At 45.9% G+C, this 66,093-nt stretch overlaps 1 protein-coding gene and 2 pseudogenes across 1 annotated transcript; all 3 read right to left on the bottom strand.

The window, feature by feature from the left end:
• Positions 1-23,293: 23,293 nt before the first annotated feature.
• On the bottom strand, positions 23,294-33,220 carry LOC140675525 (cytochrome c oxidase subunit 1-like; annotated as a pseudogene).
• A 20,046-nt stretch (positions 33,221-53,266) lies between these two features.
• LOC140675524 (uncharacterized) lies at positions 53,267-53,617 on the bottom strand. Its single transcript, XM_072910122.1, has one exon. It carries the CDS (start codon positions 53,615-53,617, stop codon positions 53,267-53,269), a length of 351 nt encoding a protein of 116 aa, XP_072766223.1.
• A 10,181-nt stretch (positions 53,618-63,798) lies between these two features.
• Positions 63,799-64,902, bottom strand: LOC140675556 (cytochrome b-like; annotated as a pseudogene).
• Positions 64,903-66,093: the final 1,191 nt, after the last annotated feature.

Genomic DNA, 66,093 nt, shown 5'->3' with positions numbered 1-66,093 from the left:
GGAGATAGTGGCCCTTCCGTCGCAGCGTCAAAGTTTGATTTGGAGAGGAGGGGAGTATAAGATATATTCTTTTCTCCCCTCCCTCCCAGGAAGAACTCCAATTAAGGAGTGCGGCGAGGGGAGGCTCCTGAAGTATTGCATCGCTAGTTCCAGGAGTCTCCCCTATAATCGCCAAAGAAGCCACTCGTGAGGTTTTTAGTGGGTATGCCCTTAAATAGGGAGAGTCCCACATACCCCCCGGATACCCACATTCGGGGGGGATGCGTAATGCATTTTCCTCACGTAAAAAAAAAAAAAAAAAAAAAAAGGTTCCTCCCCGATCTTCCCCGATGATGCGCCACTGTGACATGGTGGGGAGGCTTTGTCCTGAAGCCCCGGGAAACCGGAGTGGAGGGATAGCTAAGAGCGCATCTTTAGCCGGATTTCCTCTTGGACTTCGGCTCGGGCAGGATGCATAGCACCGGCATGCATACCTGGGTGTTGGACGTTTACAAATCGGTCCCTGCTACAGACGCGACGGTCGCGGCGGAAATGATGGTGAACGCCACATAGTACGCCGGGGGCGAAAGCCCTTAAGCCGGAGCGTGGCGGGGCGGGGGTTGAGGAGTAACGAAGGCACTACGCGAGGACCTTAGCGCGCCCGCCTGAAGAGCGTCCTCCCTTCCGGAGGAGTCCTCTTCAGAAGAGCCGATCGGATGGAGAGGCAACCGATGCTGATCGGGCTCCCCGGGTGCCGATCCTGAAGTGAGGCTTACGCGTCGCAAATCCCAACAAGACGGGAAGCGAGCGGTCGGGGCGCGGCTTCTTGGGGGGAGGCGGACCTACGGGTGCCGACGAGCCTCCCGGGACGGTCGCGCTTCCGGGCCATCTCGGTGTCGGGGGATCCGCCTGCTCCTCGGGGATTGCGGGTTTGGCCGGAATCGCTTTGGTCGTTGTAGGGTAGTCGCAACCCTACGTTGCAGGGTTCGGGTTGGACCCGACCTGTTGGCTTGACAGCAGGGCGAGGCATCAGGGGGCCGCTCACCCCTGATTCGGGTTTTGATGGTGGGTGTTGGAGGAATTTTCGGCTGGATTCGAGTCCCAAAGTCACCAAACACCGCAACAGGGGTCCTCTTTCCTCTGTATAGGAATCTCGAAAGACGGATCGGTTAACAGGACGCCCGATGTAAGTTGAAGGACCGCAGTCCCGATGCTATACACGGTACGCACAAGGGTCCGCCTTCCCCCTCGTATAAAAACGCGGAGGCGAGGACACGGTTTAGGAAGCCCGATGTGGGTTGAAGGACATTACCGTCCCGATGCTACACACGGCTCGAACAGGGGTGCGCCTACCCCCTGTACAAAACACGGAGGCGCCCGGTGCAGGGTGTCTATCAGCATGCGATGGCACTCTGCCTCTAGATATAAGGTAGTTCTTCACCTTACAATGTGGGTGCGGGCAGAACCTTAGCAGTTTGTTTCACGTGGAAACAATCCTTGAATTAGCGATGTAATACTTCAGGAGCTTCCCCTCGCCACACTCCTTAACAGGAGTTCTTCCTGGGAGGGAGGGGAGAAAGGAACATATCCTATACTCCCCTCCTCTCCAAATCGAACTTTTACTCTGCGGCGGGAGGGCCACTACCTCTTCCCGTCGTGTCTTTTCTTCCTCCCGATGGGGGGTGGTGGGGGAGAGTCAAGATTTAGAATCTCGACCCTCCTCTTATCTGGGGGAGGGTTAAATAGAGAGGGCAAAAAAGAGGGAAAAGTAAGGGGGGGAAGGTCGAGCAGAACCAGTCTGCTCCCTCTCCCCACTTACTGTCATCTTGGCGGCGCTCCCATGGGTGTCGATGGGTGCGCCGTCGCCGGTGGCGACGATGACGGCGGCGGGTGCGGCGGAAGTCGCACCAGCCGGACCGTCACCGGACGCAAGAGGGGCCCGGGTGGTGGGAGAGGTTGGGGTCTCCTGTCAGGAGCCCTTCTCTTCACCCGTCCCGGTCTACGCTCCCTCTCGGCGCTTTCTTTCTGGGCCATGACCGCCTCGCAAAAGGCGGCCACGCCTCTCCAGTTGTCCTCGCTGCCGAGCATCTTGACGACGACGCTCGGCAGCGCCAAGTCGTCCCCGATAGTCCGGGTTAGGACATCGCACTCGTCCCTCCAGGCTGGGCACGCCTGAAGGGTGTGTTGCGCGGTGTCCTTCTCGTGACCGCAGTGGTGGCAGGCCTCGCTTGCCTCCCGTCCGATGCGGTACAGGTACTCTCTGAAACACCCATGTCCGGAGAGCAACTGTGTCATCCTAAACGTACTGTTGCCCCACGCCCTGTCCAGTCACTCCTCCAGACAGGGCAGGACGGCCGATATCCGTTTTCCCCCTCGGCTAACACGATCGTTTCGTCCGCGTAGCAGACGACCGTGCAACCGGGGGGGATGGCCGTCCTTACCACCCCGTCGAAGGCCAGGTTCCACAGGAGTGGCCCGAGGACCGACCTCTGTGGGACTCCACATCCCACTTGTCTCGTAACTTCTACCGCGTCCCTGTTGGTGTAATGCAGGGAGCGGTCGCTGAGGTACGATTGGATGATCCGGCGGAGGTATCCCGGCACGCCGAAGCGGGACATGGCTCTTTGGATACATCTCCAGGGCAGGGTGTTAAAAGCGTTCGAGATGTCAAGAGACACGCTGATCGCCACTCTGCCCTCCCGCACCGCGGCCTCCGCAAAGGCGCGTATCCTCAGTACTGCGTCCACGGTTGATCTTCCACCGCGGAAGCCGTACTGCCGGTCATCCAAGTTCGGCCCGATGCTTTCCAGGTGCTCGACGAGGCGATTGGCGACTATTCTCTCCAGAATTTTGCCAGCCTCGTCGAGCAAACATATGGGCCTGAACGACGAAGGGGTCTCCATATCCTTGCCTTCCTTGTGCAAGAGGACCAAATTGGCCCTCTTCCACCTCTCGGGGAAGACTCCCAGTCTGAGGCACTTCGTGTATAAATGTGCAAGATGCCCACCCATCACCTCAAAGGCTCCAGCCCACGTCTTCCTAGGGAGTTCATCGGGTCCGGGGGCCTTGGTGCCGCGGAGTCTCCGCCTGCACCTCTCCATTTCTTCCCCCGAGACCGCCAGCTCCTCTGACCATTCGGGTCCTCTCCCCGCAAAGATGGGGGAGGGGGTATCCTCCTCCTCAGACTGGGGAAAGAGCCCTCCGACCACCCGGTCCAGGGCTTCCGGGGAAAGGGTCTCCGTAGCCGGTGGCCCTCTATTGCGAAGCTTCCCGAGCACCATTTGGTATGGCCGTCCCCAAGGGTTCTCTTCCAAGTGCGAGAGAAGCTCGTCCCACGCCCTAGCTTTCGCTTTTTTTATTTCCAGGCGTAGGGCGTCCCTGGCCACTCTGTACGCCTGGTAGAGGCCTCTAACTTCCTCTACCGGCCTATCCTTCTTCTTGGCCCGGGCGTATTTCCTCCTTTGATGGACCGATGACCGCCGCAATTCCGCGATCTCCCCGGTCCACCAGTACGCCGCTCTACGGCCTTGCGGACCAGCCTTGATCCGGGGCATTGACGCGTCACATGCATCAGACATGGCGCCCCGGATCCACTCGACTTCCTGCTCTATGTCCCTGTCGGCCTCTCCCGATTCTCCTCTCCCCAGCCACGTGGCCGAAAGGATCGAGGCCATAAAGACGTCTTCGTTCATTTTCTTTTTGCTCCAGCGCCTAGGAGAGGTCGTCTCTCTCAGCCGTCGACGCTGGAGCACCTGCTCGGGTGTGACCACGAGGCCGTAGACTATGTACCTATGATCTGACAAGGTCTCGACCTTCGTGGCCACCCTCCACCCTAGCACCTTGTTGAGGGTCGCTGGGGAGGCCCAGGTAAGGTCCACCACCGACTCTCCCCTTTCCCGTACGCAGGTGCTTATCCCTCCCTCGTTCATCAGCCTTAAATCCAGTGTCGCGGCCCACTCCTCGACCGCGACACCTCGGCGGTCCGTCCTCGGGGAACCCCACGTCATCGATTTTGCGTTAAAGTCCCCCGAGACTACCACCCGCCCCACTCCAATCCCGCTGATGATAGCGAAAAGGGAGTCCAACCTCTCAGCAAATCCTGAGAGGTCCAGACTAGGCGGCAGGTAGACCCCGATGACCAAAACGGGTCCCCACCTGATCGCCACCCACCCTTTGCCCTTGCCCACCAGTGTGGCGGGAAGTGAGGCCGGAGCATCCGCCCTCCATGTAATCGCTACGGAGCCCAACTCGTCCCCCACCCACGAAGGGTGCTCGGGGATCCGGTACGGCTCCGCAGCAATGCCCAAACCGCAACCACGCTCCGCCAGAGTGTGCACAAACAAGTCTTGCGCCTGACGGGCGTGGTTGAGATTTGCCTGCAGGACCCGAGCCGCCATTTATTTATTATTTAAATTTTGACTCGGGCCTGCCTCCGATCCCTTTAAAGAAGAGGGGCTTTCAGGACCCCTTTCTCATCCTGTCCTCTCCTTCAGGGGGGTAATCTGGGGTGAGGAGATTTGTATCCTCGTCCTCCACTGTGTTTCCCTTCTTCACCTCGGTCTCGCCCACCATACCAGCTGTCGCTGTTCCGGCGGGTACTCCTTCCAGAGTATTCTCCCCTTCTATGATGGTGGGGACATCCTCCGTTTCCTCATTTCCCTCCATTTCCTCTCTCCCCTCCTTCAGCTGCTTGTTGGGGGGGTGAGGAGCAGGAATTGTTGAGGTCTTTAGCTTTTTTCTCCACTTCCCCATCTCTCTTTCTCTTCGGTTGCGACCTAGGTGTGACGCGCCGCGGGGTGTGGGAGTTCCCCCATCCACTGCCCTCTTCGCCGCGTCGGGTCCTTTTTCCCTGTAGAGGATCCTTTTCCCCCTATAGAGGAGGGTTTCCGGCCAGTGCTCTCCTCTACAGGCCTGCGTGTTTCCCCACTAAGGGCCCCGGTAGTTCGCACAGTCATTCGACCACCCTGCGCAATGGGGCAAGCCGCACTCCCCGCCCTATGTTTTGCCGGCTTTCCTTTATCCGCGCATATGGGACATCTGGGCGCCGCCCTACAGTCCGCCGCTCGGTGTCCCTCCTCCCCGCACTGGAAGCAACCGAATCTTCGTTCCACGGTTGCCGTGCATTTCGACTTTACGTGTCCCATACCCAGGCATTTAAAGCACTGGAGGGGCCTCTCCTCCAGCAATTCAACCCTGGCGTGGGCCCACCCAACCCTTATTCTGCCAGCTTTCGCCACCAGATTGGCGGCAGCTGCAGGGCATTTGGCCCACGCCGAGCCCATCCCGTTGGGGGCTCTTCGTATCGTCCCCACTTTGATGTTCCCGTGGGCACATCCACCGACTTCCGCGATTGCGTCCCTTACCTCCGAGGCCTGGACTGCATCGTCCAGGTCCCGAAACAGGAGCTCCGCAGTCTTGGTAGGGAGGGATACCCTAACTTCCTCCGCCCCCTTCAACGCCTTCCTAAGTTTGGAGGCAAAAGCCATAGCCTTTTGGCTGGCTCCCTCACCTCCCACTTCATATATAATCGCCCCTGTCAGGGCCCTCCTGTTCCTGAGCTCCGTGATGTTGAGCTCAGTCAGGTCGATCTGTCCCCTCGCACGGCGGACCATTTCGCTGTATTGCCCCTCCGGGCATGTAAGGACAACCGTCGCGGTGCGGGGGACCCTTATTGGCCTGGGGGCACCAGCTCTCTTCTTACCCCCATCAGGGGGTCCAGGTGGTGGTGGTCTCTTCTTCTCCCCCTTCTCCTTTCTCTTCATCTTGGTTGTCGAGGGTGCCGGGGATGCGGTCTCCTTTCCGCTCCTCAGCTTCCCTTTCTTTTCCAGTGCCGCCGCATAGGTGAGCCGCTCCTTGTCGGCTGCCCGCGACGGTCCTGGGACTGGTCCTTCTCCGCCTTTAATTATGGCGGCTTTAGTTCCCGCTCCTCTTTCTTTTTGTCCTCTGAAAGGGCCCTGATCTTTTCCCACAAAGGTCGATCCCGAGGCGAGGTGTTCAGCGTACCTAACCTCTACCATCGGGTCTCCCTCCTTGAGATACTTCCGCCCTTTGATAACTTAAGGGCCTCGGACACGACCTTTTCCACATTCCATCCCACCTCGGGGTTGGCCCTAATTCTTATCTCCCCCTCCTCCATGAGCGAGAGGGAAATTGGCGGTTTTTTACCTTGGGGTTGCGGTACCTCCAATTTCCTCGCCGCCCCCTTTTTCCTGTTCTTTCTTTGGTTTTTTCCCTTCCCTTTTGTCAGGTCACACCTCTCCTTTTATATTTGGAAACTTCCCCCCTTTGTATGATCCCGCGGAAGATGTGTTTGATCCCATGAGTTTGGGAACCACCGAATCGATTTCTGGGGTTCCTTTCTCCAGGAGCGGTTCGGTCTCCATCTCTTCGCTGGAGCCTTCTTCCGCGTAATTAACTACCCTCGTACCCTCTCTGCTCCTCGTACGAGGGGTAGGGGTAGGGGTACCTGAAGCCACCTCCAGGGGAGGTTCTTTCCTCCTGATGGGCGTACCTTCTTCTACTCTTTTCCTTAGGAGTGCATTCTCCTCTTTAAGCGCGGTCTCTCTCCGCGTCAGCTCCTCCATCTGGCGCTGAAGAGAACCGCTCGTTCCCTTCAGTTTTTCGACGTCCCGTCTCAGCTTTGTGTTTTCCTCAATGAGGGCCCCAAACTGAGCCTTGGTCTCCTCCAATTGCCTCCTTACTTCGTCAGAGGACATGCTTCCCTTACTGGCTAGGGTAACTGCCCCGGCAGAGGTCACTAGCACGGCTTCCTTAAGAAGCCTGACAAAGTCTCCTTTGAGGTTTTTGGAGACCTTTACTACCTTCTCCACAGCCTGTGTTGCAGTGAGTATCTCTGCGCAGACATCAGCTGCGGGAGAATTTTTAAGTTCCTCCTCGATCTCCTTTTGAGATTTCAGTTTTCCCCAGGTTTTGTTTCTTTCCCCTGGCAGAGCAGACCTGTCATAGACCCATTGGAATAGAGCCAGTTCCTCCTGAGCTTGTTTGATCCGGTCCATAGTCTTCTTGACCTCGTACTCGCCCGTAGTTATCGGGCGACCTTGTTTCCTCTTTTCAAAGAGGAAGGACCCGGTATCACTCTGTGAGTTCGTCGAGCCGGCCGATCCCGAACCGTCAACGTCGGAATCATCCTCCACCTCGATAACCTCATCAGTTCCTTTTTTCTTGCTCTCCTTTTTGAGCGGTCTCGCCCTCATCTTTTTCAAGACCGGGTCTAAGTTCGCTTTTTCCAAATCAGTCAGCGACCTAGTTTCCCTGACCGAGGCTCTCCTTCCTCTTTCTCCCGTGAGACTTGTAGTGTCTCTCGTTACGCCCACCTCCGTGTTTGTTTTTATTGGCTCCATTTCTTGTTAGTTCCCGCTCCCCGCTGCGGCTCCGTCACCCAGGGTATACCCTCACCTGCCGCAGAGTGTCCCGAAACGTGACCGGCAACACTCCACGACAGGGCCCCAAGTTTCCCCGGGGGGGGGGTGACATACGACACGAGCCGGGGGATATACATCCCCGGCACTGGTCCTCGACCCCTTACTCACCCATGGAGGTTTTGACGCCTCCATGGGCTTTCGGGGGTTCCCGGTCTCCGACCTCCGGGATACCGCAGCGAGTGGTGCCACCCGGGAGGCCCCATGGACGGTTGGGACTGGATCGCCGCTCCCCGGCCCAGTCTTACCCGCCATGGCGACCAGCTTGCACGCGCCCTTGACGGAAGTTATCTCCCGTCAGAAAGCCCCGACGGTGCACCGCTTCGGAAGGGAAACGGTCGAGATGCACCGTCGGGCTCCGTCCCGCCGTCGAACCCTGCCTCGGAATACGTCCGAACGGTTCCGACGGCCGGGCCGACCCGGCGCCGTTGGGCTATGCCCGTGCGGCCCGCGCCGGCCTTCCTCCGCCTCCCCGACCCCGTCCTCGGAAAACGTCCGAGCGGCTCGGAAGAGGCCGATGGGCCCGGGAGTTCCGGAGATCCATCGGCCCGTCCGCTCCCCTCGCGGCGCGCACTCAGGGGCAGAACCCACTGAGCCGTCTGCACGCGAGATGGAGCCCCACGACTGTGGGACGCCAGCCCATGCCAGCACCCACATCCCCCCGAGGGACGCCGCACGGCGGGAACACCCACACGCGCGGAAACCCTCATGTGCCAGGAGCACCCAGCGGTGTGTCACGGGCGGGGAGCAGTCCTCCCCCAACGGTGCCGTACCACCGGGCGATTGCACTCAGGGCCGCCTACCCCTACCAGCGATTGGGTCCGCGCTTTAGACCACCCTCAAAGGGGTAGGCGCAGTCCCTAAGGGCGTCGCTGGGCTCCCCTTGTACCCTTACTAAGAGTACGGTGCGCTCTTAGTTCCCCTTCCACCCCGAAGATTCACCCAACTTGGCCGGAGCCGTGTGGGTGTTCCATGGAGTTTCAGGGTTAAACCTCCTCACCACGCCAAGGTGGCGCACGACGAGGAGGAACCTTTGTTTTTTTTTTTTTTTTTTACGTGAGGAAAATGCATTACGCATCCCCCCGGAATGTGGATATCCGGGGGGTATGTGGGACTCTCCCTATTTAAGGGCATACCCACTAAAAACCTCACGAGTGGCATCTTCGACGATTGTAGGGGAGACTCCTGGAACTAGCGATGCAATACTTCAGGAGCCTCTCCTCGCCACACTCTTTAACTGGAGTTCTTCCTGGGAAGGAGGGAAGAAAGGAACATATCCTATACTCCCCTTCTCTCCAAATCGAACTTTTACTCTGCGGCGGGAGGGCCACTACCTCCTCCCGTCATGTCTTCTCTTCCTTCCGATGGGGGGTGGAGGGGGAGAGTCGAGATTTAGAATCTCGACCCTCCTCTCATCTGGGGAGGGGGTTAAATAGGGATGGCAAAAAAGAGGGGGAAGTAAGGGGGGAAGGTCGAGCAGAACCAATCTGCTCCCTCCCCCCACTTACTGTCATCTTGGCGGCGCTCCCATGGGTGTCGATGGGTGCGCCGTCGCCGGTGGTGACGATGACGGCGGCGGGTGCGGCGGAAGTCGCACCAGCCGGACCGTCACCGGACGCAAGAGAGGCCCGGGTGATGGGGGAGGTTGGGGTCTCCTGCCAGGAGCCCTTCCCCTCGCCCGTCCCGGTCTACGCTCCCTCTCGGCGCTTACTTTCTGGGCCATGACCGCCTCGCAAAAGGCGGCCACGGCTCTCCAGTTGTCCTCGCTGCCGAGCATCTTGACGACGACGCTCGGCAGCGCCAAGTCGTCCCCGATAGTCCGGGTTAGAACATCACGCTTGTCTCTCCAGGCTGGGCATGCCTGAAGGGTGTGTTGCGCGGTGTCCTTCTCGTGACCGCAGTGGTGGCAGGCCTCGCTTGCCTCCCGTCCGATGCGGTACAGGTACTCTCCGAAACACCCATGTCCGGAGAGCACCTGTGTCATCCTAAACGTACTGTTGCCCCACGCTTTGTCCAGCCACTCCTCCAGACAGGGCAGGACGGCCGATATAGTCCTCTCCCCGGATGTTGGGGGGCGCTCGTGCAGCGACGCAATCCATCGCTGCTCGAGGGACTTTTCTCCTGGAGCTTCCACGTGCCCAGTATCCTGGCCTGGATCTTGGCGACTCCTCCCCTGCGTGCCGCGGATTTCCGGTCATACAGACGTCTGTATGAATCCGCGACCATATGCAGGGGGGAGTCCGGCCAGGATGGTGGCCGCCGCGTGCGACACCGTCCTGTAGCCTCGAACGAGACGAATGGCCAACCTGCGCATCGCGTCCTGTATGCGTCTGGTGGCCATCGCCTCGCCCGCCCACACCGGTGCTGCATACATTAGTATGCTAAGGACGGTGTGCGCGTAGACGCGGCGCACCCGACCGTCCGGCCCACCAAGATTCGGCAGCAAGCGGCTAATCGCTGCCACCGCCTTCTCCGCTCTTGGGACCAGGCGGTCAAAGTGACCCGCGAAGCTCCATCGGCCGTCGATGTGGAGCCCCAGGTATTTAATCTGGGACCCCACTGAAACAACAGTACCGTCCATATTTAATCGGGAGGTGGGGGGATGCTCCCCAGCGGCCCGGCGGTCGTAGAAATAAACCGCCTCGGTCTTGCTGGGGGCCACCCTCAGGCCAGTCCGGCTAATGGCCCTCACAAGGCCTGCCACCCCTTCGTTAGCCCTTTTTAGGGCTTCCCCCCAGTTGTCCCCCTCGGCTACCAGCAGGGTATCGTCGGCATACCCGATGACCCGGCAGTTGAGGGGGAGGGCGGTATGGAGGACCCCGTCGTACCCGAGGTTCCACAACAACGGGCCCAACACGGAGCCCTGTGGGACCCCGCAGTACACACGACGGGTGTGACCCCGGCCTTCTTGGTTTCTGTATTCGAGCCTACGGTGACCGAAGTAGGCTCGAATTCCCTTCACGAGGTAGTCGGGGACGCGGTGGGTGTTGAGCGCGTCCCCGATTGCCTTCCACGGGAGGGTGTTAAAGACGTTGGACACGTCCAAAGCGACGGCCAACGTCACCCTCCCGCGTTCCACAGCTGACTCCGTGAGGGCCCTGACGCGCAGTACGGCGTCCACCGTGGACCTGCCCTCACGGAAGCCGTATTGTTCCTCGTGAAGGGAAGGGACCTCATCGCGCGCCAGATGCTGGACGAGTCGGCGAACGAGAATCCTCTCGTATATTTTACCGACCTCGTCCAGCAGGCAAATCGGCCGGTACGATGACGGGTCACCCTCCTTCTTACCGCCCTTGTAGAGAAGAACCAACTTGGCTCTTCCCCACATTGGGGGGAATTCCTTCTCCGCGAGGCATCTATTAAAGATGCCTCTAAGCCACCCGGATAGGTTTGGCTCCTCCAGGACGAGCTTCCAAACGCGCCCTGGGATGCCGTCCGGGCCAGGGGCCTTGTTGTTCTTGACCCCCCGGACGGCATCCCTCAACTCCTCCTCGGTGATTTCGAGATCCCTGGACCAGGCCTCGGCAGCGCCGGTGTTCGCGCTGCCTCAGTTGAGACCTCGAGGATCGGTTTTCGGCGAAAACAAAGTCCCGACTATTCGGTCCAGGGATCCCGAGGGGCGCCCAATGACGAAGTTTATTCGTCACTATCTTATACGGGCGCCCCCACGGGTCGGCGTCCAGGGACGCGATCAATATGTCCCACGATCTCGCCCTGGAGGAGCGAATGGCGACACTCAGCGCCACTCGAGCGGACCGGTAATCGCTGAGTGCCTCGGCTTTCCAGGCCTCGTCGCCACGGCGCTGGGCGCGTTTGAGGAGTCTCCTGGCCGCGACGGAGGAGCGGCGAAGAGACGCGATTTCCTCCGTCCACCAGTACGCAGCCCGGCGCGAGTGGGGCCTGCTCTTAGGCATGGAGAAGTCGCACGCCTGTGTGATTGAGTCTACCAGGCGCGCGACATTTTCCACCAGGCTCCCCACTGCCTTCTCTGACGGATGGTGTTGCCAAAGGATGGCCTGGACGGCCGCCGTCAACCTATCCGGGTCTAACTTTTTCAGATTCCATCGCGGCGGTGGCGCACCGCCGGTCGGGCTCCCGGGCTGGAGGGTGGTGCAACCGAACTCGATATATCGGTGGTCCGATAGAGTCTCTTGGTCGACCAATTTATGCGTGCCGCGGAGGGGGTTATCATAGTAAGATCCACTATGGACGCCCCTTGCAGCAGCCGGTCGCACGTAGGCTCGTTGCCGGTGTTTAGTAGGCATAGCCCGAGAGCCCCCATCCAATCCAGTAGGATCTCTCCCTTGGGTGTGTCACGTCCAGCGCCTCCGCTTGACACCAGTCGCCGTCCGTTGACTCCATACGTCACCTGTTAAGTAGACATAGTAAGCGTTAAGCACCTATAAAATTCTTTTATTTTATATATATATATATATATATATATATATAGTTATTATCAAAAATAGATTAAGCCGATAAATAACTTTTATTATGTTTCCGGCTAGAACATCCTTTTTTTTTTCTTTTTCTTTTTCTTCTCTTTTCTTGTTTTATCCCCATTACTGGTTCTCCCCTATCACCTACCTAAAAACGAAGGAAAATAATTAATTAGTTGTCCAATGAAAATTCTTACCTATTTTCCGGCCACCCGGTATATCACCTTCTGGTCCGCCTCCTCAGCACCTGAAAAAGGGAAGAGAAACGACCCACCAAGTCGGCCAAACATCTTAATTTTATTATAATTACCCATTTAGTTTTGTCACTCTAGTTGCAGTACCTGAAAAATAAAAAGGAAACATAATATTAAGTACGCGTCAATAGAATAACGTAAATTAAGTAATAGCGATAATATAAACCAATGTTCACTCCACCTCGTCGTCATCACTCTTACTAAACACAAACATACACGTACACATCACCATAGACACACGCATCGAGAATTAACCACCACCCGGTATAACAAAAATATAAAGTAAATCTATATAACAAGCTAAAATCACGCAAGGAAAGAGATCATAACTGCGAATAAGCGGAAATACAACTCCCGATACATGTTCACCTTAATAAATTGACACCCGGTATATAAACTAACATTGTCACATTATCCAAACATTAGTATAAAATAGTGTTTAACAACCGACCGATTCATTTGGTTAAATTCCATAAGCTTCATATAATAAACTCCGATCGGTACTTTCGGGACACCCTGTATATGAACTTTCATTAATTATTAAAACTGAGCAAGCCAAGTAACTCGTATGTGCAATTGCAACTTCCTATGCACAGTCTAAATCACTTTTCTCAATATATCAAAAGTTGTCGCAACATCAAAAAGCACCCAATTTTTAACGGTTTAAACATCACATAAAAAACCCGCTCAGTGACCTTAATTAATTATTTCCTGGCGCCTTGACTCATAAGGAACCAAAAAAGGTAGCAACTTATAGAGCTACAGCCCCGCCATAAAAAGTTAAGCGCACATTGTTATAGACCCATTTTACTTCAGGAACACCTCATATTTTCAACTTTAATAAGTCATTTATTTTAATCTGCACCTCCAATATATAATTATGCCTTCATTATTAAATGCAGTTTTATATCCCAAAGCCGAATTAATACCACAATAACGTACATGTCTAATGATTCTGTCACCCAAATATAATAACTTGTCAATTTTACTCATATTCCACCGCAGCGCAGTGATTTCAGTAAATTCAAATTTTAACAATAATAAAAGATTCGATCAAACCCATCATCTGCATAATAATTCCTTACCATGAATCCAATTTGGTTTGCCAATAAAAATCCGGTCAGCTATCATTTATAATTATTTCATATATCAACCATGGAGATAACTTGGTGCATGCACATATACATATATATATATATATATATATATATATATATATATATATATATATATGCGACTCGCTGCAGAAATCATAATCCACAGATGTTTTAAAGGCAAATTATAATGACCTGACAAGAACTCCTCGAGGCTCAGACAATATTTAAGTGATCAATTAAAACCAATAATAATTAAAATGAACTACTCATGATAAATATATATATATACATATTATAGTGAAAACAATATAAATATCCCATAAAGAGTTTAAAACGAATAAAAGCTCTGGAAGATAACTAAAGTTAAATAGTCACACTCAAATATATACAATTACTTAATTAACTCTTACTTATACAAGGTGTCTGAAATAACTTGAACGTGATAATATTCTCAAAAACTTCTTTATCATTTTATTGAGGACGAATGATAATTACAATATACATATGCATAATAAACAAAATGACCATACCTATATATACGGTGGTACGATAATACACACATCATACACTACATAAACCAAGTATAAACGCATAATGAACACCCAGAAATAATTACATAGATACACGCTCCTTAACAAACACACCATAAAATTATATAACAATAGTCACCTAATATACCCGGTGATACAAAAGTACGCGCGTTATAAACTTATCATCTACACAATGTTTAATCAGTATCTGACTATTATAGACATATTATCCACCCAGTAACACGCAAATACACACACTCTATAAATAATTTATATACATAGTGACACATTAGTACGCACAAACGAAGCACTCTCAATAAACCTATTATAAACTTATTACAGGCATATTCATATATTAACATACACATAATCAATGTATCATATACATGGTAACGCAATAGTTTCGGATCTTATAGCTAATTCATACATATTCCATGCGTATCATTTAAATTACACACTCAACCTCTCACAATATAAACTTGTTTTAAATTTATGCATTTATACACACTTACACACTTCTCATCCATTCATTGTAAATATAACACGGCATATTACATGTGCATTTATACCATTATTACTTATATATATATATATATATATATATATAAACTTTTACTACTAGTTATAATAATATACATACATATAGTTATATAATAGCGAGTTTAACGTCTGTAGACTAATTTAGACCTTGTAATCCACGAATAACCTTATGCGACATCATAGATAATTGTTAATTAATAAGTTAATTAGCAAAATGCTCTCATATCTCTACAATTATCTAAGTACAACGGTATAATACAATGCGACGATAAGTAATTAATCAGATAAGTTATCGTAACGCTAGTAATAATTGCGATATATCTAGAAATAACAATATAGATATTATATTATAATGCTAGTCCCGAAGCTTCTAGAACATTCAGGAACCGCCGGATCACGTGAAAATTTCGGACAAACACCGTGACCGCTTACTATTGCCCGGCGCGTGATACCCGTGACAAACAAGCATGACCAGGATCGGACCACGTTGCGCGCGCTACAATTCAGAAGGTGGGAGCCCTCAGCGACCACGGGTATATAAACGGGAGCACCGTGTGCTCAAGATACAGAGTATTCAGTTCTCGCCCAGACAGTTCAGATCATTAGAGTATTCAGTTCTTGCCCAGACAGTTCAGATCATATTGAGTATTCGGCTTTCGCCCCGACAGTAAAATCTGTTGTACGGTTCGTTCCGACCATTCAGTTTTCGCATAATCACTATTCGATCAGCAGTCAATACTCGATTCATACAGTACCCAGTAAATTCATTGTACGTACAGACAGTCATTCATACGATTTAATAATCGGTTATCCTTATAACATTCGATCATACATACGCTCTCGCAAATTTTCGCACAGTGTAATTAATATTATATCTTCGAATCAGTGTTTTCTAGTTCATTACTCGGTATTATTCACACAAAATCATTAACTCAAAGAGACTTCGAGACTAGCATATCGCGAATACTATTAATTAGCCTTCAGTTTCTTACGTTTACTGTCGTATAAATTTATTCTTGATTAATTGTATCCACTGTCACTATTATACTTCCTTTCTCTTTTTCGATTTCCACGGCGCTCACAATACATATCGAATTCTATCTATCACTTTTAAAAACATTTTATCTTAATTTTCATTCGCAGTGAATTACTTCTATCAACAATATAAGCGTATTATCTTTTCCTCTCCAGGCAATTATTAATGCCGCCTATCTATAATATCGTTTACGCGTCCGAAACCAGTCTGCGCGTGAAATCATAGTCAAAGGAAAGTTCTATTAACTAATGTTGTAATACTAATATTGTAGATCCACATTCTCGTGTACACCCGCGTGACAGTGTGTTCCCCAGTGGTTCCTGTAACACATAACAATTTAGTGAAGTGAGTACGTAGTCGTAATTATTAAGATATATTCGTGTAATCATTAATCATATTGTCTACGTGTAATTACTCGAAATATACATACTTGTGTCAGTTCGCGGCCCCTGTCCATTCCGGGCGTCGGTCATCTTTTCGGTGTCAATTCTTCTCGCCGTTAACCTCTCGCGTCTATACCTGTAAATATAAAGACAAGCTTTCTATTCTAATTTTAATATTGAAATTATCGGGCAAATTAGTGCTACTTATCTGACGAGGTCATCCTTCCTTCGAGCCTACGTCGGGCTCTCTCTTTCATCCTGCGGCGACGCGCGCCTCCTCCAGGGCGTTCTTGTATTCCTTATAGCTTCTTCCTTTATTTTTTTTTTCTTTTCTTTTTCCTTATCCGCTCACCAGTGGCAAGGTCCGCGACGTCCGCCTTGACATACCCAGAGCCTCAGATATCTGTAACTTATAATCGAAGAGATTAATATTTTATTCAGACGTCTTCATAGGGAGTGTCATTAGACAGAGAGCGATAACCATCCTTACCTACACCGTAGGGCGCCTCCTCCAGGGCGACCTACATCCTTCCTACGTAGCGCGCCTCTTTCAGGGGGATTCTACGTCCCTTCTAGCAGTGCGCCTCTTTCAGGGCGGCTCTGCCTTCATCCTTCGTAGTGCGCCTCCTTCAGAGCCGGACTACCCCTATCTAGGTCGCACGCCTCTCTCAGGGCGAACGACTCTCACCTCCGAGGAGCGCCTCTTTCAGGGCATTCCGCCTCCTAGCGTGCAGCGCGCCTCGCTCAGGGCGATCTGCCTCCTGTCAGTCCACGAACCGCGCCTCTCTCAGGGCGTCTCTCACAATTCCTCCGATCGCTCTTCTTGGTCTGAAATATAAAATAAATATTAAAGTAAACTCATTAAGGCTCACCCTGTCCCCGCAACTCGTCAGATAAGGTCAAGTCAACTCGTTTACCAATTTACTTTAACGCGTATGTTTTTTTCTTTTTCCCTTTTCATCACTCGCGTTACTATTGCTAACCCCAGTCTATTCCCCTCCGCGTATTCAACTATGGCGTTGATTATGATTTCGCTTACCTTCTTAGCTGCGTCATGGGTCGGTCACGTCGAGCAGGGCGTGCTCATCAATTGAAGCGCCTCATCCGGTCACTATACCAAGGCGGCTCCTATCTGACGGTCCGAACAGCTGCGTCTCTACCAGATAGTCAGAGCCCAGCATCCGTCGGGTACTTCACTTACCCTCCACCGGGAAACCATACATCGGAGTCGTCAACCCCTGACCCGTTACACGACGCTGTCACTCCACCGGCATCCAGTAGCGGGGTCGTCGCTTCCTCACATAGGCCCTTACCGCCTATCGAATACCGTCCGTGACCCGTGCCCCGCAGTTGATAGACTTCGGGATTACGCAACCGAGGATCATTTCCTCCCAGGCTTTCTTCGGGCGAGTATGCATCCTGCCGGCCGCTGAAGCACTTATCAATTCGCCTCCCAATACCCGTCCGTAATTTAGTTGTCTAATCGTCTTGAAAATATAATATAACTGTATATATATGTTTAGTATAAAATAATGATAAATACATAAAAATTAGTATACGTAAACAATCTGTACTCATTGTCTACTCACTTCACATCCTCCCTATTATCCATTACGTCCCGACCTCTAATTTCCGGTGCACCGCTACGCTGATCGTGACAGGTTTACCGCTCGGCCACCGCGATCCGCGTACACCAACCACCGCAACCGCACCTCGCTCGCGAACGCAGAGGACGTAACAACTGGTGACAGCGGTGGGACGTAACAGGGGTGGTGAGCCGGTCTCCCCAGGCTTGCGCTCTGGCGTTGAAGTCACTGGCCACCACCACCTCCTGGGGGAGAATGCTGCGTATGCAGTGCTCCAACTCCCCCAGATACCGTTCAAATTGGGAGAGGCCCCAACTAGGCGGTGCGTAACATGCCACCACCGCAATGGAACCCCATTTCACCGCCACATACCCCCTTCCTGACTTGAGTAAGGAGCAGGGAGGTTGTGGTTGTCCGTACCGCGTACCACCGCTACCGTGCCAGAGCCGTCCACCCTCCAGTTAGGGTGTTTTAACGGGGGACGGTACGGCTCCGACACGATCGCCAGTCCTATACCACGCTCGGCGATAGTCTGCAGGAGTAAATCCTGCGCCCGCCGAGCGTGGTTGATATTTGCTTGCAGAAATTTACAAGCCCTCATTCACGTCGGTAAAGTTGGCCACCGTCGTTTCAGTCCCCCCTCCACAGGGCCGTGGAAGGGGGGCTCCATCTGTGTCCGGTGCCACATTACCCACGGGCTCAGTTGCGCCCGGGGTAAGGGTGTCTTCTTTCTCGTTGCCTCGCTTAGTTTTACCTAAGCGAGGCTTCCTTTGGGGCTTGGGGGAGTCGGAGAAAAGCTCTTTGCCCCCCGCACCCTCCTCGTTTCCTTCTCTGACCGAGTCCGCGCGCCGCTTGCGACACTCCGATGTGTCCATCGGCGCGGGCGCAGACTCGGCTGGGACCGTTTGATTCGCTTGTGGGATTTCTCCCACAACGACCTCCATCAGGGACGGGCTTGAATTCTCCTTATCGATTCCCCTCTTCACCTCTCCCGCCGACGGGGTGGGTTTTTTGGAGGGAAGAATCGATTTGGCCTTTCTTCTTGTTGAGTTTTTTCGGGGAGTGGCAATTCATGCCCCCCATCCTGTGCCCCGCGGGTGCCCCAAGATCAGCACATAGTGCGCAGTGCACTTTCGGCTCGGAGCAGGAGTTGGCCTTGTGGCCCTCTTTGCCGCAGCGGAAGCACAGGTTGGCACAAGATCGGTCGTTGCCGCATTGCTGCTGCACATGCACTTAAAGCATCGGAAGGGGAGCCGCGGCAACAGCTCGATAAGCAACTTGTACCACGATATCGGTACCTTTCCCATCTGTACCAGTTTGTTGGCCGCGTCTATCGGACACTGCACCAACACCGTATTGAGGCCGGTGCGGGGGGCCTTCACGAACGCTCCCACTTTGACGTCCGAGAACCCGCATTTACCCTCCCCGGAGATTGCGGCAACAATCTTCGCCCGGGTAATGGAGTCCTCCAGCCCCCGAATGCGGAGGTCGGCCATTTTCTGGAGGCACGTGATTCGCACCCCTTTGTTGTCCCCGGTCACCTCTCTTACACGTTCGGCGAGTTGCCCCGCCTTGCGTGCCTTGTCCTCGCCGGAAATCTCTAGGATTAAGGCTCCGGTGAGACCTTTCCTTATCTTGAGGCTTCCTTCCTTGATTCCCAATTGGTCAAGTTTAACCTTCTTCCTGATGGCGGCCATGTTCTCGCCATATTTTCCTTCTGGGCAGGTTATCATGACCGCCGAGGTTTTGGGAACCTTCCTTTTACCAGGTTTCTCCCCCCCCCCGCTACCTGCCCCCGCTTTCGCTTACCCTGTTCACTGGTCAGTGACCGGGCCGCAACAACGGGTACAGTTTTGGAAGGGAGGGGAGTCTGTCCTACTTTTCTCTTTCCCTTACGTCCGACCACCACGCTCCACGGAGTTTCGAAGGTCGGAGAGGGGCCATATGTCCCGGGGTCTGTCGACTTCTTGTCGAAGGGCCCCGGGCCTAATGGTCCTCCGTCAGAGGGTGGAGCCCCAAAGAATTCCGCATCCTGGCGAGATTTCTTTCCAGGTATTCTCTCATCGGCTGCGGGTGTCGGCAGGAAAGGGGGGAGAGATCTTGGTGTTAGCACGAACCTGGCTCTCTTCTTCTTTCCCTTCTTAGCCGTTTTGTTCCTCTGGCTGTTTTTGGGAACAGTATCCTGCGTCTTGGGCTGAGTTAGCGAGGGGATCTCAGCCTCGGCCTTTTTCCCCATTGGCGGCTGGGTGTGTGCGTTCAGGGGAGCAGCTTGGACCGCCCCCCCTGCCCGTTCGTTGTTTCAAAGAATCGCAGCATCCTTTCCCTCAAGTCAACACCGATTTGTAGGTGTTGATTGAGGGCTTCGTACAGGATTGCGAATTCGCCCTGGACTGGAAGGCGAGTGATTGGAGGAAGGGGTCGAGGGGATCCACTCAAAAGGGGTCCCTGTGCCTCCGTCACGCTCGCGGCCTGCGGTTCTACCTCCATGCATGGGTCCCCAATTAGGCTTGAGGACACGCATGCTGGAGATAGTCTGCCCCTTCCCGAGGCGGTCTTCCTTGGGGAGACTTTTTGGGGTGTTTTCAGCCTAACAAACTGCCACTCTTCGCTGTCGGAATCTGACCCTTGGTCAGATTCTATGCGATTCCGTCCTCTTGTGTTCCTGCACCCCTTCTTCTCACTCTTTGTGGCACTTCCCTCGTTGGTCAGGCGAGTACTGAGCTGGTTCGTGAGCACTTTTATCTGATCGGCGAGTTCCGCCATCTGCTTTTTGAGCTCGCTCGTCTCCTTTTTCTTTTCGGCTTTGAGGAGCTCCAATTGGTGCCGAAGTTCCTCCGCTTCAGCGTTGCTCGGTGAGGACGATGCAGTCCTGTCGTGAAGGACTGCTGTGGCAGCCATGATGGACGCCACAGCCTTCTTTATTTCTTCTTCTAGCGGACCTTTGATGTTCTTGGAGACCTGCAAGCTCTTAAAAATGGTCACGCAGTTGGCTATCGTGTCGGACACCACAGCCGGTGTCGGAGAGTGGCGGACCATCTCTCTCGCTACCCTCTGGTTGTTCCGGCATCTCTCCCAGGCCTGTCCTTCGGGCATTGAGGCACCTAGAGCCCAATCCGTGTCCCCTCTCTCTCTGGCCTCTTCCCTCGCTCTGGCCCTTGCCTCCCTTTTCTCCCTTGTCCCTTCACCCGTGGTGATGGGCCTTCCTCTGCCTCTCTTGACGGAGCTGACGTCCGACTGCTCGTCCTCGGAGCCAGCATAATACGAATGAGGGCTTGTAAATTCCTGCAAGCAAATATTAACCATGCTCGGCGGGCGCAGGATTTACTTCTGCAGACTATTGCCGAGCGTGGTATAGGACTGGCGATCGTGTCGGAGCCGTACTGACCTCCATCAAAACACCCTAATTGGAGGGTGGACGGCTCTGGCACGGTCGCGGTCATACGCGGGTCGGACAACCACAACCCCCCCTGTTCCTTACTTAAGTCAGGAAGGGGGTATGTGGCGGTGAAATGGGGTTTCATCGCGGTGGTGGCGTGTTACGCACCGCTTAGTTGGGGCCTTTCTCAATTTGAACTGTATCTGGGGGAGTTGGAGCACTGTATACGCAGCATTCTCCCCCAGGAGGTGGTGGTGGCCGGTGACTTTAACGTCAGAGCGCAAGCCTGGGGAGATCGGCTCACCACCCCCAAGGGAGAGGTCCTATTGGACTGGATGGGGGCTTTCGGGCTATGCCTACTAAACACCGGCAATGAGCCTACGTGCGACCGGCTGCTGCGGGGGGCGTCCATAGTGGATCTCACTATGATAACCCCCTCCGCGGCACGCCTAAATTGGTCATAAGGGGTGGTCGACCAAGAGACTCTGTCGGACCACCGATATATCGAGTTTGGTTGTACCACCCTCCAGCTCGGGAGCCCGACCGGCGGTGCGCCATCGCCGCGATGGAATCTAAAAAAGTTAGACCCGGATAAGTTGACGGCGGACGTCCAGGCCATTCTTTGGCAACACCATCCGCCAGAGGAGGGAGTGGGGAGCCTGGTGGAGGATGTCGCGCGCCTGGTAGACTCGATCACCCAGGCGTGCGACTTCTCCATGCCCAAGAGCAGGCCCCACTCGCGCCGGGCTGCGTACTGGTGGACGGAGGAGATCCTCCTCCGTCGCGGCCAGGAGACTCCGCAAACGCGCCTAGCGCCGTGGTGACGAGGCCTGGAAAGTCGAGGCACTCAGCGACTATCGGTCCGCTTGAGTGGCGCTGAGTGTCGCCATTCGCTTTTCCAGGGCGAGATCATGGGACGAGCTGATCGCGTCCCTTGACGCCGACCCGTGGGGGCGCCCATACAAGATAGTGACGAATAACTACGTCACTGGGCGCCCCCCGTGACGGTAACCCTCCCCTCGGGATCCCTGGGCCAAATAGTCGGGACCCTGTTCCCGACTAACCCCGATCCTCGAGGTCTCGACTGGGGCAGCGCGAACACTGGCGCTGCCGAGGCCTGGTCCAGGGATCTCGAAATCACCGAGGAGGAGTTGAAGGATGCCGTCCGAGGGGTTAAGAACAACAAGACCTCTGGCCCGGACGGCATTCCAGGGCGCGTTTGGAAGCTCGTCCTGGAGGAGCCAAACCTATCCGGGTGGCTACGAGGTATTTTTAATACATGCCTCGCGGAGGAGGAATTCCCCCCAATGTGGGGAAGAGCCAAGTTGGTTCTTCTCCACAAGGGCGGTAAGAAGGAGGGTGACCCGTCATTGTACCGGCCAATTTGCCTGGACGAGGTCGGTAAAATATACGAGAGAATTCTCGTTCGCCGACTCATCCAGCATCTGGCGCGCGATGAGGTCTTCCCTTCACGAGGAACAATATGGCTTCCGTGAGGGCAGGTCCACGGTGGACGCCGTACTGCGCGTCAGGACCCTCAGCTGTGGAAACGCGGGAGGGTGGCGTTGGCTGTCGCTTTGGACGTGTCCAACGTTTTTAACACCCTCCCGTGGAAGGCAATCGGGGACGCACTTAACACCCACCGCGTCCCCGAATACCTCGTGAGAGGTATTCGAGCCTACTTCGGTCACCGTAGGCTCGAATACAGGGACCAAGACGGCCGGGGTCACACCCGTCGCGTGTACTGCGGGGTTCCACAGGGCTCGGTGTTGGGCCCACTGTTGTGGAACCTCAGGTACGATGGGGTCCTCCATACCGCCCTCCCTCTCGACTGCCGGGTCATCGGGTATGCCGACGATACCCTGCTGGTAGCCGAGGGGGACAACTGGGGGGAAGCCCTAAACAGGGCTAACAAAGGGGTGGCAGGCCTCGTGAGGGCCATAAGCCGGATTGGCCTGAGGGTGGCCCCCAGCAAGACCAAGGCGGTACTTCTACGACCGCTGGGCCGCTGGAGAGCCTCCCCTCATCTCCCGACTAGATGTGGACGGTACTGTTGTCCCAGTGGGGTCCCAGATTAAATACCTGGGGCTCCACATCGACGGCCGATGAAGCTTTGCGGGTCACTTTGACCGCCTGGTCCCGAGAGCGGAGAAGGCGGCGGCAGCGATTAGCCGCTTGCTGCTGAATTTTGGAGGGCCGGACGGTCGAGTGCGCCGCGTCTACGCGCACACCGTCCTTAGCATACTAATGTATGCAGCACCGGTGTGGGCGGGCGAGGCGATGGCCACTAGACGCATACAGGACGCGATGCGTCGCGTCCAGCGCAGGTTGGCCATTCGTCTCGTCCGATGCTATAGGACGCGGCGGCCACCATCCTGGCCGGACTACCCCCTTTGCATATGGTCGCCGATTCATACAGACGTCTGTATGACTGGAAATCCGCGGCACGCAGGGGAGGAGTTACCAAAATCCCGGCCAGGATACTGGGCACCTGGAAGCTCCAGGAGAAAAAGTCTCTCGAGCAGCGATGGATCGCGTCGCTGCACGAGCGCCCCCCAACATCCGGGGAGAGGACGATATCGGCCGTCCTGCCCTGTCTGGCAGAGTGGCTGGACAAGGCGTGGGGCAACAGTACATTCAGGATGACACAGGTTCTCTCCGGACATAGGCTCTGTTTGAAACATAGGCTCGGGTATCAACATCTAGCCCAATAGTAAATATATGATGAGCCCAAACAATAAAGCCTAAAAATCCAATTGCTATAAGAGCATAGATTATTCCTAAGGCACCAAAGGTTTCTTTTTTTCCTCTCTCATTTATGATAATATGGGAAATTAGCCCAAATCCTGGGAGAATAAGAATATAAACTTCGGGGTGACCAAAGAATCAAAATAAATGTTGATAAAGAATAGGATCACCCCCTCCTGACGGATCAAAAAATGAAGTATTTAAATTTCGGTCTGTTAAAAGTATTGTGATTGCTCCGGCTAAAATTGGGAGGGATAAAAGTAAGAGAATTGCTGTAATGAGAATTGATCAAACTAGAAGGGGTATTTTATCAATTGCGAGATTTTTATGATGTATATTTAAGATTGTAGAAATAAAATTAATAGCCCCTAGAATAGAAGATATTCCGGCAATATGAAGAGAAAAAATTGTTAAATCTACTGAAGGACCATTGTGAAATGTATTAGAGGCTAAAGGGGGATAAATTGTTCATCCAGTTCCATCATTAATAAAATTACTTAATAAAAGTAGAGAGAGTGAGGGGGTAGAAGTCAAAAACTTATTATTTATTCGAGGGTAGGCTATATCAGGTGAACCAAGTATTAGAGGGAAAAGAAAATTTCCAAATCCCCCAATTATAAATGGCATAACTATAAAGAAAATTATAATAAATGCGTGTCTAGTAACTATTGAATTATAAATTTGATCATTATTAATTAGTGCATTAGATGATCCTAATTTTAAACGAATAATTATTCTTATAGAAGATTCGATTATCCCAGCCCAAATTGCAAATAAAAAATATAGAATGCCAATATCTTTGTGATTAGTTGAATAAAGTCACTTATTCATAGTATATTTTTATTGATAATAAAATTATTTACTAAGTTTAAGTGAGATAATAATAGATATCATGTCTGATTTAAGTAATAAATTGTAAATTTATTTAAGAAAATTTTAATTTTCTGATATTACATTAAATGTGTTATAAAAATATAAATTTTTTTATATATTTTATAGTTTAACTAATAAAAATATTAAATTGCAAATTTAAAGAAATTTTTAATAAAAAATTAAAATATTAAAATTTTTAAGATTTAAAAATTTTTAAAAATTTTATTGTGTAAACTTTGAAAATTTAAAGTTTATAAATTTAACTTAAAATCTTAATATTTAAAATTTATTGATTAAGTGGGGTGAAAATTATATATCTAATTTTAAAAAATTGTATACAAACTAAATTGAAATTATAATTAATGAAAAGATTAAGCTTAAAATCATGAAAAAAATAAATAATCTATATGAGTGAAAAAATTTATATATGTATATTGGTTTATTAAAAAGCTTAATTATAATTAAATAAAAATATATTATTAGATTTATTAAATTAATATAAACATAAATTAAAATGAAAGAATTTAAAATCATTAAAATAAAAATAAAATAAAAATTTGAACTTAATAAAAAAATATAGATTATAGTTCATTTAAAAATAAAAAACGTTAGTGGGGGAATACTGGCTAAATTAAAAATTAATAACAAACAAATTAAATTAAAATTAATTGAAGGAAAGTTATTACTTAAAGAAAATCTAAATGAAATTTTAAAATATATAAAAATTATAATAATAATTAATGGGATAAGTGTATAGAATATTAAATATGAAAATCAGATTAGGGTTTTAAAATAAATTAAAATTAATATTTATCCGGTTAATCGAAGAAAACATTTGGTTAATTGAAGAAAATCTTAATAAAATTTTAAAATTTATTGAATTAATTATTTTAAAGGCGGAGATAAATGCAGATGTTAAAATTATAAAATATAGTAAAAAAATTGGAGGGTTAATAAGTGAAATTATGTATAAAGGAATAATTTTTTGAATTGTTAAAAAAATAAATAATGAATATCAATCTAAAAAAATAGCTACAGAAGGGATTCATGAATGAAATGGGGGGATCCCTAATTTAATTATAATAGAGATAAAAAAATTGATTATAATAAAATTTATTTGTATATATATAAAATTATTAATAATTAAAGTTAACATTATTATTAAGGAAGCTAAAGCTTGAATGAGATAATATAAAAAAATAATTTTTTTATTTTTTAATTTAATTGATAAAAAACAAATGAATAAAAATTATTAATTTCCATAATAATACAAATTATTAATAAATCGTATAAAAATAAAGAAATAAAAGAAAAATAAATTAAATAAGACATTAAAAAAAATTTTATGAATAAATTATGATGCATATAAATAAAATTAATTTTTTAGTTGTATTAAACTTTGAATAAATATTGAATATTAATATTATATTTTAATGTATTATAAAGCATAAAAATTTTTGAAATTTTTTGAGATAGTTTAAATCTATTAAATATAAAAAAATTAATTTAAATGAAAACATATATAAATTATGTATGATTTATTCTATCAAAATAATCCTTTTATCAGGCATATCATTAAATAAATTTTTAGTTATTAATAAAATTTAAATAGCAAAAATAATTAATTAAATAAGAGAAAGATAAAATTTCTATATTTAGGGTATGAACCTAAAAGCTTAGAGAATTAGCTTACTTACTTTAATTAAATAAATATAAATTAGTATAATATTTTTGAAAATTGACTATTAATCATTAGTTAAAATTAAATATAATAAGTAAATTTAATTTAAAAAAAGGTTATAAGTAAATTTAAATAAATAATTTAAATTAAATTTGTATTAGTAAAAATAATAAAAGAATTTATTAAAATTAAAGTAGTTATAAAGATTAATTAATAAATTAAATAATAAAATATTATAAATAAAATTATTATAAAAATTGATTTTTTAAAAATAATTAGTTATTATAGAATTAAAAAAGTATAATTAGTTAAATTAAAATTCAGAGGGAGAGAGTAATTTTATTTAAATTTAATAATTGACTATTTTAATTATATGTATTTGTAAAAAAAAAATATATTATTAAAATTAAAATTAAAAAACTTATCTATAAATAAAATAATTAATAATAATTAAAAATCTTATTTATATAAATTTAAGGAGAGTATTTTATAGAAAGTAAAAAAAATTAAAAATTTAAGTTTTTATTTATATATACATTAATATTATTTAATAATTATTATTTAATGTTAATAAAATATTTTAATTATTTTTATAAATATATAATTAATTATATATATTTAAAATATTTAATTAACATTAATTATTTAATATTAATTAATTAAAACTTATTAATCGTTATTTTTAATTTAAAATATTAAAAACCTAAAATATAGAAAAAAAAAATTATTTATTAATAAAATATTTTAATATATTTAAATAATTATTAATAATTAATAATAATGATAATAATATAAAAAAGGGAGGGGGGAATATTATTTAATTTTTTTTTTATGTATATTATAAATTAAATTTTATATTCATATTAAATTTAAATTTAAATTATTTTTATAATTTGTTTTTAATAATTAATAAATATAATTACAAAATTAATTTTTTTTTAAATTTATTTTATAATTTAAAGTATAAATAAAATTTTAAAAAATTATATAAAATTTAAATAATTTAATAATATATAAATTAGTATTTATAATAATTAATTAAATAAAAATTTATAATAGAAAATTATAATTTATTATTAATAAATAAAGTGCCAGCAATTGCGGTTTATACTTTAAATAAAAATAAATTTAAATAATTATATATAAATATAAAATGTATAAATAAATAAATATATTTAACTAATTTATATTTTTATGGTGAAATATGAATAGATATTAAAAGTTAAATAATTTTATTTAAATTAATAATAAAATTAAAAAAATTTATATAATAAATTAGGATTAGATACCCTATTATTTAAATGAAAATAAAATATAATTAAATATTAAATGTTAATCATTAAAAATAAAAAATTTGGCGGTATTTTATGATTTAGAGGAACTTGTTGATTAATTTGATAATCCACGAATAGAATTACTTAATTTAATTTTTATATATTGTTGTTGAAAAATTATATTAAAAGATTAATAATTTAAAAATTTAATTATAATTATAATTCAAATCAAAATGTAGAATAGTTAAGATTTAAATGAGTTACATTTAATTTAATTAATTGAAATAAATTTTTAAAGTTTTATAAATATTGAATTTAATTGTAAAGTTAAAAAAATATTTAAATTGAATTTTAATTAAAATATGTACAAATTGCCCGTCATTTTCATTAATAAAAATTTATGGAAAAAGTCGTAACAAAGTAAATATATTGGAAAATGTATTTAGAATAAAAAAAAATTTTAGTTTAAATAAAAATTTTTCATTTACATTGAAAAGATTAATTAAAAATTATTAAAATTTTATTATAATTAATAAATAAATTATTAATAATAAATAAATATAAGAAAAAATATTATAAATTATTAAATAAAATTATATTAAAAAAAAAAAAAGTTTTAGTAAAAAATTTTAAAATAATTATTTTAATTTTAATGATAATGTAATGTAAATGAAAATAAAAAAATTTTTAAAAGTAATTTTAGTTAAATGTACCTTTTGTATCAGGGTTTATTAAAAAAAATTATTGATAAATAAATTTCTCGAAAGAAAAAGAGTTAAATAAATAAATAAAATTTAATATAAAAAAATTATTTTTAATATTTATTTAGAGAAGATACTTTAATCAATTTTTTTGATATCTAATTTTTTTTTTATATAAATTTAATTTAGATATAAATTTAAATATGTAAATTTTTATTAAAGTTTAAAATAATTTTTATTTACAATAAATATATTGATTTATATTAAAAATTTATGGGATAATCTATAAATTAATTTTAAAATTTAAAAAATTTATTAATATTATTTATAAAAATTTTATAAAAATGGTTTTAAAATTTAAAATTTTTTGAAAAAATTTAATAATTTATTTATTTTAGCATAGTTTAATTATAATTTTAAAATTAAAATAAATTTAATAAATTAAAAAAATATTTTTATTAATTTAAATTAAAAATAATAACAAACAAATTAAATTAAAATTAATTGAAGGAAAGTTATTACTTAAAGAAAATCTAAATGAAATTTTAAAATATATAAAAATTATAATAATAATTAATGGGATAAGTGTATAGAATATTAAATATGAAAATCAGATTAGGGTTTTAAAATAAATTAAAATTAATATTTATCCGGTTAATCGAAGAAAACATTTGGTTAATTGAAGAAAATCTTAATAAAATTTTAAAATTTATTGAATTAATTATTTTAAAGGCGGAGATAAATGCAGATGTTAAAATTATAAAATATAGTAAAAAAATTGGAGGGTTAATAAGTGAAATTATGTATAAAGGAATAATTTTTTGAATTGTTAAAAAAATAAATAATGAATATCAATCTAAAAAAATAGCTACAGAAGGGATTCATGAATGAAATGGGGGGATCCCTAATTTAATTATAATAGAGATAAAAAAATTGATTATAATAAAATTTATTTGTATATATATAAAATTATTAATAATTAAAGTTAACATTATTATTAAGGAAGCTAAAGCTTGAATGAGATAATATAAAAAAATAATTTTTTTATTTTTTAATTTAATTGATAAAAAACAAATGAATAAAAATTATTAATTTCCATAATAATACAAATTATTAATAAATCGTATAAAAATAAAGAAATAAAAGAAAAATAAATTAAATAAGACATTAAAAAAAATTTTATGAATAAATTATGATGCATATAAATAAAATTAATTTTTTAGTTGTATTAAACTTTGAATAAATATTGAATATTAATATTATATTTTAATGTATTATAAAGCATAAAAATTTTTGAAATTTTTTGAGATAGTTTAAATCTATTAAATATAAAAAAATTAATTTAAATGAAAACATATATAAATTATGTATGATTTATTCTATCAAAATAATCCTTTTATCAGGCATATCATTAAATAAATTTTTAGTTATTAATAAAATTTAAATAGCAAAAATAATTAATTAAATAAGAGAAAGATAAAATTTCTATATTTAGGGTATGAACCTAAAAGCTTAGAGAATTAGCTTACTTACTTTAATTAAATAAATATAAATTAGTATAATATTTTTGAAAATTGACTATTAATCATTAGTTAAAATTAAATATGATAAGTAAATTTAATTTAAAAAAAGGTTATAAGTAAATTTAAATAAATAATTTAAATTAAATTTATATTAGTAAAAATAATAAAAGAATTTATTAAAATTAAAGTAGTTATAAAGATTAATTAATAAATTAAATAATAAAATATTATAAATAAAATTATTATAAAAATTGATTTTTTAAAAATAATTAGTTATTATAGAATTAAAAAAGTATAATTAGTTAAAATAAAATTCAGAGCGAGAGAGTAATTTTATTTAAATTTAATAATTGACTATTTTAATTATATGTATTTGTAAAAAAAAAATATATTATTAAAATTAAAATTAAAAAACTTATCTATAAATAAAATAATTAATAATAATTAAAAATCTTATTTATATAAATTTAAGGAGAGTATTTTATAGAAAGTAAAAAAAATTAAAAATTTAAGTTTTTATTTATATATACATTAATATTATTTAATAATTATTATTTAATGTTAATAAAATATTTTAATTATTTTTATAAATATATAATTAATTATATATATTTAAAATATTTAATTAACATTAATTATTTAATATTAATTAATTAAAACTTATTAATCGTTATTTTTAATTTAAAATATTAAAAACCTAAAATATAGAAAAAAAAAATTATTTATTAATAAAATATTTTAATATATTTAAATAATTATTAATAATTAATAATAATGATAATAATATAAAAAAGGGAGGGGGGAATATTATTTAATTTTTTTTTTATGTATATTATAAATTAAATTTTATATTCATATTAAATTTAAATTTAAATTATTTTTATAATTTGTTTTTAATAATTAATAAATATAATTACAAAATTAATTTTTTTTTTAAATTTATTTTATAATTTAAAGTATAAATAAAATTTTAAAAAATTATATAAAATTTAAATAATTTAATAATATATAAATTAGTATTTATAATAATTAATTAAATAAAAATTTATAATAGAAAATTATAATTTATTATTAATAAATAAAGTGCCAGCAATTGCGGTTTATACTTTAAATAAAAATAAATTTAAATAATTATATATAAATATAAAATATATAAATAAATAAATATATTTAACTAATTAATTTTTTTATGGTGAAATATGAATAGATATTAAAAGTTAAATAATTTTATTTAAATTAATAATAAAATTAGAAAAATTTATATAATAAATTAGTATTAGATACCCTATTATTTAAATGAAAATAAAATATAATTAAATATTAAATGTTAATCATTAAAAATAAAAAATTTGGCGGTATTTTATAATTTAGAGGAACTTGTTGATTAATTTGATAATCCACGAATAGAATTACTTAATTTAATTTTTATATATTGTTGTTGAAAAATTATATTAAAAGATTAATAATTTAAAAATTTAATTATAATTATAATTCAAATCAAAATGTAGAATAGTTAAGATTTAAATGAGTTACATTTAATTTAATTAATTGAAATAAATTTTTAAAGTTTTATAAATATTGAATTTAATTGTAAAGTTAAAAAAATATATAAATTGAATTTTAATTAAAATATGTACAAATTGCCCGTCATTTTCATTAATAAAAATTTATGGAAAAAGTCGTAACAAAGTAAATATATTGGAAAATGTATTTAGAATAAAAAAAAATTTTAGTTTAAATAAAAATTTTTCATTTACATTGAAAAGATTAATTAAAAATTATTAAAATTTTATTATAATTAATAAATAAATTATTAATAATAAATAAATATAAGAAAAAATATTATAAATTATTAAATAAAATTATATTAAAAAAAAAAAGTTTTAGTAAAAAATTTTAAAATAATTATTTTAATTTTAATGATAATGTAATGTAAATGAAAATAAAAAAATTTTTTTAGAGTAATTTTAGTTGAATGTACCTTTTGTATCAGGGTTTATTAAAAAAAATTATTGATAAATAAATTTCTCGAAAGAAAAAGAGTTAAATAAATAAATAAAATTTAATATAAAAAAATTATTTTTAATATTTATTTAGAGAAGATATTTTAATCAATTTTTTTGATATTTAATTTTTTTTTATATAAATTTAATTTAGATATAAATTTAAATATGTAAATTTTTATTAAAGTTTAAAATAATTTTTATTTACAATAAATATATTAATTTATATTAAAAATTTATGGGATAATCTATAAATTAATTTTAAAATTTTAAAAATTTATTAATATTATTTATAAAAATTTTATAAAAATGGTTTTAAAATTTAAAATTTTTTGAAAAAATTTAATAATTTATTTATTTTAGCATAGTTTAATTATAATTTTAAAATTAAAATAAATTTAATAAATTAAAAAAATATTTTTATTAATTTAAATTAAAAATTAATAATGATAAAATTATTTATAAAATTTATTTTTAAAAATTTGATAATAATTAATAATTTATATTTAATTAAAGAATTAGGCAAAATAAATTTATTTAATATATTTAAATAAAATTAAGTCCACCTGTTTAATAAAAACATGGTTTTTAGAAAATAATTAAAGATTTGTTCTGCTCAATGATGTGTATTAAATAGCCGCAGTAATTTGACTGTGCTAACGTAGCATAATCATTTGTCTTTTAATTGGAGGCTGGAATGAAGGAATGGATGAGATTTAAGCTTTTTAAATTAAATAATAAAAATTTAAATTTTGAATAAAAATGTTCAAATAATATTATGGGACGATAAGACCCTATAGAATTTAATATAATTTTTATTAAAATACATTAGTTTTTAAATTTAGTATAAAATTATATTTAGTTGGGAGGATTAAAAAATTTTATAAACTTTTTTAATTTTATTTAATAGATAATCATATATTTATGAAAATATGAATAAGTTTTAAAAAAAATTATTGAAAAATTAATTACCTTAGGGATAACAGCGTAATATTTTTTTTAAGATCATATTATAAAAAATGATTGCGACCTCGATGTTGAATTAAAATAAAAATTAGATGGAAAAGTTTAATTATTTAGTCTGTTCGACTATTAAAATTTTACATGATTTGAGTTTAGATCGGCGTAAGCCAGATCGGATTTTATCTATAATAAAGTGTAAATAAATTTGTACGAAAGGACTTTTTATTTGAAATTTTTTTTAAATTAAAGAATAATATTAATTTTATAAAAATTGTAGATTACTTTGGCAGAATAGTGTAATAAATTTAGAATTTATAAATATATAAAAATAATTTATATAAGTAATAATTAAAAATATTTATTATTATTTAGTTTTAAATTTATTAAATTTATTAATTTTATTATTAATTTTATTGTTAGGGATTGCTTTTTTAACTTTATTAGAGCGGAAATTTTTAGGATATGTACAAATACGTAAAGGTCCTAATAAGGTCGGGTTAGTTGGTATTTTGCAACCTTTCAGCGATGCTATTAAATTATTAAATAAAGAATTATTTTATGTTTATAAATCTAATTATCGATTATTTTATTTGACTCCTTTAATGAGATTTGTAACTATATTATCTATATGATTATTATATCCGTTTGCTACTAATTTTTATTATTTAAATTATTCTATTTTATTAATAATTATTTTTATATCTATTGGCGGGTATTCCCCGAAATACCCGAGGGCTCAGAGGGGAAGGTTATGCCTTCGTACCCAGGGCCATCGACATTCGGTGGCAAACCTACCATCACGGCCATTCAGGATGGTACGGCAGCGAGGGAGGCGTTGGAAAGGAGATACCTCCAATTTCCAATGGCCAAAAAAACGAGCAAATGCCCTCACAACGCGAGGCATATATGCCACAGCTGCCGAGCGAGCGGGAAAAGGAGGAAACATACCGATACAGGTATAACTCCTGCTCCTAGTGACGAGGACTTGGCGTTCCCAGCGGGATCACGCGCCAGTAGCGTGGCGGGTGATCCTGACGAGTACGAAGCAGCATCGCACGCTGGGTCGTACTATGCTGGCTCGGAGGACGAGCAGTCGGACGTCAGCTTCGTCAAGAGAGGCAGAGGAAGGCCCATCACCACGGGTGAAGGGACACTGGAGAAAAGGGAGGCAAGGGCCAGAGCGAGGGAAGAGGCCAGAGAGAGAGTGGACACGGATTGGGCCCTGGGTGCCTCAATGCCCGATGGACAGGCCTGGGAGGGATGCCGAGACAACCAGAGGATGGCGAGGGAGATGTTCCTCCACTCTCCGACACCGGCTGTGGTGTCGGATACCATAGCAAACTGCGTGACCATTTTCAAGAGTCTGCAGGTCTCCAAGAACATCAAGGGCCCACTGGAAGGGGAGATGAAGAAGGCTGTGGCGTCCATCATGGCTGCCACAGCAGTCCTTCACGACAGAACTGTATCGTCCTCGCCGAGCAACGCTGAAGCGGAGGAACTTTGGCACCAATTGGAGCTCCTCAAAGCCGAGAAAGAAAAGGAGACGAGCGAGCTCAAAAAACAGGTGGCGGAACTCGCCGATCAGGTAAAAGTGCTGACGAACCAGCTCAGTACTCGCCTGATCGAAGAGGGAAGCATCACAAAAAGTGAAAAGGAGAAAAGGGGCAGGAACCTGAGAGGACGGAACCGCATTGAATCTGACCGGGATTCTGATTCCGACAGCGGGGAGTGGCATTCTCTCAGGCTGAGGACGCCCCAAAATGTCTCCCCAAAGAAGACCGCCTTGAGGAGGGGCGGACTATCTCCGGCATGCGTGTCCCCGGGCCTGGCTGGTGACCCCTGCATGGAGGTAGAACCGCAGGCCGCGAGCGTAACGGAGGAACAGGGGCCCCTCTTGAGTGGATCCCCTCGACCACTCCCACCGGTAACTCGCCCAACAGTCCAGGGCGACTTTGCAATCCTGTACGAAGCCCTCAATCAGCACCTACAAATAGGCGTTGACTTGAGGGAAAGGATGCTGCGATTCTTCGAAGCAACGAACGGACAGGGGGAGGCGGTCCAATCTGCTCCCCTGAACGCACATACTCAGCCGCCAATGGGGAAGGAGGCCGAGGCTGAGATCCCCTCGCCAACTCAGCCCAAGACGCAGGGAATGGTTCCTAAAAGCAGCCAAAAGGAAAAAACGGCCAAGAAGGGAAAGAAGAAGGGAGAAAGCCAGGTTTGTGCTCACACCAAGATCTCTCCTCCCCCTTCCCTGCCGGTACCCGCTGCCGATGAGAGAATACTTGGAAAGAAATCTCGCCAGGATGCGGAACCCTCTGGGGCTCCACCCTCTGGCGGAGGACCATTAGGCCCGGGGCCCTTCGACAAGAAGTCGACAGACCTCGGGACATATGACCCCTCTCCGACCACGGAAACTCCGTGGAGCGTGGTGGTCGGACGTAAGGGAAAGAAGAAAGTAGGACAGACTCCCCTCCCCTCCAGAACTGTACCCGTTGCTGCGGCCAGTCACCGCCCAGTGAACAGGGTAAGCAGAAGCGTGGGCAGGTAACGGGGGGAGAGAAACCCGATAAAAGAAAAGTTCCCAAAACCTCGGCGGTCATGATAACTTGCCCAGAAAAGAAATATGGCGAAAACATAGCCGCCATCAGAAAGGAGGTAAAACTTGACCAACTGGGAATCAAGGAAGGAAGCCTCAAAATAAGGAAAGGTCTCACCGGTGCCTTAATCCTTGAGATTTCCGGTGAGGACAAGGCACGCAAGGCGGGACAACTCGCCGAACGTGTTAGAGAGGTGACTGGGGACAACGAAGGGGTGCGAGTCACGTGCCCCCAAAAAATGGCCGACCTCCGCATTCGGGGGCTGGAAGACTCCATTACCCGGGCGGAGATTGTTGCCGCAATCTCCGGGGAGGGTAAGTGCGGGTTCTCGGACGTCAAGATGGGAGCGTTCGTGAAGGCCCCCCGCACCGGCCTCAATACGGTGTTGGTGCAATGTCCAATAGACGCGGCCAACAAATTGACACAGATGGGAAAGGTACCGATATCGTGGTACAAATTACCCATCGAGCTGTTGCCGCGGCTCCCCCTTCGATGCTTTAAGTGCATGGAGGAGGGGCATGTGCAGCAACAGTGCGGCAGCGACCGATCCTGTGCCAACATGTGTTTCCGCTGCGGCAAGGAGGGCCACAAGGCCAATTCCTGCTCCGAGCAGAAAGTGCACTGCGCACTCTGTGCTGACTTCGGGGCACCCGCGGGGCACAGGATGGGGGGCATGAATTGTCACCCCCCGAAAAAACTCAACAGGAAGAAGGCCAAATCGATTCCTCCCTCCAAAAAACCCACCCCGTCGGTAGGAGGGGAGAAGGGGGGAATCGAAAACAAGAGCCCAATTCCGTCCCTGATGGAGGTCGTTGTAGGAGAAATCCCACAAGCGAACCAAACGGCTTCAGCCGAGTCTGCGCCCGCGTCGATGGACACATCGGAGTGTCGCAAGCGGCGCGCGGACTCGGTCAGGGAAGGAAACGAGGAGGGTGCGGGGAGCAAAGAGCTCTGCTCCGACTCCCCCAAGCCCCAAAGGAAGCCACGCTTAGACCCTAAGCGTGGTAACGTGAAAGGAGACACCCTTACCCCGGGCGAAATTGAGCCCGTGGGTAATGCGCCATCGAACGCGGATGGAGCCCCCCTTCCACGGCCACGTGGTGCGGGGTCTGAGTCGACGGAGGCCCTCTCTACCGACATCAATGAGGGCCTGTAAATTCATACAGGCAAACATTAACCACGCTCAGCGGGCGCAGGACTTACTCCTGCAGACTATCGCCGAGCGTGGTATAGGACTGGCGATCGTGTCGGAGCCGTACCGACCCCCATCAAACCATCCTAATTGGAGGGTGGACGGCTCTGGCACGGTCGCAATCATACGAGGATCAAACAGCCACAACCCCCCTGTTCCTTACTCAAGTCAGGAAGGGGGTATGTGGCGGTGAAATAAGGATCCATCGCGGTGGTGGCGTGTTACGCACCGCCTAGTTGGGGCCTCTCCCAATTTGAGCTGTATCTGGGGGAGTTGGAGCACTGCATACGCAGCATACTCCCCCAGGAGATGGTGGTGGCCGGTGACTTTAACGCCAGAGCGCAAGCCTGGGGAGACCGGCTTACCACCCCCAAGGGAGAGGTCCTACTGGACTGGATAGGGGCTCTCGGGCTATGCCTACTAAACACCGGCAACGAGCCCACGTGCGACCGGCTACTGCGGGGGGCGTCTATAGTGGATCTCACTATGATAACCCCCTCCGCGGCACGCCTAAATTGGTCATGGGGGGTGGTCGACCAAGAGACTCTATCGGACCACCGATATATAGAGTTCGGTTACACCACCCTCCAGCCCGGGAGCCCGACCGGCGGTGCGCCACCGCCGCGATGGAACCTAAAAAAGTTAGACCCGGATAGGTTGACGGCGGCCGTCCAGGCCACCCTTTGGCAACACCATCCGCCAGAGGAGGAAGTGGGGAGCCTGGTGGAGGATGTCGCGCGCCTGGTAGACTCGATCACACAGGCGTGCGACTTCTCCATGCCCAAAAGCAGGCCCCACTCGCGCCGGGCTGCGTACTGGTGGACGGAGAAAATCGCGTCTCTTCGCCGCTCCTCCGTCGCGGAGACTCCTCAAACGCGCCCAGCGCCGTGGCGACGAGGCCTGGAAAGCCGAGGCACTCAGCGACTACCGGTCCGCTCGAGTGGCGCTGAGTGTCGCATTCGCTCCTCCAGGGCGAGATCGTGGGACGAGCTCATCGCGTTTCTTGACGCCGACCCGTGGGGGCGCCCATACAAGATAGTGACGAACAAACTACGTCACTGGGCGCCCCCCGTGACGGAAACCCTCCCCTCGGGATCCCTGGACCAAATAGTCGGGACTCTGTTCCCGACTAAACCCAATCCTTGAGGTCTCGATTGGGGCAGCGCGAACACCGGCGCTGCCGAGGCCTGGTCCAGGGATCTCGAAATCACCGAGGAGGAGTTGAGGAATGCCGTCCGGGGAGTCAAGAACAACAAGGCCGTTAACCCAAACGGCATCCCAGGGCGCGTCTGGAAGCTCGCCTTGGAGGAGCCAAACCTATCCGGGTGGCTACGAGGCATCTTTAATAGATGCCTCGTGGAGGAGGAATTCCCCCCAATGTGGGGAAGAGCCAAGTTGGTTCTTCTCCACAAGGGCGGTAAGAAGGAGGGTGACCCGTCATCGTACCGGCCAATTTGCCTGCTGGACGAGGTCGGCAAAATATACGAGAGGATTCTCGTTCGCCGACTCGTCCAGCATCTGGCGCGCGATTTTCTCCCTTCCCTTCACGAGGAACAATACGGCTTCCGTGAGGGCAGGTCCACGGTGGACGCCGTACTGCGCGTCAGGGCCCTCACGGAGTCAGCTGTGGAACGCGGGAGGGTGGCGTTGGCCGTCGCTTTGGACGTGTCCAACGCCTTCAACACCCTCCCGTGGAAGGCAATCGGGGACGCGCTTAACACCCACCGCGTCCCCAACTACCTCGTGAAGGAAATTCGAGCCTACTTCGGTCACCGTAGGCTCGAATACAGGGACCAAGAGGGCCAGGGTCACACCCGTCGCGTGTACTGCGGGGTCCCACAGGGCTCGGTGTTGGGCCCGCTGCTGTGGAACCTCGGGTACGACGGGGTCCTCCATACCGCCCTCCCCCTCGACTGCCGGGTCATCAGATATGCCGACGATACCCTGCTGGTAGCCGAGGGAGACAATTGGGGGGAAGCCCTAAACAGGGCCAACGAAGAGGTGGCAGGCCTCGTGAGGGCCATAAGCCGGACTGGCCTGAGGGTGGCCCCCAGCAAGACCAAGGCGGTCTACTTCTACGACCGCCGGGCCGCTGGGGAGCCTCCCCCCACCTCCCGACTAGATGTTGACAGTACTGTTGTCCCAGTGGGGTCCCAGATCAAATACCTGGGGCTCCACATCGACGGCCGATGGAGCTTCGCGGGTCACTTTGACCGCCTGGTCCCGAGAGCACAGAAGGCGGCGGCAGCGATTAGCCGCTTGCTGCCGAATCTCGGAGGGCCGGACGGTCGGGTGCGCCGCGTCTACGCGCACACCGTCCTTAGCATACTAATGTATGCAGCACCGGTGTGGGCGAGGCGATGGCCACCAGACGCATACAGGACGCGATGCGTCGCGTCCAGCGTAGATTGGCCATTCGTCTCGTCCGAGGCTACAGGACGGTGTCGCACGCGGCGGCCACCATCCTGGCCGGACTTCCCCCCCTGCATATGGTCGCGGATTCACACAGACGTCTGTATGACCGGAAATCCGCGGCACGCATGGAAGGAGTCGCCAAGATCCCGGCCAGGATACTGGGCACTTGGAAGCTCCAGGAGAAAAAGTCCCTCGAGCAGCGATGGATCGCGTTGCTGCACGAGCGCCCCTCAACATTTGAGGAGAGGACTATATCGGCCGTCCTGCCCTGTCTGAAAGAGTGGCTGGACAGGGCGTGGGGCAACAGTACGTTTAGGATGACACAGGTGCTCTTCGGACATGGGTGTTTCGGAGAGTACCTGTACCGCATCGGACGGGAGGCAAGCGAGGCCTGCCACCACTGCGGTCACGAGAAGGACACCGCGCAACACACCCTTTAAACATGCCCAGCTTGGAGGGACGAGCGCGATGTCCTAACCCGGACTATCGGGGACGACTTGGCGCTGCCAAGCGTCGTCGTCAAGATGCTCGGCAGCGAGGACAACTGGAGAGCCGTGGCCGCCTTTTGCGAGGCGGTCATGGCCCAAAAAGAAAGCGCCGAGAGGGAACGTAAACCGGGACGGGCGAGGGGAAGGGCTCCTGGCAAGAGACCCCAACCTCCCCCACCACCCGGGCCCCTCTTGCGTACGGTGACGGTCCGACTTCCGCTGCACCCGTTGCCGTCATCGTCGCCACCAGCGACGGCGCACCCATCGACACCCATGGGAGCGCCGCCAAGATGTCAGTAAGTGGAAGGAGGGAGCAGCACTGGTTCTGCTCGACCTTCCCGCCCTTACTTCCCCCTCTTTTTTGCCCTCCCTATTTAACCCCTTCCAGATGAGAGGAGGGTCGAAATTCTAAATCTCGATTCTCCCCCTCCACCCCTCATCAGGAGGAAGAGTAGACACGACGGGAGGAGGTAGTGGCCCTCCCGCCGCAGAGTAAAAGTTCGATTTGGAGAGGAGGGGAGTATAGGATATGTTCCTTTCTTTCCTCCCTCCCAGGAAGAACTCCAGTTAAGGAGTGTGGCGAGGAGAGGCTCCTGAAGTATTGCATCGCTAGTTCCAGGAGTCTCCCCTACAATCGCCGAAGATGCCACTCGTGAGGTTTTTAGTGGGTATGCCCTTAAATAGGGAGAGTCCCACATACCCCCCGGATATCCACATGCTGGGTACCGCTGAGTGCTCCTGGCACATGAGGGTTTCCGCGCGTGTGGGTGTTCCCGCCGTGCGGCGTCCCTTGGGAGGATGTGGGTGCTGGCATGGGCTGGCGTCCCACAGTCATGAGGCTCCATCTCGCGTGCAGGCGGCTCAGTGGGTTCTGCCCCTGAGTGCGCGCCGCGAGGGGAGCGGACGGGCCAATGGATCTCCGGAACTCCCGGACCCATCGGGCCGGGCCTCTTCCGAGCCGCTCGGACGTTTTCCGAGGACGGGGTCGGGGAGGCGGAGGAGGGCCGGCGCGGACCGCACGGGCATAGCCCAACGGCGCCGGGTCGGCCCAGCCGTCGGAGCCGCTCGGACGTATTCCGAGGCAGGGTTCGACGGCGGGACGGAGCCCGACGGTGCATCGCGACCGTTTCCCTTCCGAAGCGGTGCACCGTCGGGGCCCTCTGATGGGAGGTAACTTTCGTCAAGGGCGCGTGCAAGCTGATCGCCATGGCGGGTAAGACTGGGCCGGGGAGCGGCGACTCAGTCCCAACCGTCCATGGGGCCCCCCGGGTGGCACCACCCGCTGCGGTATCCCGGAGGTCGAAGGCCGGGAACCCCCGAAAGCCCATGGAGGCGTCAAAACCTCCATGGGTGAGTAAGGGGCCAGGGACCAGTGCCGGGGATGTATATCCCCCGGCCCGTGTCGTATGTCACCCCCCCGGGGGAACTTGAGGCCCTGTCGTGGAGTGTTGCCGGTCACGTTTCGGGACACTCTGCGGCAGGTGAAAGTATACCCTGGGTGACGGAGCCGCAGCGGGGAGCGGGAACTAACAAGAATTGGCGCCAATAAAAACAAATACGGAGATGGGCGTAACGAGAGACACTACGAGTCTCACGGGAGGAAGAGGAAGGAGAGCCTCGGTCGGGGCGGCCGTTGGTGTCCCTGTGGTCAGGGAAACTAGGTCGCTGACTGATTTGGAAAAAGCGAACTTAGACCCAGTCTTGAAAAAGATGAGGGCGAGACCGCTCAAAAAGGAGAGCAAGTAAGAAGGAACTAGTGAGGTTATCGAGGTGGAGGATGATTCCGACGTTGACGGTTCGGGATCGGCCGGCTCAACGAACTCACAGAGTAATACCGGGTCCTTCCTCTTTGAAAAGAGGAAACAAGGTCGCCCGATAACTACGGGCGAGTACGAGGTCAAGAAGACTATGGACCGGATCAAACAAGCTCAGGAAAAACTGGCTCTATTCCAATGGGTCTATGACAGGTCTGCTCTGCCAGGGAAAAGAAACAAAACCTGGGGAAAACTGAAATCTCAAAAGGAGATCGAGGAGGAACTTAAAAATTCTCCGGCAGCTGATGTCTGCGCAGAAATACTCACTGCAACACAGGCTGTGGAGAAGGTAGCGAAGGTCTCCAAAAACCTCAAAGAAGATTTCGTCAGGCTTCTTAAGGAAGCCGTGCTAGTGACTTCTGCCGGGGCAGTTACCCTAGCCAGTAGGGGAAGCATGTCCTCTGACGAAGTAAGGAGGCAATTGGAGGAGACCAAGGCTTAGTTTGGGGCCCTCATTGAGGAAAACACAAAGCTGAGAAGGGACGTCGAAGAACTGAAGGAAACGAGCGGTTCCCTTCAGCGCCAGATGGAGGAGCTGACGCGGAGAGAAACCGCGCTTAAAGAGGAGAATGCACTCCTAAGGAAAAGAGTAGAAGAAGGTACGCCCATCAGGAGGAAAGAACCTCCCCTGGAGGTGGCTCCAGGTACCCCTACCCCTGCCCCTCGTACGAGAAGCAGAGAGGGTATGGGAGTAGTTAATTACGCGGAAGAAGGCTCCAGCGAAGAGATGGAGACCGAACCGCTCCTGGAGAAAGGGGCCCCAGAAACCGATTCGGTGGCTCCCAAATCCATGGGGACAAACACATCCCCCGCGGGATCATACAAAGGAGGAAAGTTCCCAAATACAAAAGGGGAGGTGGGACCTGACATAAGGGAAGGGAAAAACCAAAGGAAGAACAGGAAAAAGGGGGCGGCGAGGAAATTGGAGGTACCGCAACCCCGAGGTAAAAAACCGCCAATCTCCCTCTCGCTCATGGAGGAGAAGGAGATAAGAATTAGGGCCAACCCCGAGGTGGGATGGAATGTGGAGGAGGTCGTGTCCGAGGCCCTTAAAGGTTATCAAAGGGCGGAAGTATCTCAAGGAGGGAGACCTGATGGTAGAGGTTAGGTACGCCGAAAACCTCGCCTTGGGATCGACCTTTGTGGGAGAAGATCAGGGCCCTTTCAGAGGGCAAAAAGAAAGAGGAGCGGGAACTAAAGCCGCCATAATTAAAGGCGGAGGAGGACCAGTCCCAGGACCGTCGCGGGCAGCCGACAAGGAGCGGTTCACATATGCGGCGGCACTGGAAAAGAAAGGGAAGCTAAGGAGCGGGAAGGAGACCGCATCCCCCGACAACCAAGGTAAAGGGAAAGGAAAAGAGACCACCACCACCTGGACCCCCTGATGGGGTTCAGAAGAAGAAGAGAGCTGGTGCCTCCAGGCCGATAAGGGACCCCGCACCGTGGCGGTTGTCCTTATTACATGCCCGGAGGGGCAATACAGCGAAATGGTCTGCCGTGCGAAAGGACAGATCGACCTGACTGAGCTCAACATCACGGAGCTCAGGAACAGGAGGGCCCTGACAGGGGCGATTATATATGAAGTGGGAGGTGAGGGAGCCAGCCAAAAGGCTATGGCTTTTGCCTCCAAACTTAGGAAGACGTTGAAGGGGGCGGAGGGAGTTAGGGTATCCCTCCCTACCAAGACTGCGGAGCTTCTGTTTCGGGACCTGGACGATGCAGTCCAGGCCTCGGAGGTAAGGGACGCAATCGCGGAAGTCGGTGGATGTGCCCACGGGGACATCAAAGTGGGGACGATACGAAGAGCCCCCAACGGGATGGGCTCGGCGTGGGCCAAATGCCCTGCAGCTGCCGCCAATCTGGTGGCGAAAGCCGGCAGAATAAGGGTTGGGTGGGCCCACGCCAGGGTTGAATTGCTGGAGGAGAGGCCCCTCCAGTGCTTTAAATGCCTGGGTAGGGGACACGTACAGTCGAAATGCACGGCAACCGTGGAACGAAGATTCGATTGCTTCCAGTGCGGGGAGGAGGGACACCGAGCGGCGGACTGTAGAGCGGCGCCCAGATGTCCCATATGCGCGGATAAAGGGAAGCCGGCAAAACATAGGGCGGGGAGTGCGGCTTGCCCTATTGCGCAGGGTGGTCGAATAACTGGGCGAACTACCGGGGCCTTTAGTGGGGAAACACGCAGGCCTGTAGGGGAGAGCACTGGCCGGAAACCCTCCTCTATAGGGGGAAAAGGATCCTCTACAAAGGAAAAAGGACCCGACGCGGCGAAGAGGGCAGTGGATGGGGGAACTCCCACACCCCGCGGCGCGTCAACACCTAGGTCGCAACCGAAGAAAAAGAGAGAGGGGGAAGTGGAGAAAAAAGCTAAAGACCTCAACAATTCCTGCTCCTCACCCCCCAACAAGCAGCTGAAGGAGGGGAGAGAAAAAATGGAGAGAAATGAGAAAACGGAGGATGTCCCCACCATCATAGAAGGGGAGAATACTCTGGAAGGAGTACCCGCCGGAACAGCGACAGCTGGGATGGTGGGCGAGACCGAGGTGAAGAAGGGAAACACAGAGGAGGACGAGGATACAAATCTCCTCACCCCAGATTACCCCCCTGAAGGAGAGGGTACAGGATGGGAAAGGGGTCCCGAAAGCCCCTCTTCTTTAAAGGGATCGGAGGCAGGCCCGAATCAAAATTTAAATAATAAATAAATGGTGGCTCGGGTCCTGCAGGCAAATCTCAACCACGCCCGTCAGGCGCAAGACTTGTTTGTGCACACTCTGGCGGAGCGTGGTTGTGGTTTGGGCATTGCTGCGGAGCCGTACCGGATCCCCGAGCACCCTTCGTGGGTGGGGGACGAGTTGGGCTCCGTAGCCCTTACATGGAGGGCGGATGCTCCGGCCTCACTTTCCGCCACATTGGTGGGCAAGGGCAAAGGGTGGGTGGCGGTCAGGTGGGGACCCGTTTTGGTCATCGGGGTCTACCTGCCGCCTAGTCTGGACCTCTCAGGATTTGCTGAGAGGTTGGACTCCCTTTCCGCTATCATCAGCGGGATTGGAGTGGGGCGGGTGGTAGTCTCTGGGGACTTTAACGCAAAATCGATGACGTGGGGTTCCCCGAGGACGGACCGCCGAGGTGTCGCGGTCGAAGAGTGGGCCGCGACACTGGATTTAAGGCTGCTGAACGAGGGAGGGATAAGCACCTGCGTACGGGAAAGGGGAGAGTCGGTGGTGGACCTTATCTGGGCCTCCCCAGCGACCCTCAACAAGGTGCTAGGGTGGAAGGTGGCCACGGAGGTCGAGACCTTGTCAGATCATAGGTACATAGTCTACGGCCTCGTGGTCACACCCGAGCAGGTGCTCCAGCGTCGACGGCTGAGAGAGACGACCTCTCCTAGGCGCTGGAGCACAAAGAAAATGAACGAGGACGCCTTTATGGCCTCGATCCTTTCGGCCACGTGGCTGGGGAGAGGAGAATCGGGAGAGGCCGATAGGGACATAGAGCAGGAAGTCGAGTGGATCCGGGGCGCCATGTCTGATGCATGTGACGCGTCAATGCCCCGGATCAAGGCTGGTCCGCAAGGCCGTAGAGCGGCGTACTGGTAAACCGGGGAGATCGCGGAATTGCGGCGGTCATCGGTCCATCAAAGGAGGAAATACGCCCGGGCCAAGAAGAAGGATAGGCCGGTAGAGGATGTTAGAGGCCTCTACCAGGCGTACAGAGTGGCCAGGGACGCCCTACGCCTGGAAATAAAAAAAGCGAAAGCTAGGGCGTGGGACGAGCTCCTCTCGCACTTGGAAGAGAACCCTTGGGGACGGCCATACCAAATGGTGCTCGGGAAGCTTCGCAATAGAGGGCCACCGGCTACGGAGACCCTTTCCCCGGAAGCCCTGGACCGGGTGGTCGGAGGGCTCTTTCCCCAGTCTGAGGAGGAGGATACCCCCTCCCCCATTTTTGCGGGGGGAGGACCCGAATGGTCAGAGGAGCTGGCGGTCTCGGGGGAAGAAATGGAGAGGTGCAGGCGGAGACTCCGCGGCACCAAGGCCCCCGGACCTGATGGACTCCCTAGGAAGGCATGGGCTGGAGCTTTTGAGGTGATGGGTGGGCATCTTGCACACCTATACACGAAGTGCCTCAGACTGGGAGTCTTCCCCGAGAGGTGGAAGAGGGCCAATTTGGTCCTCTTGCACAAGAAAGGCAAGGATATGGAGACCCCCTTGTCATTCAGGCCCATATGTTTGCTCGACGAGGCTGGCAAAATCCTGGAGAGGATAGTCGCCAATCGCCTCGTCGAGCACCTGGAAAGCATCGGGCCGAACTTGGATGACCGGCAGTACGGCTTCCGCGGTGGAAGATCAACCGTGGACGCAGTACTGAGGGTGCGCGCCTTTGCGGAGGCCGCGGTGCGGGAGGGCAGGGTGGCGATCGGCGTGTCTCTTGACATCTCGAACGCCTTTAACACCCTGCCCTGGAGATGTATCCAAAGAGCCATGGCCCGCTTCGGCGTGCCGGGATACCTCCGCCGGATCATCCAATCGTACCTCAGCGACCGCTCCCTGCATTACACCAACAGGGACGCGGTAGAGGTTACGAGACGAGTGGGATGTGGAGTCCCACAGGGGTCGGTCCTCGGGCCACTCCTGTGGAACCTGGCCTTCGACGGGGTGGTAAGAACGGCCATCCGCCCCGGCTGCACGGTCGTCTGCTACGCGGACGATACGATCGTGTTAGCCGAGGGGGAAAACGGAAGGGAAGCCTCGGCCCTGGCCACGGTAGCGACGGCGTGTATTACGCGGGCTATCAGGGAGTTGGGCCTGAGGGTGGCGCCCCAGAAGACGGAGGCTATCATTTTCCGGCCAGGTGCTAGAGGTGTGCCGCCGAGCCTTTGGGTCATGGTAGAGGGGGTGGAGACGAAGGTGGAAAATACCTCTAAATATCTGGGGTTACTGCTGGACGGTGGGTGGCGCTTCGCCGCGCACTTTGCCCAGTTAGTTCCCCGCCTGGAGAAAGCAGCTGCCGCGCTGGGCCGTCTACTCCCGAACCTGGGAGGCCCTGACGGTCGAGTCAGGCGGCTGTATGGATGGACGGTTCACGCCATGATGCTGTACGGGGCACCCGTATGGGCCAAAGATATCAGCGGCAACCGGAGGACCTTGGGCATTTTGCACGGGGTCCAAAGGAAAATGGCATTACGGGTGGTACGTGCCTACCGTACAGTGTCGTTCGAAGCGGCGACTGCTTTGGCGGGGATTCCTCCCGTGGAGCTCCTCGCGAAAATGTACACCGATGTGTACCGACGCATGCGAGGGCTCCGGGAGGCGGGGCGGAACATCGTCCCCCGGGCGAGGATTGCGGTGAGGCGGCAGCACCTAACCATAGGAAGATGCTGGAACGGTGGAAGCAGCAGCTGCTCTCTCCGTCTGGCAGAGCTGCGGGGCGTAGGGTGGCTGAGGCCATAGGGCCTCACTTAGAGGCCTGGGTGGAAAAAAGGAAGGGGGGAATGACCTTCCGTATGACCCAAATGTTTACGGGGCACGGCTGCTTCGGCGAATATCTGGACCGTATTGGGAAGGAGACTACGGGCAAGTGCCACCACTGCACCGATCCCCTGGACTCGGCGCAGCACACCCTGGAGATGTGCCCTGCGTGGGTGGAAAGCCGGGCGGAATTGTCCACGGCCGTGGGAGAGGATCTCTCCCTCGTAGCCATAGTGAAGGCTATGGCAGAAGGGGAGGACAAATGGAAAGCGGTGGCTTCCTTCTGTGGAGTAGTCATCAGCACAAAAGAGGAGGCGGAGCGAGAAAGAGAGAGAGAAGGACGAGAGAGACGCGGGGGGAGGGAAGGTGAGACCCCTCCTCCCTCTCCCGGGAATTTGGGCGAGAACCCCCAACATCAGACCCCCACCCTTGAAAGCCAACCACCACTAGTAAGTGGGCGGTCGGACCAGGGGGCCGGGGCAGGCAGTGGGGTGGACAAGGAAGTAGGACGAAGATGACGATGAAGGGGGGGACACGATTATCCCCCGCCCCATTACGTCTCTGGTGTGGGAGAGACGCAGAGCCGGAGGTGGGTAGGAAACGGACATTCCACCTCCGTCTACTGCAATCTGGGAAGGAGAAGACCCCGGCTGGTATCCCGGGGTCGTAATAGGGAAGGGACGCTCCTGCGAGTGCTCGTTGGACCCAGGTCCAAGCGTGTGTGTGTACGAGACGGGCAGGAGGAGGGATAGTGCCGATGACGAGGCCCTCCTTTCTGCATAAACCGTCTGGGAAGGATACCCGGGGGGGTTTTAGTGGGCTTCCTCTATAGCGCCGGCGAGTCCCACATACCCCGGCCAACCAATACCAGGCCGGGGATGCGTAAAGGCATTTCCCCCTCGTAACAAAAAAAAAAAAAAAAGGTTAGATTCCTCCCCGATGATGCGCCACCTTGACGTGGTGGGGAGGCTCTGTCCCGAAGCCCCGGGAAACCGGAGTGGAGGGATAGTTAAGAGCGCATCTTTAGCCGGATTTCCTCTTGGACCCCGGCTCGGGCAGGATGCATAGCACCGGCATGCATACCTGGGTGTCGGACGCGTACGAATCGGTTCCTGCTACAGACGCGACGGTCGCGGCGGAAATGATGGTGAGCGCCACATAGTACGCCGGGGGCGAAAGCCCTTAAGCCGGAGCGTGGCTGGGCGGGGGTTGAGGAGTAACGAAGACACTACGCGAGGGCCTTAGCGCGCCCGCCTGAAGAGCGTCCTCCCTTCCGGAGGAGTCCTTATTATAGATGACACCGTATAAAACGTTACGTATATTTATATATAAATGGATTGATAGCTACAATTAGAATTATGTATATGTAAGCTTATACATACTTATACACAATGCCTGCAACATTTTATGTATAATTATTAATAATTATATATAAAATGGACAAATTTCGTATATTTTCGTATAAATTTGTATAATTAGATACGACTATTTTTGTCTGATTATATATAAAAATTTTTTACCGGGTTTATAACACAATATCAATATCTGATCGAATTCATGGTTTATCACAAATGAACTAACGAGCATTTAACTGTAAATTTACAATACTTATATAAAAATGTAACTAATTTACGGAAGATAACGTTATGCTGCGTAATATTACAAAAATTTAGATATCTTCATAAAATTTTTTTAAATATTAATGATTAAATTATACATATATTAATATTAAATATTAATTTAAAGTAAATTAAAAACTCTATTTATTTTCTTTTTTTTTTATTTATTTTCATAAATACATATATATATTTTTATGTATAATTATATATAAAATATAAATATATATATGTTACGTCCAGGCCCGTAGAGAGGATGAGTCAGAGAAAGGGCGTAACAAGAACTGTTCCGATGTCAAAAGTCTTATCGACGAGTGACTCGGTCGAGCGAGCTGCAGGTTAGCAAACAAGTAAACGACGGGTGTCGTTATTACTCTGTTATGCGAACGCTCTCTCGGTGGTCCCTTTTTCGTAAGAGAATTGAATCTCTTTTACGCGGGACGGGACCTTATATGATCTTTTGCGTGGAGGGAGTGAGAGAGTTAAATAAGTTTACCGATCATTTTAATTTTTAGATTAATATTTATTCAATTAATTCTTACCATTTTACATATGATCTTATTAATATCGGCTTTAAAATTATTTGTATGAGTGTGTGCGTGTGTGTGTGTGTGTGTGTGGATCGCGGGTGTTACATAAGTACGGAGGTCATCAACCAGAAAAGAGGAGGAAAGAGTGCGATTCTAAAGATTTTATTCTGGTTGATATTTGTTACAATGGTTTATAATAAGAGGAAAAAAAATAATAATAAAGATTTACGAAAATGTAATATGTGTTACGGCGCGATTTCGCACACGGTCGTGTCCGATCTATGGTCTCGGTTGGCTCGCGAGAATCGGCGGGTCGGTGCGATTTTAGGCATACTTAGTAAAAGAACAGGGTTGAATAAAGGAGAAAAGAGACGATGAGAAAAAAAAACAAAACAAAAGAGAAGGAAATTAAACTTACTATTTAGGCAGATTTGTTGCGTTTTTTTTAGCTGCTGGTGTAGTTGTGGCTCCAGTTGTGGTCTTACTTGGCGGGTGGTCTTTGTTGAGCACTGACTCTAATAGATTTTAAGATGTAATCGGGACTCCCGCAGTGTAAAACGAATTGCTTGAATCAGCGAACGACCGAAAAATCTGTGCCGAATGAATCTGATGCTGTACTGTCGACTGATTTTAAATTTTTTGGTCTTCGTAATGCGCGAGTCTTCCCTTTTTATATTAAATCTTGAGGGCGTGTTAACAATTTGGGCGGGAGTATTTTTGAGATTTTGACGTGTAAAAAGCTATCGTTCGGTGAGATCCTTCTCCTCCTTATTTTTGATTGTTGCTGATTGGTGGGCTCTGTACGGCCTCTTAGGAAATTTGAAGATTCTTCATTTGGTTATCTCCTGGGATTATCCAGCTGTTTCTTTCCATTTATTTATTTAGGGGATCTCTCTATCGATCCTTTTCGGTCATTTCTTTGAACATCGATTTCAATGTTTAAAACATTTTTTTCGTTCCGCGGCCCTCTTATGACTGGTCGGGCAATTATTGCTTTATCTTTATAGGAGGTAAAGACGTGGAGCCGACAGTGCGTAGCGGCGTTATTTGTTTCTTTCTTAAGATTATGCAGCTGTGTTTGTCGATTTATTCATTTAGAGGATCTCACTATCGACCCTTTCCGGTCGTTTCTTTTAACATCGTTTTCAATATTTTAAAATATTTTTCGTCGCGCGATCCTTTTTATGATTAGTCGGGCGATTATTGCTTCATTTTCGTGGGAGAAAAAACGTGGAGCCGACAGTGCGTAGCGGCATTATTTGTTTCTTTCTTAAGATTATGCAGCTGTGTTTGCCTGTTTCGTTGTTTAGAGGATTTCGTTATTGATCCCTTCCGGTATTTGTTTAGATATCGTTTTTAGTAGGTCTAAACATTATTTGATAATAACGGTTCTTTTCTATTGCGCGATCCATTTTTTGTGACCGATCGGACGATTATTGTTCATTTCGTGGGAGGAAAAATGTGGAGCCGACAGGACGTAACACATATATATATATATATATATATGTTACGTCCGAAAGCAGACTCGTCTTCTTGCGACGCTCGTTTTTCTTTCAAACTTTTGACCGATCGATATATCAATTTTCTTATATAGCTGACACGGACGTAACAGTATATATAATTTTATATAATTATATATATATTGTATATATATTATATATATATATATATATATAAAATGTTTTAAGAACCTGCCATTAAAATATTTACCAGTCATTTCGGGAAACCTTGTATGTATAATATATGTATGTATGTATGTATATATACATATATATAATATAAAAATAAAAAATAATTATTGACTTAATTATTACTATACTACTTAATAGCAACAGTAATGGTATTATTAGTGAATTATATAAAAGATTATTTTATTAACACATTTTTTTAATAATGGTAGTATATAATATTTAATTAATTATAAATGTAATTATATATATATATATATATATACATATGTGTCAAGAAATGACCAGCATCTCAGCTTTATAAGAAAATACCCGATTTTAGGGCAAAACAATTGTTTAAAAATTTGTTTAATTATTTTTATCATCAGAACTCTTTATGAAATTAATGTACATGACCAGAACTATACTAGACTGTTTTAAAATAAACAGAACTGTCGAAAATCGACCAGCATCTCAGCTTTATATTAAAAAATACGCGATTTTTGGAAAAATAATTGTTTAAAAATATTTTTAATTGTTTTTAACATGAGAACTCTTTATGAAATTAATGTACATGACTAAAACTATACTAGAACTGTCTTAAAATAAACAGAACTGTCGAAAATCGACCGGCATCTCACATTTATGTTCGAAAATATGAATTTTTTGGGTAAAATAATTGTTTAATCGTCAGAACTATTGACAGGACGTGTTTAGGCGATAGAACTCTTTTTATTCTTACTTCCCCGTAATCAGGTATTCGAAATATGGTGAGATGCTGTAAAGTGTTGTCGGAAGTTAGCATCTCATTTTTAAAAATTCGATTTTAATAATTAATTGGACGGAACTTTTGTTAAAATTTATCAGGAACTGTAGAACTATGCTGGATGCAAGTAAATATAAAGTTTATTTTTGAGATTCTAACATTTGAGATGCTAACTTCACACACCCAAGGACTTCCCGGCCAAGACCCCGAGCTGTTCGACTTGTGCAGGGCGCGGGCGGCCGTCCAACCATTTGATTGGACGGCAAGTCTGCCCCGTAACAAAACCTTAGCCGAAAAAACCGGCAAAGGAAGGGGGAGGGGCCGTGAGGACCAAACCCCCTGCCGTCCCCCTCTCCCCCAAAAAGAAAGAGAATATCCCGTTTGGATCGGCGTCCGCCCATCCTCACCCCGCAACCCCTGAGGTAGCTGTGCTACCCAAGTATAGAGAGGAAGTTACGGACGTCGATGCCAGAACTGGGAAGGAAAAAAAAAAAAGGTATGCGAGGGAGGACCCCGTATCCTTGACACAGGGAAACGCTTAAGAGGCCCAATCCCCACCTGTGAAGGTTAAGGTAGTACAGGGCCCACGGGAGGAGGGAGGAAGAGGAAAAACACTTCTTCTCCCCTCTGTCCCCCTCCACCTTCCAACCCTGGAATCTGTAACAGAAGCGGCAACCACGTCGCCCTCACCCTCCCCCACCTATTGTCTACTTACCGATCATCCCCTAGATGGGAAGGGTTGGGGGAATCTCCAGGTGGGGACAGAAGATTTCTTGAAGGACCTGATCGCCTTTAATAACCAAAATGAAGGCTAAAATCTTTCAGGCCAAACTGAACCACTGCCGCAAGGCGCAGGACGTTTTTGTCCACAGCCTCGCAGCAGAGGGTTATGGCCTGGGGGTGGCCGATTTGGGTGCGGGACGATCGGGGCTCCGTGTCCATAACATGGAGACCGAGGGCGGCGAATTCCGCTCTGGCCTCCATGTTAGAGAAAGAAGACGATTTGGTGGCCGTCCAATGGGGGACCACCGTGGTGATGGGGTGTACCTTTTTTTTTTTGACGCAGGAGAAATTCTTGATGCATACCACCACCCTCGGGAGAGGGATGGTGGTTATGTTGGACTCCCGGTGGTCCTGATCATATTGGACCACCGGACTACCAACTAAAACTCCTGCGGTGGCCTTCCGCGCGATGGAGGAGCAGGCAGGGACCCGGGACTCGCAGTTACATTACTTCGGTATCCCTGACTGTGGGTCCCCTCCGCGCTTAAGACTCGGCGACATTTGACTTTCGCTGAGTCTCCTTCCCAGATAGGACTGTTGATGTCCTACCTGATTTCTTCTATTTTTGTGAACGAGTGGGGCCACGCCGCCCGTTCACCTTCCTCTGGGACCCGACACAGGGCAATGCAGGCCCCCGCCTGCACTACCCAGGTCCCGAGGGAGAGACGCAACCGTCTCTAAAGCAGACGTTCGTCTCTGGTTGGGGGAACATCATTCCAGCCACCTTTCGTTGAGGTGTGGTTTTTATAGAGGGGCCTATTGGCCCCTCTCTTTTTTAATTCTCTCATTCGCGTTTAGCGACCATGAGGAGGGATCTTATTACCTCCTCGCCATCCTGTTTGTTACTAGGGGGGCTAATAAGGGGGAGGGGAGCACTTGGTGGAGACATCCAATCCCCAACCATGCCCCCCTCTAATGTCATCTTCTCCTTTGAGGAGAAGGCGACTGGATTGTCCCCCCTCAATTGTTCGTCAAGGCCTTAGCTTCATTGTCAGTGGGGGTAGCCGATGCAAGGAGGGACCCAAGCTCCCATCGGAGTCACTCTCCTTCTCCTGTTCCTCCTCGCTGCTGTCATCTACAACAGCCGCTGCAGCGGCCGCAATCGCCGCTTCTGCCGCCGCCTCTTCTTGTCGGCGTATGCGCTCGGCCGCCTCCTTCTGCGTCATAACTTGTTCGCAGAAGAAGGCAATCGCCTTCCAGGATCTCTCATCACCCAACATCTTCGTAACCATGGTTGGCAACGAGAGGTCGTTGCCAATCACTGAACAGAGATCACGGCGCAGCGTGTCCCACGCCGGACACTTCTCCAGCGTGTGCCGCGCCGTGTCTCTCACCTCCTTACAATGGTGGCAGGCCGTGGTACCTTCCTTGCCGATTCGGTACAGGTACTCACCAAAGCACCCATGCCCGGTGAGCACCTGTGTCATCCTAAAGGATACCTCACCTCGGGCCCTGTCTAACCATTCTTGTAGACAGGGCCGGACGGCCTCAACGCGGGTTCTTTAACCCGCAGTCTTCGGGTCAGATAGGTGGGCACTCCATCTCTCCACCATAGACCGCTGGGCGTGGATCCGGATGGTCTTCTTGACCCTGGCTGGTAGAGGGCCATGACCCCTCCTGAGCCCCCTTTCCCAATTATACCGCTCCGCGTACATTGCGGTCAGGAACTCCAAGGGGGGCGAACCCGCCAGGACCGTGGCCGCCGCATGGGACACCGTGCGGTAGGCCCTTATCACCCTCACGGCCATGCTGCGCTGTATGCGTCGGAACTTGTCCTTTGCATAACGCATGGCCACGAGATCCGTCGCCCATATTGGGTATTCATACAGGGCCACCGCATTTACGGTGCCCATGTATATACGGCGGACTCAACCATCCGGTCCCCCAAGATTTGGCAGGAGCCTACCCAACGCCGTGGAGAAGCGCTTCACCTTGGGGCAAGGACATTGAAGTGGTGTCCAAACTTCCACTTGCCATCCAGTAGGAGACCGAGATATTTAAGCCGGTTCCCCACCGAGATAGAAGTATCTCCCACCCGGATATGAGTCCTTGGCGGTTTCCCAGAGGATTTACTGTGAAAGTAAAGAGCCTCGGTTTTTTGAGCCGCCACTCTAAGACCCATACCAGTGATGCTTTGTACCACAACTGCCACCGCTGTCTCGGCCTTGGCTGCTGTATCCCCCAGCTGCTCCCCGCGGCCACCACTAATGTGTCGTCTGCATAGCAGATGGCGTGGCAGCCACGAGGGAGAGGAAGGCAAAGGACTCGGTTGTATGTGAGATTCCACAGTAGGGGTCCTAAGACTGACCCCTGCGGAACCCCGCATCGAATTTCCCGTCGGCATTGGAGTCCGTCTTGTGTGACGAACTCCAGGCTCCTATCCCGGAAATATTGTCTGATGATCTCCACAAGGTAGGGAGGAACCCTGTATTGCAACAAGGCATCCATTACTCTATCCCAGGGCAGGGTGTTGAAGGCGTTTGCGATATCTAGTAATACCGCAAGTGCCACCCCGCCCCCTTCCACGGCTTCCTCCGTGAGGGACGTAACACGACTAATCGCATCCACAGTCGAACGTCCCTCGCGGAAGCCATATTGCTCCTCGTGGAGACCACCCTCTCGGGATATATGTCGAACAAGTCGTTTTGCAATGATCCTCTCAAAGATCTTGCTGACCTCGTCCAGCAGGCATATTGGTCTATATGCCGACGGGGTTCCTTCTTCCTTGCCTTCCTTGGGGAGCAGGACCAATTTAGCCTGCTTCCATTGCTGGGGGAAAGCGCCATGTCTGAGGCATTTATTAAATATGTACCTCAGACGTTCTCCCAGAAAGTCCAGTGCCCAGACCCATATCTTTCCAAGCACGCCGTCAGGGCCAGGAGCTTTTCTTGATCCTATTCTTTTGACGGCGCGCTGAAGTTCGTTGCTGGATATCTCCTCGTCCTCCTCTAGTTCATAAGGTCCCCCCAGGCCGGGACTCCAGTTGAGTGTGGACTCCTAAACCACTAGCGGGAAGAGGGTGTCCACAACATTCCTGAGGACGGGAGTATCCAGGGATTCCGTGACGGGGGGCGTGTCCAGTTCCTATACTTATTCAGAACTATTCTGTATGGACGCCCCCATGGGTCCGTGTTGAGAGATGACAGTAGCTCATCCCAACAACTGGCCCTGGACTTCCTGATAGTGGCGCTAAGGGCGCATCTTGCGGCCCTATAGGCAGCCAAGGCCTCCTCTCGGATCTCCGGGTTTCTTCTTCTGGGAATACGAAAGAGGGTGCGTCGCGCCTGGACAGAGGAGCGCCTTAATTGCGCTATTTCCTCCGTCCACCAATAGACGGCGTGACGTGGGCGGAGGACCCTGGCGCGTGGCATGGCTGCGTCGCAGACTTCGCGCATAACGCCCTGCAACCATTCCACATCCAGGTTAATGTCCCGCCTTTCCTCTCCCTCCGGGATACCCCACAAAATGGTCATTAAGGCCTCTTCTAGTTTCTTGGGGTCCAGCTTTGTGAGGGTCCACCTACCTGTGTCCCCGCCTCGAGGTGGGTGATGTACCCAGTAATGCACGGCGTCCAGGACAAATTCAATGTATTGGTGGTCCGAAAAGGTTTCCCTTCTCGAGTCACCCACCACGCGCCATCCTCGCACCATCCTCTTGGCCCCCTTGGAGCCGATCGTTATATCCACGATCGACTCCTCTTGGGGCCGGACACATGTGCTCACTCGGCCTTCGTTAATAACGTGAAGGCCGAGCGAATTCACCCACCTCACCAGGGTAGTTCCCCTGGTGTCCTGCCTCGACTCACCCAGTGCCGGAGACTTGACGTTAAAGTCTCCAGCTATTATGAGTGGATCGGCAGGGAGTATGTTTCTGACAACATCCCCCACCTGTTCAAGAAGTGAGTCAAACTGGGCAGGACTTCAACTAGGGGGGACATAGCAACTAATTATTGTTGTGGACCCCCACTTTGCTGCAACATATCCGTTCCCCTTTCCAATACATTTGAGAGGGGGGGTGTTATTTGTTGCAGCACCGACCTCGATTGCCGCCGTGCTTCTTGCATTCCCCAGCCACGTAAGCTTTGCTGAGATCTTATAGGGCTCAGCAACAAATGGCCAGCCCGATGCCACGCTCAGCCAGGCTCTGATAAAAGAGATTCTGTGCCTGACTGGCGTGGTTTAGGTTAGCTTGGAGGAACCTGACCGCCATTTATTTTGGGTGATCAAGCTCCTCCGGCTTTGCCTCTATCTGCGTACCCTCCCCATCATCTTTCGGCAGAGGGGTATCCTCGGGCTTTTTTTTAGAGCCTTTCCTTGGTACCCTCTGCTCGAGGGGTTCCCCCTCTTATCACCCCCTCTTTATCCGCGAGGACCTCTCGCATTCGGCTCGCCAACGCATCCGCCTTTTTTTTGTTGTCCGGACCCCCAACCTCAAATAGTTGGACACCGGTAACTGCCTTTCTGGCCTTCAGGCCATTAATTTCGAGACTGGCGAGATCTATACTGTCCATCGCCAGTCTCAGATTCTCCTTGTATTGGCCGGATGGGCATGTAAGCACCATCGCAGTTGTACGGGGGACTCTCCTACGTCCATTTTTCCCTCCCCTCTTTTTTGGTTGGGAGGGAGGATTGGACGTCGCAGGCTTAGGTTGAGGGCCCTGTGGTTTATTGCCTGGCTCCTTTGCCTTCGCCTTAACATTCGTGGTTGCCGGAGCCCGATTGTCACCTTTTTTGGTGGTTTTTTTGCGAGCTTTACGCTCTACCACCTCCGACCATGTCTCCTTTTTCCCTGTGAGCGGGGGAGGCGAAAGTGTTGTCTTTTCGGTGGGTTTCGCCTTACCCTTGAGGGCTTGTGTCTGCCCTTCGACAGGGCCTTGTCGGCCCCTTTTGGGTTTGGAGAAGGCAGCTTTTCCTTTTTTTTTGGGAGGCGGCTGGGGTCCCGCTTTCAGTGGATCTTGCCCTCCGCGGGCCTTTTCCCCTTTCCTCCTCCTCTTTCCACCCTCTCGCGGTCCCTCCGTTTTTGCGTCAGGGGCCGTGGGAGCGGGTCCCACGTGATTCTGCTCTTGTCTTCCCCGGGGATTAGAGGCCTTAGCCTCCTCTCCAGCGGTAAACGGGACAGGAAGCGGAGCCGGAACAAGCTTTTTTGGAGCAACCACCGCTCCAGAGAGCCTTAGCGTCTCCATCTGCTTCGCGATGGGATCCAGGAGTGCTAGAACTGCATCCTTTTGGTCCATCAGCTCATTATATTTTGCCCTCAGCTCCTCGGGCAGATTCGGAGGGAAGGCCTTCGATGGCCGCGGTACCCCTTTGATCGTCGATCCCGCCTGTCTTACGGGACCTGTCCTTGCCGGGGGGACTGCTGTGTCCATCTTCATATCCTCCCTTATATCCTTTTCCCCCTGTATAGGAAGGGGAGAGGGGGCAGTCCCTCCCGCTAAACAAGGAGAGGTGGGATTCCGATAATCCTCCTCATCCGACCTCACCACCAGCCTCTTCCTTCTTGTGTTCTTGGGTAATGTCCCTAGATGAGGAAGAGTATGGGGCGGGTAAAAATACAAGGGGAGGAAGAGGAGCTTTCTAGTTCGCACCTCCCTTTTCAACTCCGCATTTTCCTCCCGGAGCTTTGTCAGTTCCTTACGGAATTCTTTAAGCTCAGGGTTCTCTCCCTCCCTGATTTGTCTGGCCATAACTGTTGTAGCTGCTCTCAGCAGGACTACAGTGTCTTTGACCTTCCTGACCAGAGACCCTTTCATTCCGTTGGAGCAGTCCGCCACCTTATATAGGATGGTGGAATGCTCCATGAGTTGCGCCGCAATTACCTCGGTGGATTCCAGCAAGAGCAACTCTTCCATCTCCTTTTCATCGTTGAGGAGACGTTTCCACCTCGCTGATTTAGAAGGATCCGGAAGCAGCGACTCTGCCGCCCTTCTATCTCTCTTCTCTTCTTTTCTGCGTCTTTGAGCTTCCTTCTTTTTTTGGCGCCTTCCGACATGTTTGCCGATGACCGGTTGATGGCCTTTGCCCCGTTTCTCCTTTTGCTCCTCGACTATATTTTCTGCCACCGAACTGGTGACAGAAATATTGTCATTCTCCTGTGCGATCTTATCGCGGATCTCCTCGCCATCTATGGAGTCTGCCTCCATATTCTCATCATGAGCGGAAGTCCTCTCCTTCTTGAGCCAGGAATGGTTGTATCCCAGCACACGTGCAGAAAAATCTTCCGCAGCTGGCCTGACCTCGTTGTCCTTCGCACTCATCAACGGGGATGGAGGGGGGTCATGCCTCATCCCACTCGTGCTTGGAAGTGGGTTCTCCATCGTCCCTTCGGTTTCCTTCCGACGGGTGAGGGGGAGTTGGAAGTTAACATCTTCAATCCTAGTGATGCGCAACTTCTCCATCCTAACCACGTGTTCTCTGTTTGTTGCAGAGGCTAACCTCGCACTGCTCCTGTAGGGAACCTGACGTGGACGCGTTGGCCTAAGCGTCATCCTAACCGAAGAGGAATCTTCGGATATATCGCCCGAACGCAACGGACAGGTGGACCGCGACCAGATTCTTTCCCCAGCGTTTTTTCCCTCCTCGTTGTTATTATTTTTTTTATTTATAATATTATTTATTGATGGGTCCATTTGAAAATAATCCCACTTTCCCCTTGCAGCTCCCTCGACCAGGGTATATCTTCACCGCCGTCGAAAGCGCCCCGAAACATGACTCGTAACGCTCCCGACGAGGGGCCCCAAGTTTCCCCGGGGGGTCGAGATACACCACGGGCCGGCGGCCAAAGACAGCACCGGCACTGGATCTCAGCCCCTTACTGACCCATGGGGTTTTGACGTCCTCATGGGCTTTCAGGGGTTCTGTGTCTGACCTCACGGACACTGCAAGGGGCGGCGCCACCCGGAGGGCCCCACGGACGGTTGGGACGGAGCAGCTGCTCCCCTACCCCGCCTTACCCGCCGTGGCGACCAGCATACCGTGTTAACACCCTCTCCTCGACAATCCTCGAGGAGGGCACCGGCGGTGCACCGCTTCGGAAAGGGGAACGGTCGCGATGCACCGCCGGTGGCACCCATCGCGCCGCCGGGCCCTGCCTCGGAATATGTCCGAGCGGCCCCGGCGGCAGGCCGATGCTGCACCTCCGGAGTAAGCCCTCGGCGCGCACACGGCCCACCCGCCGCTCCCCGGCCCGAGCTCAGAATACGTTCGAGTGGCCCGGGAGGCGGCCCTCCTCAGGGACGCTGAGACGAGAGAGCCAAGGCTCTCCACTAGCACCCTGAGGCACTGTTACCGGCCTGAGCTCAGAATACGTCTGAGTGGCCCGGCAACAGTCACCCCGCCTCTGTGCGCGTACAGAGAGGGCCACGTCCTTCCGCCGTTTGCACAGAAACAAAGGGTCTCTCACCCTACTGTGGGACGCTGTCTTCCCCCATGCCAGACCGCGAACGACGCAGAAGATCCCGCGCTGCCGTCCCGGCCCCAGGCACAAAGAGGAACGGCACCCACATCCCCCCCGTGGCCCCGAAAAGGGAGCTCTGAAAAGGGCTGAACCCCATGCTCGGCGGGAAAGACTGGAGCAGCAGCCCCGTGCAATGTCTTTCCCTAACGGTGCCGTGCCACCGGGCGTTTAAATTTCGGGTTGCCGTCCCTTACCACATACGGGTCCCCTCCGAAGAGGGTTGCCCCTGCGGGGAAGTGGGCCCCGTCCCCCCAGGATGCAAAGAACTCTTCCACCCCAGGAGGAGCCCCCCCGAGACTGGGGAGCACTTCCCAGAACTTGGGGAGCAATTGTACAAAGTCCGAGGACTTCGTACTGACCGCTCTGGGCACCCAAAATGTCTTCGGGTGAGCCCTCCCACCACGACAAGGTGGCGGTCAAGGGAGGGGATGGGGGTGTACTTGCCTCTCCCTCTGGGGGAATTCAGGGAGTGGCTGGACACATTAACGGACTGGTTGGTCCGGTACAGCCGCTCCTGGCCGACCCTCACGCTGGGAACTTCAACGCATGGTCTTCAGCATGGGGGTCCGCCAGCACAAATCTCTGCGGGCGTTTGGTAGAAGAGTGGGCGGCAGCAAACCGGTATTTAGCAACGACCTCCGGTTGCTAAATACCGGTGGCGTGAGCACCTTTTTCCGCGGGGCGGAGAATCCATAGTGGACCTGGCCGACCCTGACCGAGAGCTAGCGGGGGACGTCGACCTGGACCGACGACCGCAAGTTGGTATTGCAACGAGTGGAGTAGTGGGCGCGCGAACCACGGAGTAAGAGGCGAGTGCTGGTTGGCGACGTGCGATTTGATTTTGTTCAAATAAATTTTATTTTCTGGTTTATGAAGGCATCGATGATATCTATATTTTGTTCTTTTTTGACATGGCCCTATGCCAAACTTTGTTTTTTATTTTTTTAATAAAGACAATTTGCGTTTGATGATTAACGTTGTTATACGTGGTTATAACAGGGCATTAAGCCGACTTAACTATTTAACTAAAATTGTAAGTGTGAAAGACCGAGTTCGATTTTTAGTTTTTGTTTACTATTGTTGTGCTGCTGTTGGATTTCGACCCGATCTGGTATCAAGTTTTGTTATCTGCGATGCGTTTAGAAACTAAGACGCATATATGTTAAAGTTATTTTCTTTTGTACTCTGGACATGGCCTTATGCTGAATTCTGTTTTGCGTTACTAAAATAAGTTGCGTTTGGTTACTCATACATTTATATCTGATTTTGACAAGACACTATTTTGAGTTTATTAATTAAGTAAATTGTAGGTGCGTTAAAACATTATCAAAAGGGTTATTTTAGTTATCAGTACCGGTTCTTTTTTTTGTGTTTATTCTTAATATTAAATTAAATGAGGATGGTACATATATCCATGTGTTAACGAGACGATAAACTAAGCAATGGGATTTGTAAGTTTGATCGGGTTAACATAGAATATGCGGTACGGCTGCGATTGGATAAAGCAGTGGCAGCAGAACAACGTTTGGCATCGCGCTGATGGTGCAAATGATCCGGGTGGACGTCGGGGTATTGTGCGCGAGCGGTGCTGTTTTCTGGTTTTCACAAGGTGCCTGGAGTCGGCATGCAATCGTTGGACGTTTGGACAAGCGAGGACCAGCGCTACTTTGATCAACCTGAGCAGACTTAAATTGGTCAAACTCGACCTGGCTAAAGTCGACCTACGCAAAAACATTAGATGGCGCGCACGCGGAAGTCGAAAAAGGGGAAATCACTCCTATAAAAGGCGAGAGCGGACTGGCCTCGAGGTCAGTCGGTCGTTAGAATCAGTCGTTCTTAATAGAAGCTGGTCGGTTCGTAAATTGTAACCCGATCCTGTCTCCGTACAAAGCGGTTAATTTTGTAAATTGAAATACGCGTAACACGGAAAGACTTTTTGTAGAATTGTTGCACGATAAAGAAAGGAAAAGAAGAAGAAGTAAAATATTTAAATTCAATTCAATACTTACCTTGTTGAATACTTACTTCGTCAATTGCCTTTCTTGATCCGACATTGAGCGGACCGTGGATCGAATAGCGGTGCCGTAGACGCGAAGGCTGAAGCTGGAGAATCGTGAAGCTGTGGAGCTGCAGAAAACCTGGATATTTCGGAAAAATCCGGTCAGAATCAGTTCATTCGAAGAAGCTCGGGTCGAGTATTGACCCGGAAAATACTTACCTTTCCACTTGGCGGTTAAAGTGGATGACGACCGTGGCCTGCAATTCAGATGAGAGAGGTGTAGTGTAGGTCTTCGGGGTGTGCTCGGGTAGAGCGTCTTAATAGGCCCTATAGGGGACCAATAAATTTGAACGGTTTGGTCACAACCTAACGTAGGCCATTCCCTCCGCCCTGCGAAATGCAAGCAAATAGAGGGTCATCCTCGAGCGGGAATCGTTGTCCGATGACAGACACGTAGAGTTCCGCTCGGGGGTAGTCCCTCCACAGGTATTCACTCGCCACCGCCAGGCGGCATGGATACTCTCTCCGCTGTGGTCCGTCCACAATCTTGTGGACGAGGACCTCCTGATGGCCATATTTCTCTCGGCTACTTAGCTCGAGAGACCGGCCGAGGGGTCGGACCTCCAGTTGGAGATGGAACGACTCCGGGGCATCATGACTGACGCCTGTTTAATAAAAACATGGTTTTTAGAAAATAATTAAAGATTTGTTCTGCTCAATGATGTGTATTAAATAGCCGCAGTAATTTGACTGTGCTAACGTAGCATAATCATTTGTCTTTTAATTGGAGGCTGGAATGAAGGAATGGATGAGATTTAAGCTTTTTAAATTAAATAATAAAAATTTAAATTTTGAATAAAAATGTTCAAATAATATTATGGGACGATAAGACCCTATAGAATTTAATATAATTTTTATTAAAATACATTAGTTTTTAAATTTAGTATAAAATTATATTTAGTTGGGAGGATTAAAAAATTTTATAAACTTTTTTAATTTTATTTAATAGATAATCATATATTTATGAAAATATGAATAAGTTTTAAAAAAAATTATTGAAAAATTAATTACCTTAGGGATAACAGCGTAATATTTTTTTTAAGATCATATTATAAAAAATGATTGCGACCTCGATGTTGAATTAAAATAAAAATTAGATGGAAAAATTTAATTATTTAGTCTGTTCGACTATTAAAATTTTACATAATTTGAGTTTAGATCGGCGTAAGCCAGATCGGATTTTATCTATAATTAAAGTGTAAATAAATTTGTACGAAAGGACTTTTTATTTGAAATTTTTTTTAAATTAAAGAATAATATTAATTTTATAAAAATTGTAGATTACTTTGGCAGAATAGTGTAATAAATTTAGAATTTATAAATATATAAAAATAATTTATATAAGTAATAATTAAAAATATTTATTATTATTTAGTTTTAAATTTATTAAATTTATTAATTTTATTATTAATTTTATTGTTAGGGATTGCTTTTTTAACTTTATTAGAGCGGAAATTTTTAGGATATGTACAAATACGTAAAGGTCCTAATAAGGTCGGGTTAGTTGGTATTTTGCAACCTTTCAGCGATGCTATTAAATTATTAAATAAAGAATTATTTTATGTTTATAAATCTAATTATCGATTATTTTATTTGACTCCTTTAATGAGATTTGTAACTATATTATCTATATGATTATTATATCCGTTTGCTACTAATTTTTATTATTTAAATTATTCTATTTTATTAATAATTATTTTTATATCTATTGGCGGGTATTTCATTATTTTTATAGGATGGTCAGCAAATTCAATTTATTCAATAATAGGGTCTATGCGATCTGTTGCTCAAATATTATCTTATGAAGTAAGGTTTATTTTAATTATTTTAATTTTAATAATTATAAGAGAAAGATACTCTTTTTTGGATTTTTATAAATATCAAATTTATATTTGGTATTTAGTTAGTTTATATCCTTTATTTTTGTTATATTTTATTAGAATTTTGGCTGAGTTAAATCGTAGCCCTATAGATTTTATTGAGGGCGAATCAGAGTTAGTTTCGGGGTTTAATATTGAATATTTTAGGGGGGGATTTACATTAATTTTTTTATCTGAATATGGTATGATTATTTTTTTTAGATTTATTAGAATTATTTTATTTACTAATTTACTTTTATATTCTATGTTAATATTTGTTATAATTAATTTAATAAGATCTTTGATTATTTTTATGCGAGGATTATTACCTCGAATGCGGTATGATGAATTAATATATTTATGTTGAAAAATTATTTTGCCTATTATTTTAATATATTTAGTTTTAATTTTAAGAATAAAATTCATAATAGTTATTGTTTTATTATAGAATAGAGATAAAGTGGGCTTAAGTTGTGTGGTGTGTGTGAGATTAAAAATAAGTAATTTGGAAGTTAATAGAAAATTTTGAATTTCTTTATTATGTTTTCAAAACATAAACTTATTAATCAAGATCATTAACTTATGAATTTATAATTTTTTTATTGGTTAATAGTTAAATATAAATAATAAAAATAAATTTTTAATTTAATAAAATAATATCTCAGATTTTTATTATGATAGATATAAGAATAAAATAAAGAAAATAAATAACTGATAAAATTTGACTAATTCTAATAAATGGATATTCAATTACTTGGGCTCCTGCCCAAGTAAGGAGAATAAATGTGTTTAAAAAAATTCAATATAATAGCTGGTTAATAGGATAAATTATTAATGAATTGAATTTAGGGGTTAAAAGAGGAAGGGTGTATAAGATTAAAATTGATGTTAATAGGGCAATAACCCCCCCTAGTTTATTAGGGATTGATCGAAGAATAGCATAAGCAAAGAGAAAGTATCATTCAGGTTGAATATGAATAGGTGTAATTATAGGATTTGCGAGAAGAAAGTTATCAGGATCCCTAAATATATATGGATATTCTAGATTAATAATTCAAAAAATTATGATGAAAATTATAAAAGTAATATTATCTTTTATCGTGAAGTAAATATGAAATGGAATTTTATAGAGATTTCTATTAGTTTCTAAAGGATTAGAAGATCCTGTATTATGTAAGAAAAATAAATGTAAAATAATTATTAATATAATTAGAGAGAGGAAGGGTATAATAAAATGAAGAGAGTAAAATCGATTTAAAGTTGCGTTATTAATAGAGAATCCCCCTCAAATTCATTGGACGATTATATTTCCTATGTAGGGGATTGTGGAAATTAAATTAGTAATAACTGTTGCTCCTCAGAATGATATTTGGCCTCATGGCAAAACGTATCCTAAAAAAGCTGTTGCTGTGGATATTAAGAAGATTCTTACTCCAATTATTCAGGTATTAAAAAGTTTGTAAGAATTATAGTATAATCCTCGTCTAATATGAATATATATACAGATAAAAAATATTGAAGCTCCATTTATGTGAATATTATGCAATAATCATCCTAATTTTACATTTTGAATAATGTGAATAATTCTGTTAAAAGCATAATTTATATTAGAACAATAATGTATGGATAAAAAAAAGCCCCTTAAAATTTGGATAAATAAGAATATTCCTAATAATGATCCAAAATTTCATCAGTAAGAAATATTAATTGGTGTAGGGAGTTTAAGTAAAGAGTTATTAATAAATATTATTAAGTTTTTATTCATAAATAAATTTTTAATTGATTTTACGTATAGTGAATAATTTAATAGAACAAACTTTGATAATAGTAAATAATGAAATTAGTAGATAAAATATTGAGCTAATAGTTATATTATTATATGGGTATTCATAAAGGTTAATAATATTTTGATAATTTATTTCATTAAATTTTAAGATTATTATTGAATCACTATAATTAAATTTATTTTTTAATAAGTTAGGTCAAGGTAAATTGAAATATATATATCTAATTAATAATAATCAATTTAAAATGAATAATATAAGTAAATAGGGGTTGTAATTATTAAGTTTATTTTGATCATTTGAGATTAATCTTGCAAAATAAAGAAAAATAATTAATAAGCCTCTAATTATAATTAAGAATAATATAATAGAATAAATATAATTAGATTGTCAGACTGAAAGATTTATGCAAATAAATATTCTAAAAATTAAAATAGAGATAATTATTCAGATAGGGTGGATAGAGCTGTTATTAGTAGCTAGTAAAAATAAAATAATAAAAAATATTAAAAAAATTAAAATAGTAAAAGTAAGTAATTCTTTATTCATATATAAGAGGAGTTGAAAAAATTAAAGTTTAATTAAATTGAATATATTGGTAAAAATCAATGAAAATTTAATTAATTTCAAAAAATAGTTTAGAAAAAGAATATTAATTTTGGAGATTAATGGCATAAATAGATTTATTTTTTGAATTATATAATAAAATAATTATATAATTATTTATATTGATTTATTAATTTATACATATATATATATAATTATTTTATTATTATTAATTTTTATATATAAATTTATATTAATTATTTTAATAATAATTGAATTAATAGTATTAATTTTATCAATAATTATATTTATGATTTTTAGGATATTTAATTTGGAGATTTTTATAATTTATTATTTAGTTTTTAGTGTGTGTGAAGGAGTTTTGGGATTAACATTATTGGTAATTATTGTTCGTTTTCATGGGAATGAATTATATTATTTATTTAATATTAATAAGTTTTAATTAAAAAATTAAAAATTTATTTAATATTTTATATTAAAATATTTTATAATTTTACACAAATTTATTATAATAAATATTTTTAATTTACAAAATTAATGTTTTAGTATAAACTATAGTATAATTAAATTATTCTATTATTTATTTTTTTTGAATTAATATGATA

This window comes from Anoplolepis gracilipes, unplaced genomic scaffold (genome assembly GCF_047496725.1).
Source record: "Anoplolepis gracilipes unplaced genomic scaffold, ASM4749672v1 Contig19, whole genome shotgun sequence".
In the NCBI taxonomy this organism is placed as follows: Eukaryota; Metazoa; Arthropoda; class Insecta; order Hymenoptera; family Formicidae; genus Anoplolepis; species Anoplolepis gracilipes.
Note: the sequence above shows the minus strand (reverse complement) of the source record. Positions and strands in the feature narration are given on the sequence as shown.

Excerpts from the sequence above, each read along its gene's own strand:
- LOC140675524 (XM_072910122.1), bottom strand. The coding sequence starts at position 53,617 with ATGGGCACCGTAAATGCGGTGGCCCTGTATGAATACCCAATATGGGCG.